Source organism: Phoenix dactylifera, chromosome 11 (genome assembly GCF_009389715.1).
Source record: "Phoenix dactylifera cultivar Barhee BC4 chromosome 11, palm_55x_up_171113_PBpolish2nd_filt_p, whole genome shotgun sequence".
Classification (NCBI taxonomy): Eukaryota; Viridiplantae; Streptophyta; class Magnoliopsida; order Arecales; family Arecaceae; genus Phoenix; species Phoenix dactylifera.
In genome coordinates, this window is record NC_052402.1 from 18,586,346 (window position 1) to 18,658,434 (window position 72,089).

The 72,089-nt window shown below is 42.6% G+C and overlaps 3 protein-coding genes across 4 annotated transcripts; 1 reads left to right on the forward strand and 2 right to left on the reverse strand.

Annotated features, from left to right (window-relative positions):
• Positions 1-4,085: 4,085 nt before the first annotated feature.
• On the forward strand, positions 4,086-5,691 carry LOC103697848 (ethylene-responsive transcription factor 12-like). Its single transcript, XM_008779786.4, has one exon. The coding sequence runs from the start codon at positions 4,474-4,476 to the stop codon at positions 4,975-4,977; it is 504 nt and encodes a 167-aa protein (XP_008778008.1). The 5' UTR covers positions 4,086-4,473; the 3' UTR covers positions 4,978-5,691.
• Positions 5,692-30,446: 24,755 nt separating this feature from the next.
• Positions 30,447-31,634, reverse strand: LOC103697556 (ethylene-responsive transcription factor 4-like). Its single transcript, XM_008779440.4, has one exon. It carries the CDS (start codon positions 31,423-31,425, stop codon positions 30,694-30,696), a length of 732 nt encoding a protein of 243 aa, XP_008777662.1. The 5' UTR covers positions 31,426-31,634; the 3' UTR covers positions 30,447-30,693.
• Positions 31,635-36,017: 4,383 nt separating this feature from the next.
• LOC103697555 (zinc finger CCCH domain-containing protein 36-like) lies at positions 36,018-49,705 on the reverse strand. 2 transcript variants are annotated; one of them, XM_017840695.3, is made up of 5 exons: positions 49,219-49,705; positions 38,506-39,067; positions 38,156-38,352; positions 36,431-38,037; positions 36,018-36,319 (listed from the first exon to the last, which is right to left on the reverse strand). In XM_017840695.3, exons 1-5 carry the CDS (start codon positions 49,493-49,495, stop codon positions 36,290-36,292), a joined length of 2,673 nt encoding a protein of 890 aa, XP_017696184.2. In that variant the 5' UTR covers positions 49,496-49,705; the 3' UTR covers positions 36,018-36,289. The 2 variants fall into 2 exon arrangements, with proteins under 2 accessions (XP_017696184.2, XP_008777661.2); XM_008779439.4 differs by having other exon boundaries at positions 38,126-38,352.
• Between the last annotated feature and the right edge of the window lie 22,384 nt (positions 49,706-72,089).

Here is a 72,089-nt window from a genome sequence, read left to right on the forward strand (position 1 = left end):
GAGGGCGCGCCGAGCTCAGGCCGACATTCACTAAAGCCACCTCGCTTAGGAGCTCGTTCAGAAGAATGTTCTCCTCGAGGCCGTAAAGAGCGTCGAGGGTCTTCTGTTCGCTCTTTGAAAGTTTGGGGAGCTTGTTGGCGGCCTTGAGTCAGGGCTGCCCCCATCTGGGGTCGAATCCCCACGTGCCCTTAGAGGAAATAAAGAAAAGTCTCTCCTTCCACCCATGAATGGAGGAAAGAGCACCTTGAAAGAATGACTTAGCGCCTCGAAGGGCAAGGTAAAGCCACTCCCCGTCCGCCGGGTTGGACAACAACATGAAACACCGGCGGAAGACATTTACCGAGGTCGGTATCTCGTGTACAAGGCAGAGGGACAGAAAATCGATGATGATCCTCCACACAATCGGAGCAAGCTGTGTTGGGACAAGCTGGTATGCCGCTAGGAGCTCGTTCATGAACCCATGTAAGGGGAATCACAGGCCGGCCCAGAGTGTCTCTACGTACACCCCGATCCGACCTGGAGGAGGCCTCGTCACTCGATCCTCTGACCCCATGGGTTCCAGACGAAACCCGCGCCGAGGAAAAAACCACTCGCCGATCAATTCTAACTCCTCCTCGGCCAAAGTGGACCCAACTTCATCCGGGCCACGACCCATCCCCAAAAGAAAAGCAAAAAAGAAAGAATACAAAGAGGAAAAAAGATAAAAATCCTCCGAGCAAACGGGAGAGAAGCACCTACTGAGGTTTTCACCGAAGGTGCCGATGACTCAAAGGTGGGGGATCGAGATGACCGTCGGAAAACGCCTCGGAGTGCCGCAAGAAGAAACTAAACGAAGATCAAAAAACAAGGAAAAAGAAAGCAGAAGAAGAAACAACAACAACATCGGCCAAACGAGAGCCCTTAGGGTCAGAATGAGGATTTATATAGACCCTCCCAATGGCTCAAATTGATAGAATCAGATCCCGCCTTCCATCTGGATCACGCTATGTGTCGGCCTCGGAAACCAAAGCGGTATATCAACCTGGATCGATGCTTTAAAAGCAGAATCGAAGTGGCGTCCCGTCGAATCCCGGGACCTCATTATGAACCTGCGGCCCCAAGCTACTTCGAAAAGTGAAGGGACATCGCCTTTCTTTAAAGATACCCTAAAGCGCGCGGAATGGCAGAGCAATTTAAAGCTGCCCAATCCCACCGGCATGATAATTACTTTCTTCATCCGAGCTCGTGGGCTACTCGAACTCGGAAATCGGAGGTAGTGTTGAGGAAAAAATGGGCTGCCCCAAAACACGTGGAGGTACTGTCGGCACGTGACGACGGGCGAAGCGGCAGCGACCTCAAGGCGCCCGACCTCAGAGGCGCCCGACCTCAAGGCGGCCGACCTCAAAGGCGCCCAGCCTCGAGACGCGTAGCCTAGCAACCCTGATTTCAGCCAAACTGAGCCCGATCTCCAGTCCAAAAAAGACCTGATCAAAGGCTGAAGCGGACCTCTCCACTCCATCGGGAATCAAGCTCCTCCTTCCCTCATTTGGAATCTAATTCCGTGATCTCCGCCTGAGCAATTGTTAGCAATTAGATGCGCATGATCTCCATGGACCTCCAGCTTACTCAAAATCTCAGATCATTCACGGCAACTCGTTGACCCACTCCATCCCGTGAGGTTGCCCACGGCAACTCATTAATGCGCCACTCCGTCCCGTTCAATCGCCCACGACAACTCATTAATGCGTCACTCCATCTCGTTCAGTCGCCCCACGGCAACTCATTAATGCGCACGATCGCGCCCGATTATGATGGTAACCTATTAATTCACACAGTCACGTCCAGTCACAGGTAACCCTGACACCCCTCTTATAAAAGGGAGGGACTTCTTCCCTTGGGAAGGATCTGAATATTTTTCTCTACATGCAACTTATCTCCTTCTCCACAAAAGCCCTCTCTCTGACTTACGTATCGGAGGACCGGCGCTGGAAACCCCAGCCACCGGCTTCTTGCAGGTCCCTCGGAGGATCTCGCTCGCTGACACGCCACCAATCGGAGCTCCCCCTTTTTAGCCAGTGACGCCCCCCGGGTCCAAATTCCAGCAACAGCGTGTATCATGAATAGCTTATAGGATGGACAGATGTAGAGGATCTTCAGAGTTTGATTTGATGATGACAAGCCCATTATGTGCAAGTGGGATTGTTAGATATATTTTGGGTCTTGGACCAAAACTAATGCACCCATGATAGGTTGACTTGACCTAATCTAATTATACTCTTGGAAGCTATAAGCTACTTGCACTACTATGGTAAGAAAAATGTTTTCTACTACATGACTGCATTCTCAACTGTCAGATCTTGCAACTAATTCAACCTGAATGTCCTGGATATATAAGATGTGTTCGAACTTCTACAAGGTATGGTCTATCTAAATTCTTAATACCTATATTATGATAGACAACCTTAATATTATATATAGAATCTGCTTTTACATCTTTTGTTTGCACACATTGTTCATATGGAAACATCTTCTTTAAGCTAATTTTGCTATATATTCCTTCCTTATTTGCTAATCTTAATAGACTTCAACTACGTGAGAGGCACTGCTAGTTTGGTGTCTATTTGGGCGAGTTACTCGAGCACATAGGGACTATGACAAATAAAGATTCAAAAAAGTAGTGCACTCGAGCCTCGGTGATCATGCAATGCAGATGATGCAAGTATGCGTGTTTCGTGTCCCCTCTCATGGCAACATCACATGCTAATACTCATATAAATTGAATAAAGGAAGCGTCATCTCACATGTGGCTCACAACGCATCATACACCCAAAGAAACATAGCCACGCATGCATGGACCCTAGCCAGCTCTTCTAATGTTTCCACCCGGTGGTCAAAAAGCTGTCACGACCAAATATGGTTAACGTGGTTAGTCACTAGAGCCATTGTGGTTAATTTATTGCTTCATGCTGCTTAGCTAATAATAATACCTCTACCATTGATGACTAGAAATAGACGACCAAATATGGTTAACGTGTGTTCTATGTCATTAATGAACCTGCCCAGCTATAGTAGCCCTCGCCTTCAAGCTGAAATATGAACGGGTTTGAAACAAGGAGGACTGAGCCAGAAAGAAGCAGCTTTTCCCACTGAAAAATATGATTGCTGGGCCCATCGATACAAAAGCACTTCCCATGAAGCACCAACTAACAACACGACCAATGGCCAACAGAAAACCATATTAATCTGTAGGCGGTACACGTGTTGCACAAAACATGAGCAAGTCTTCGCACAGAATATGAAAGGCGGAATCCGCTTCTGATCCCGGAGATCAAAGCGGGCCAGACCCAGATGGCCCCACAATGGCGTGTACTTGGTCGCGCCGACCCCAAACTCCACGACGCACCCGGTGTGCATCCAAAGTCCACCATGCGGCGTAGCGTACCTGCGTGCATCCCGTGCAACCCTTTCTTATCCCGCACCCGCAAATACCGCTATCTCTTTCTCGCTTCCCCACCCTTCGCTGCCCCCATCCCCTCCCTCCGCGACAACACCAAACTTGCACAACTCCTTCAACCGCAATCAATCAAAGTCCAAGTCCTCGACACGTTTCAGGAGGAAGAAGCCACGTGTAGAAGAGGAGTTGGTGTACGATGCTGTGGGGACTGGAGTTAGAGGCTCGCAGTGAGCGGGCCCGTGCCACCGTCCAGGAAATGGAACGCGGTTGGTTTGGTTCGGCCGTCGTGCTCCCGCACCACGACACGACGACGCTGTCCTCCACGTGGTCGTCAGCCACAGCAGGCCCCCCGAGGCACAGCAGCACTCACTGCTCGACACGAACCCTTACCCAATTCCACTACCTCTATACTATCATCAGCCCCCTGCTCCGAGTCCCTTGCCTCCTCGCCTGATTCCATACGCTTTATCTGACGACTGACGATGGAAAGACACGGAGAGAGGGGATGGGAAGAGGGAAGGGTGGAACGAAAGAGAGAGGAAGAGAAAATGATGGCAGGCGCCGCTCGTCAGACCGTACAGCAGGTGGGGTGCGGTTGGGCTGACGTCAGGCCGCAGGTGGGGTGCGGTTGGGCTGACGTCAGGCCGCAGGTTGGGGTTGGGCGGGGTCACGTGAGAGCGCCTGCGAAGCGTCAAATCAGACGGCGGCTCTCTCTCTCTCTCTCTCTCTCTCTCTCTCTGCCCCTGCCCCCGGGTTGTGCCTCTGGCTCTGTGCGCCTCTTCTACCCTATAGATGGAAGAAGATTGGAGTTTGGAGAGCGAAACCAGAGAGGAGCCACCACCCAAAGACTCGCTTTCCCGTCTTACCCTCCTTTCTCTCTTCTTGTCTGAAAACTGCCCACCACGTCTGAAAACTGCCCACCGCCGTCGCTAACAATGGGACCCACCTTATAATATATTACATATACATCTTCGATACCACGACTCTCTGCCTCATCCTGGTCTGCTTGTTTCTTCTCTCTTTCTTGTCCTTGAAAACAAATGGGAAGTCGAGGAGAGGGGCACTACCGCGGCGTTCGGAAGAGGCCGTGGGGGAGGTATGCGGCGGAGATAAGGGATCCGTGGAAGAAGACGCGGGTGTGGCTTGGGACCTTCGACACCCCCGAGGAGGCCGCTCTCGCTTACGACCAGGCCGCCCGCTCCCTCCGCGGCGCCAAGGCCAAGACCAACTTCCCCCTTCCTCCGCCCCCGCCGACGTCCCACCTCAGCCTCGACCTCAACCTCCCCTGCCACATCTGGATGGGCCCGCCGCAGCCGCCGGCGCCAAGGCCACAGGCGGTTGCCGCGGCGATGGGGTCTCTCCCGCCGTCGACGACATTGATGCTGGGAGGATTCGGGGGAGGCGGGTCTTGCCCTCCGGGATTGGGGATGGTTGCGGCGCCGGAGGCACCTCCGGCGGGCGCGCCCTTCTTCGGCGCCGTGGGGAGGGGTCTGCCCTTCGATCTCAACGAGCCGCCGCCGGCCTCGTCCCTTTTGTTCAGGTGAACGGCCTGCTGCTCTCTAGCGTTGCCGTGCTGCCCGTTTCTCCCACCCACCCTTTGTTATATTTTCGATTTTTTTTGCGTTTTTTGGCTGCAGTAGAGACTACCGTAAAGTAGCAACAAAGACCAACTATGGTGTATATATAATTTAATATATAATATATCCTTTCTCGATATGAAATTGAAAAGAGTTATACTAGTAATCGACTGCATGCATGGCGCCAAGCGGCGGACGGCAATGCGTTATGGGCCATCCTCGTACCAAGGGGGGCAAGGGGCTTTAGATTTTAACGCACCACTGTTGCTGATGGACGGCCTTCATTCGGTTTAGAGTAAGGAGTGGTACCATCTGCGACGCGTGGATCATGTACACTGTGCATGCGGACGAAAAAGGTTTAGGTTGATTGCACCATGAGGTGGCGAGATGCAGCCCTGCGCCACGATTCAACGCTCGGCATGAATAGCGCCCTTATCTCGGCCATGTCCAATCAATTCATCTGGCCGGGAGTCAAGCTCGGCTGGCAAACTGGAATCTGCAAGTTAACCGGTTGGCACCTTCTCCTTAAGTAAATTTGGATCATTTAGCTTGTTCTTGGTGTCGCTGTAATCGGCTGGATTCGGAGATATTTTAAGAATACTGAGGACATCTAGAATATGGCTAGTAATGGTATCATCTTTAGGACAAAGCATATATAAGAAAGTTAATGTAGTTGCTGAATGGTTTTTTTTTGGCGAAGCATTTGGAGTTTTTTTGGACTGATGAAGAAAGGCTGTCTCAGATGCTTTTGTCTTATTGTATTTTAATTTTTTTATATATTCTTACTATAATTATATGGGTCGTTTGATGTAACAATAAAAAAATATTTTCGAGATAAATAAGTCTGAGTTTTCATTAAAAATATGTCAGCTTATTTGCCGCCTTAATAGTAAATACAAGAAAAAAACCTAAAGTATTTGGCTGATTTGGCACGTGCAGACAATGGATATTTTTCTAAAAAAATTTTATCATTACTTTTAATAATTAGTAGGAAGTTGACAACTTACTTCCATTCCATCGTCCCCCTTGAATCAATGTCTAAAATATTAATATGTGTCATCTCTCTCTCTTTACAATAGGTAGCCGGTAACTTCAGGGAATACAATTAACTTTTTCTGCACGATAGAAGAATAGAGAGGCATAATCCTCTTTATTATTAAATACGTATACATTTGGCCCACACTGTCAGAAAGTCTTTATTTTGAAGAAAATTAAATGGATGATGATAATAAATAAAAAGTAAAATAGATAAGGTGTCAGAGTCCAGGACTCGATGTAATTGAACAACACGACAAGATGGATGCTGGATTACGTACCCACCGCATGGTCGGGGGCAGAGTTTTGGAAGTCGAGCGGCAGCTCCACGCAACCCAGCAGAACAGACAACCGGACCTGATCCTATAATTCAATCATTATGATTCATCAGCAGACTAACATGAATCACCACCGTAATACAGATGAAGTTCTCCGTTATATGAGACATCTAGCATGTTGTGCTAGCGATTGGCAGCCAAATTAAGTACGGGTATAACTTCGGGCCGGAGGTGCAGGTCCCGTGCTAGTGCCCAATTCCTCTCATTAACTCACCTAGCTGAACAAGTCTGGGCCATCCCAATCACTGAACTGATTGTGTCCTTAAATTATACTCATGGGTGTGAGGATGGGTCTGATGCACTTCTTCAAAACCGACCGCAGTCAACTTGCAAATCGATCAATGAGGGCTCGTCACAAAATCTTTGACCAAACAGTTAAGGCTCGCCACATGGCCAACTTTATAGAAGCTTGGAGAATTCTTCAATTTTTAAACCTTTTCTCCGGCTGACGATAACTCGGCTATGATCATAAACGATTTTCATAACCATATGATAAACAAGTAAGATACGTAGAAAGTGATGTGTGGGTAAAATACCCACTACAAAAAAAAATTATCTTTTTTGACACTTTTTAAAGCCTATACTAATGCTTATAAGCGTCGGATAGATAGGAGTAGAAAAAAAATTTATCGAGCTAAAGGGTGATTTTTAGCGACGCATTTTAGAGACGCTTTGACACTTTTATGTGTCGAGCAATTAGCGAAGCTTGAAAGCGTCGCCTTTTAACTAGTAATTTTTTTAGTTACCGACGTTTTAAAGCGTCATTATAATTATTTTTTTTAAAAAAAATTATTTACAATGATTTTTTTCTTTTAGCAAGCTTTAAATGTCAGAGATCATCCTCACAGCACCGTGGCACCTTTCCTTTAAGCAAGCTCAACAAATCAAAATTCAGGAGAAACGGGTGAGAAAGGGTAACAAACTGATCCACAAGCCCTATAGCATAGAAAGATGCGATTTAGTAATCCAGAACCATTCGGGGCACTTAAAAATTAGCTCTATTCAACAGATTTTAGTTACCAAGCAATTGTTATATTAGTCCTGTTCAAACCTTCCTCCACGAACAACGACGAGCATTTGGTGATTCCGTCTCAATACCTCATCTAGGTCGTCAGTGCATCTTCTTCCCATATAAATGATATAAGCCTAAGAAGCATAAAAAGTGGGTCACTGCCAAATGAATGTCATATCTCAGAAAGAAGAAAGAAAAATTTAAAAGCTATTATCAAAAGAAAAGCTCAACTCTGCCAGTAACACGAAGAGGAACAGAAAGTATATGGTGCCCCATTGAGCCATAAGAGAGAGAGAGAGAGAGAGAGAGAGAGAGTGAGAGGGAAAAGCTTAGGATGGCTTTACAGATTTGCTTGTGGAACCCAACCCACCACCCACCATGAGAAGAAAAGCTTAGGATGAACCACCGCTAGACCCCAATTCGGAAGTGGTAAACACAGGGGCGGCCCAATGCATTTGGGGGCCTAGGGCGAACTTACTAAATGAGGCCTTTTTTTAATAATAATAATAATAATAAATTTTTAATAAGTATAAAATATTTTAAAATTGTAACAAAATATAAAAGAGAAAAAATATTAGAGAAAAATTGTAACAAAATTATAGAAATTGCAACAAAATTAGGGGAATTAAATGCTGGATGTTGAAAATATAATCAAACAAAGAGGGGATTAGAAGAATCACACCGGTGCCACTGACCCACTGAGGCACTGAGTCACTGTCACAGTCTCACAGACTGACAGACCCAATGAGACGGACGTGAGGGCCTGAGGGGATGGCCGGGCCCGTCGGGGTGACGGGGTCACGGGGTGACGGGACTACCGTCTACAGCCTACAGGAGCCGGGGCCGGGGAGGGAGGCCGGAGCTGGAGGCGAGGAGGTCATGCTGTCACGGGCTCACGGCCTCACGCCTCATGGGAGCCGGGGCCGGGGAGGAAGGCGACTGGCGAGGAGGTGGAGTCGTGGAGCCGTGGAGGTCACTGCGGGCTGCGGCACTGCCTCACTGGTCACGGGAGGCGGGAGCCGGGGCCGGGGGCCCGGGAGGGAGGCGAGGAGGTCGTAGCCTCGCAGGATCACCGGGATGCCGGAGAGGCGCTCGCCGCTCAAGCGGAGGAGACGACCTCGCTGGCTCGCTGGATTGAGCCGGACGGGCCGACGGGGTCACGGCCTCACGGGAGCCGGGGGCCCGGGAGGGAGGCGAGGAGGTCGCGGTCGTCTCCTCCCGGCGGGGAGGCGGGGACCGTCGCAGGATGCCGGGGCCCGGGGAGGCGGACTGGCGGAGGCGCTGCCGCGCTGGCCGCGGAGCCGCGGAGGAGATGAGTAGACAACCCAGTCACCCAGGCAGTCACGCCTTCACGGAACAGTCGAGCAGAATAGAAGAGGATTGAGGAGTGAAGGAGGAGTGGAGGAGGAGCGGAGCACGATGAGGATTTTAAAGAGAGCCAGAGAGGAATGATGGGCGATGGCCTGGCCGATGGGAATATGGGATCAGGATTGAGCCATTGAGGAGGAGTGGAGCACCCGCATCTTTCGAGGTAGCCGTTGGCTCCTGCGGCTGCAGGCTGCGGCCTTACCTCTGCTCTACGGACACTGTAGCTAAGAGCGGGAGCTGGGAGGCTAGGAGCCTAGGATGCCATGATGCCATCGCGCGGGGCCTTCTCTCGAGCCGGGGCCTTGGGCAACCGCCTAGGTCGCCTAAGGCTTGGGCCGCCCCTGGGTAAACAATCCTTCTTTCTCCAGCCTTTGGGGTAAAAGATGGTTTCAGGGTGAGCAATAGAAGGGAGGGTGAAGCTACCACAGCCCTTGGACTTGACGGAGACTAATGGTGTGTCACGGTTGGACTGGCGGCGGCGGCGGTGGTGGAGGATGTTGTCGGGGGTCTTGCAATGAAGGTGAGGAGGTATGTGGGCTTGAAGAAGTTCCAGCCGAAGATGCACTCGTAGCAAGAGGGGTCGGAATGGCGGGCGGGGCGGAGGTTGAGGCCTTTGGCAAAGACAATGGTAGAATTGTGGTGGGGATCGAAGACGGCGGCGTAGGCGAGGTGGTCCCAGAGGCGGGGGTGGATTGGGGGGAGATCGAGGGAGAGGAACGGGAAGGGGAAAGAGAGATGGAGAAGCCGCTGGGGTCGAGGGGGTAGCAGACGAGGAGGGGGTCGGGGGAGGAGGAGGAGGAGATAGGGGGGAGGTGGGATTTGTAAGGGGAGGGGGTTAGGAATTTGTAAGGAAGGTGGGTGGCTGGAGGGGTTATGGAGAGAGAATGGGAGGGGGTTAGGGATTTGTAGGGGAAGAATGGCCTCCGACGACGCTTTCTGAAGCGTCGTTCGAGGAAAAAAATAAAAAAAAAGAATGGCCTCCGACGACTCTTTCTCAAGCGTCGTTTTGGGGGTACAATATCATTAAGGCAATTGGCTTCTGACGACACTTTACAAACTATCGTTGTTGTTGGAGAATCGGCCTCCGACAACGCATTACAAAGCATCGTTTTTATTTTGGTTTCCAATGACGTTTTTTAGCATCGTTTAAGTTAGACTCTTGCCATTATCTCTTGACGCTATTTAGTAGCGTCGGCAAATTTTGGCGCTTCAGCCAAATTACTAACGCTTCTCCCTAGCATCGGTAGTTGGGTGTCAAAAATGCTTGTTTTTCCTATAGTGGCTTGCACATGATTTTGAGACGTGTGATTGACTACTAAAAATGACCGATTTGTATGCCCGAACTCTTTGGTGATGGGCATATACCAACCCTCACCTATATAAACCTTTTTTGGAGGACCCTTCAGGTAATTGTCGTCAATCCCTTTTACATCCTTGTGCTGCCACTCCACTGCTTTCATAACATCTTTATTGTTTCTTGAGAGTTCGTTTAAGTTGAGCATCAGAGAATTTTCCACTAGACACTCTTCGGCAAGAGAACTTTCTTCTTTTTTTTTTTGCTATTTTAGGTTGAATATGGTGTTGGAGCGAAGGTCCGAGTACGATCTTCTCTGTCTTGAGTCACCTCAAGAGCAACCAGCATCAAAGCCATCATCACCCAAGCACAACGATCATCACATCATTACCTTAGAGACATCACAATCTCCATCCAACCTCTTTGATTTGAGCTGCTGAACGTTTGAGCACTCTAACAGCACAACAAGCTCGACACTTTGGTTAGGTCGATTCCAATAACAATAGATTGTCGCTAGAGGAAGGGTCGTGATTCTATTACCAGAGGTTTCATTAGATGACAAACAACATGTAGCCCAACAACCCTCCTTTCACACCTTTGGTAGCCACCCAAGCAAACCATGGCATGCTTTGCCTAGCAACGACCATCCACGAGCACCATCCTACGATCATACACTCTGATTGAGCGATGCCCCCATTCGGATTGGTGAAACTTCTACGCCATGTGCCTAACCCTAACTTTCATCTAAAATCCCTCTCTTGTCTGCCCCTTTTGATCACCAGAAAATCAGCATTCAGGACGTTGATATGAGTTGGTGGCCTGCTGGTTAACTGGTGGCCTCATGGGTTGAGATTTGGTGGGACGGGGTTGCTAGCTTCTGTGCTCCCTTCTCCACTCGTGATCTAAGGGAGGAAGAAGAAAGGGCAAGTAGGTTTTGGGTTTTAAATTATAAACAACTTACATTAAGTAGATTATCCGATAAAAACTTCCAATTTTGCCCATTAACACTTGTCTCCTAATCTATTATGATTGAATGGAGTCAAATTGAACCAGGTTCAGTGCGGTTCACATGAAATTTGTCAACCTAGACTTAATTAAAGTCGCACCAGACTCCTTCTGGTTCGTTCTAAGTCTATTGACACCTTACTTGATTAATCAATTGATTAACCTAAACCCAATTTGTTTTCAATTAGATATGGTTATGGTTCATGTGAGCCGAATAGGTTCCGGTTCATATGAACCAGATTGGACTAATCTGTATCCAATCATATAGGTAGGAATCTACATATAATTCTCTAGGCCTCTATTTCTAAAATTTTGTATAGTATGGACCTACATGTAATAGAATGCTTGTTTATATCCATTTTGTTCATTATATGTTTGATTTATATGCTATTTAATTTATCACATGCAAATGAAGTATTGTAGGCCTATATCATATCTTAAATTATTTTGCTATTGATTAAATATGGATTTATTTATATCTTAAATTGCATGCAAAGTTAATTGACACTATTTATAAAGAATAGAAACTTTTGGTTTGTTTATATAGGATGATTACCAAAATTGTCTCAAACATGAAAAACCTATAATTTTCTATAATATATATTTTTTGAATAAATATAATTGATTTAATTAAATTCTAATAGTTTACAATTGGGTCTATCCTATTGAAATATTGAATTGCTAATAAAAGAGTAACTTTATGATCAATGTTTAGGCGGCAAAATGGTAATAGTATATATGCTCTGGCTCAAGTAGCACGTTATGGCCAACAGTATGGTGCTCACTTGCAACCAATATTCATAACTTGCTAGATTCACAAGTGATGTTGATATATCACTAATTGAGCACAACCATTAATAGGTTATGATAGTTTCCCAAAGGAGAGACATAATGATATATTTGGTTACCTACCAAGGTCAAATATCAATTCGGGTATGGCTGAGTGGCTTAAGGCATTGGTTTGCTAAATCGACATACAAGAAGATTGTATCATGGGTTCGAATCCCATTTCCTCCGGCACGGAAGTGGAACGGGCGGGCGAAATTACGTGAGAGAAAGAACCTCTTCTTGATGGAGTCCCCCGGAGGATAGAATAGCACTACTTAGTGACTAGGAGCGGAGCGCCTCTTTCTTGTTCTTGGTGGCGTCTATAGCGAAGAACACCTGACCGAACGAGGGCCTGGACGTCTCTTCCCTAAAACAGTCGGGGTGGATATCATATTCCCCACGCCTGACTACATTTAGACCTGTTCGTTCAGCCGAGCAAACTAGGGAGATGTGGGTGGTCCTCCCTCTTCTCAGGCTAGGAAGAAGACTTTTTGATTTACTATGGTTGAAGGTTTACTTGTTGTTAGTCTTCTTGGTTGATGATAGCATGAGCATGTATTACTTATTTGTAATATTGATTCCTACAAATGTTGATAGCAACATAAGAAAAATACCTTTTCTTAATGGAACAAATATCTTGGAATGGAAATAAAGAATAATGCTCAATTTAGATGTTTTGACTTTGACCTTGTGTTTTGAGTGAATGAATCCCCTCTACTTATGGAAGAGAACACACCAGAAAAAAGAGCTTTTTAACAAAGCAGTCCTAATGAAATCCAATGTGGCTAAGAATATTAGGAAATCTATCCACTCTTATGACAAGCCACATGATTTCTTAGATGCTTGAAAGCAACAAATCATAAGCTTTGACAAGGACAACACTAGCATCCTAATGGCGAGATTGGTCTTCGTGAAATATTTAGACAAAGACGGTATCCGCAAGCACATTATGAAGACGAAGGATATTGTAGCACAATTAGTGATATTAAAGTTTCTATATATGATGTATTTTTAGTCCATTTTATTCTTCTTTCTCTCTGATCTAAATATAACTCTTTAAAATCTTCTATAATGCATACAATGAGGATTAGATAGTTAATAAATTTCTAACCAAATATGTGCAAGAGGAGGAGAGATTGAAAGGAAAGAAGATAAAGAATGTACGTAGATGGTATTTCAAATCAAGTAACTGGAAAGTAGTTAAAGAAAAGGGTGCATCCAAAGAAAAGGACAAAAGTATTAACTACATCATCAAATAGAGCCAATAATAAGGTTGTAAAAAGCCTTTTCCATAAAAAGAGGAAACCTAACAAAGAATTGCATAAAATACAAAATGTGTACGGAAAAGAAAAGTATTTTTTACTCTTATATATGTCTTGAATGTAATCTAGTAAATGTTCCAAAGTTTATCTGGTGGATTGATTTTGGTGTATTTGTATATAGTGCTAACAATTTGTAGGGCTTTCTATCAAAATGGATTTCAACTGAAAATGAATGATACATCACCATTGAAAATGAAGTATGTTCATATTTCAAGGCATTTTGATGCTTTAGAATAGTCTTGGATATTGGTTTCATCTTAGATTTAGAGAAGATCTTTTGTGTTCCTTCTTTCTATAGAAATGTAGTTTCTGTTCCTAGACAACATTGGCTTCCATATTTTTTTTTGAAGCTCTAAATTTAAATTAGCTAAATATTCTATCGTTATTGGTTCTAGTGTGTTATATGATGTTCTTTATAAATTTTTTAATCATTCTTTTGAGCAATTGTTTTGTAAATTTTGCTATTGGCAACAAAAGAGGAAGAATTAATAAAACCCTTTCATATTATGATACCAAAGATTGAGATCTATCTACAAAGGAAGGGTTAAAAGATTGATGAATGATGGGATCTTAGATCATTGAATTTTGCTGATTTTATGATCAATGTTGATTGCACATGGCAAAGAAAACATATGCATCTAAGAAAGGAGCCAGTAGAAGTGAAGAAAATTTAAAAATCATTCACATTGATGTATGAGATTTTTTTCCACCATATTTAATAGGTAAAAACTATTTTGTTTTTAAGATATTTAAAGAATTTAAAATAGAGATAGAGAGACAATTAGAAAAATTAATTAACAATGATAAGATCCAATAGAGGTGGTGAATACTTTCATAGAGAAGTAGAGAGGATACAAAGGCCAGAAGTATTAGCAAAGTTTCTAAAGGAACAAGATAGTATAACCCAATACATAATGCTAAATGTACCAGATCAAAATGGTGTGACTGAAAAAAGGAACAAAACACTTAAAGAAAAGATTTAAGCTGTGATAATTTACTTTATGCTGCCTATTTTCTTATGAAGTGAGATTGTAGAGATTACTATGCATATTGTAAATAGGATCCATAGTAAGGCAATCTAAAAGACTCTTTATGAGCCATGGATTGATAGAAAACCCATTTTATGATATATGCATATATGGGGATATCCAGTTGAAATTAAAATTTTACAATCGACGAAAGACCTTTGACCCAGGAAAAACTAGTGCCTTTTTCATTGGCTATCCAAAGAGGTAAAAAGGGTTTAGATTCTATTTTTGATCTAATAAGGCCAAATTTCTAGGGGATGATAATTTTATTGGAAGTGGACAATCTTGAGATGTAATCTTTGAGAAAATACAAGAAACAATCACTATATCTGAAAAAGCAAAAGTAAGGTGATGATTCTTATAGTTCTCCCTCAAGATAAACTTCAGGAGAAATTATTACTTCATTAAGATAAACCCATGAGATTTCTACTATTGAAAAGTGGGAGCAAGTTCATAAATATGTTGATAATATTTTGCTTTCCAATAATGATCTTGGTCTATTTAAGAAAATCAAAAAAAATTTATCCCAAAATTTTCATATGAAAGATATGGGCAAAGTTTTTTATGTTATCAACAGTGAAATTTATAGGGATTGATTCTTAGGATTGCTTGGACTATCCTAAAGGACTTACATATTTAAAGTATTAAAGAGATTTAGGATGGAAAATTATTCACCAAAGGTTGCTTCTATTGTAAAGGGATAGATTTAATAAGCTACAATATCCAAAAAATGAAATTGAAATATAAAGAGGAATGAGGCCTATACTGTAAGCATCGTTATTAGGAGATTAAACTATATCTAGGTTTGTGCACATCCAAACATTGCTTTTAGTGTATTAATGCTTGGGCAAGATCAATATAATCCAAGAATGAAATATTAGAAAGCTACAAAGAAGGTATGCTTTAGCTAAAAAAATAAAGGACTACATCCTCATATATAGATGATCAAATATCTTGAAGTTATTAACTAATCATACTTGAACTTTACTAGTTGTTTGGATGGTAGGAAGTCTACCATGAATTACATATATCTTCCTACTTGTAGAGGTGGTATATCATAAATAAGTGCAAAACAGTCTTGTCACTACATCTAATATAGAAATGTAGTACATCTTGTAAGAGTTTCTCACAAGCCATTTGGCTGTAAAATTTTATCACAGGATTTAGATTTGTTGACTCTTCCAACAATTTAAAGCTATACTGTGATAATAATTCTTAAGTAAGGTTCTTCAATAGTACGAAGAGTATATATACCTGTAATTATATTGGTGCTAAATATTTTTCCCTGCATGAGAGAATGAAGGATGATATAGTATCTATAAAACATTTTAATACAAACCTGATGATTGTAGATCCACTGACAAAGACTTGCTTCCAGAATTTTTAGGAATTATGTGGGTTGTATAGGTAATTAGTAATTCTATGAGTAATATGTATTGGACACTATGTAATAAATGATCATATTTGGTTTCATAATAATGTACTTTTTGTCTGGATTTATACTAATTGGTAGTTTATTGTATGGTGATAATAAAGATCAAGGAATGGATATAAAATTTTTTCTATTCATAAATTAAAAATTACACATAAAGAACTTGGCTATAAGGTAACGATAGTATTGTAATTCATGGAAGGTCGTATAATAATTGATAATGCATTTGCTACCATAATTTACATTGACTCTTGCTTTGCAAGCAACAGTAATTTCTATGACTTATGGCAGAACTAAGGGTTTTTTTTAATTTTAATATGGTTCTATATTAGTTTTCAAATTTGTAGATCAATTATTTTTTTTATTAAAAGTTTTTGAAATAGTTAAAACAAAGGTGAATGTGTTAGGTTGAGCCAAGTGGGATATTGTGAGTTTGATCTGGTTAGATCCTATCCAAATGTCCTCACACTAACATGAGACATGTTTTCTAATTTTTTAGAGAATTTTAACCTGGGTTCTGCATTTCAAATAAAAGCCTCCAATATAATAATAAGATGTGGATATTAGTGGTTGTGATATGGGATGAGTTCCCTATTTTATTTTATCGTCACTCAAATAAAAGATAGCACCCACACATCCTAATCTCCTTTACTGCCTTTGATGTATGAGGTATGTTATAAGGGACAATAGTCTCTAAGGGCCCATTTGGCTAGAGGTAATCTTGCATGAAAAAATAAATTTCATATCAGATTACCATATTTGCTACAAAAACTAGATAAAAAAGATGGTAAAATAAATAGTGGGTTCTATTTCTATTTTTCTATGTAAGAAGGTAAAACAAATACCACTAGAGATGTGGTATTTATTTTTTCATTTTTGATTACCGAGTGAAGCTAATATAAAAATATCTTTTCTTGATGAAAATACGCTCACTTATGTTATATTAATATTATATTGATTATATTATATAATTAATATTGATTTATATATTGTATTATTATTATATTAATATATTACAATTATATTAGTATTCTGATTAATAATATGTATAAATAATATATTTATTAATAAATATTAATTATTAGTAAATAATTAACAAATATTTATTAGTTATCAATAAATCTAACATAGGATTTATTAATAATAAATATATTTATTTATATGCCAAAACATACTAAATTTTATTTGTAATAAGAAATATATTTTTTAATATATGTATACTTAATTTAAAAATATGCATTAACTTATATAAATATATTTTAATATTTGAAATAGCTAATATTGATAGTATTTATGTAAGTGGGTCATAAATGGCCAACAAATAGATTGAGAAAAAAATGTTATCACATTAATTGCTTATTCATGGGCTATGTTGAAAATTTAGCAATATTTCAATATAATATTTTTTTAATCAAATATAGTAAAGTTTTTACAATACCATTTTTTAGAGTAATTTTTCCACCAATCAAATGTGGTAAGATTTATGTTTTCCTATAATCATTTTTTTAGATAAATAATTTTCAGGAATTATTAGATTATCTCAAAATCCGGCACATCTCAACCAAACGAACCCTAAGAGGTTTATTTTGGGGACAATAGTCTCTAAGAGGCCTAGTAAATCTTTAATTTGGTCTATGGGATCCAATTCTTTTGTTAGATTGTTATATTTCAAATCAGTGAATGAACCAATTTGAGAACAATTGGATGAGAATAAAATTCTCAAATATTGGCATTCATGAGTTCGATTCAACGATGTGCTAGTGTGAATAGTTCCTTGATGTAGGGTAAGTGATTAAATCTTTGTCTTGGAGTAAAATGAATTGATATCGGTCTTAACTCATCCAAGAGTGCTTTCAAGGTTCTCCTATTAGGATTACTCTGAGTTGTATTTTGGAAAACTAAAGTACAACATGCGTGGTGATGGCTTCAACTTCTTGTAAGTATTTCTATTGCCGCATATAGTTTTATATGTGATCCTCATCCTTTACAGGATGAGCGCATGGCTTTAAACAAGTTATGCCGAACTATAATGGCCAAGCTAATGGTTAAAGAAAATTCTTTGAAAAACAGTACTATAATAGTTATTTTATTAGATTTTTAACATGAGTCCACGTAAGGGAAAAATATCTTTAAAGATACATATAAGGTCTATGATGTGGGCCTCCGTGCTTTCTGTCTCTGTTCTTTCATTTTCTCAATCAAATCAAGGTTGATGTGCTCGTTTTCCTAAAAATGTCCTATTGAGCTAATACTACAATATAGTACCAATAAAGTTATCATAAAATCTATCATGATCTTGTTTGTTTATTAGTTTATTCTTTGAAACCTATCTACCAATATCTATTTGTAACAAATGGATGAAAACAAGCACATTAAATGTTTTTCTGGAGTTCTATTTTTTTCCCTCTGTACCTCAAACTTGTGTGGTGACTCGAGAAAATAGATAGAATTTTGGGTGCCACTAATGACACTCCAAGCAGCTAAGACTAGGCCCTTAAGGGTCGAGTTAAGTAAGCATTGGTGGGACCAATTGGATCTTAGTTTATGTATTGGGTTGCTTAGTTGATGGATTTGGATTCATTCTTGTTGAAGCTCTGATGGTCGAAGGACACATTTAGGAACATGTATATCCTTGTCATTGCGACACGCTTTTCTAACTTATACATTGTGTTTTTATGATCCATTGCCACTTCTTTTAGGCCTTTAAGTTATTGTTTTCTGATACAAATTAGGGTCCGTCCTAATGATCACACCTCTTTACTTTGCAAATAGAGACTTTGGGCCATAAATTTTGAATCTTGCATGGTGCATCCACAAATATTTGGAATTGGATATTTAAAGTGCAGGCTGGTTTTCCTCCCTCTCTTTGAAAAAGAGATTTTATTTTTCGACAAAGCAAAGATAAACAGCACCGGAGTCGCGGCTCAGATGTAAGTTTTTTGCTATCATTCTTTAACCTGGATAAAGAAATGTTGATATATACATGTGAATTAACAACAGTGGGAATCGGTTTAGGTTGCAAATTAATGAATCATGCAACTAGCCAAATTACAGTGGATGTGCACACAGGGTATGAATGTTGGATTTCATGCTGAACCAGCTGCTTGTCATCTGCAATTAGTTGCAGCCAAATTACATTCCCACATCAAACATTTCCATTGAAAAAATGGGAATTAGCATGGCTTTTTTAGATATTAGGGAAACATTTTCGTTTGATTTTCATGGGATTCTGAGAATAGCATGCCATGGTGGTATTTTTTTTTTCTAAATCTTTAAGTTCGATGTTGAGAAGATTGTTGATCCAATAAGTATGAACACAAAACATGTGGCTTCATCTTGATCAGATCCGAGAAGTAACAATGCAAGCAACTAGCAATGTACAGAATGGCCATAAGTTCATTTCCAACATAGCCACGATTTTTTTCATTATACCCATTATTTTATGCCAGTAATTAGGCATCCATTACTTCATTAAATGCTATCCATATGTATCATCTTATTATAATAAAATTTAAATATAATATGATTATTATATTTAAGGATTTAGAAAAGAATATATTATTATTCTTATATGTAAGAATAATATTTTTAAATTTTAAGAATGATCCATTTTGCACTTTATAAGATTGTTATGCCTCTGTTCTCAAATGAACTCCATACTTAGCTCACTTGATGCAAGACACACCCAAGTGCTTATTGAGTACATAAACCACATGTCATTGCACTTGTAGCGAACTTTAGTACTCATAATGGCATGGATAGGATGGCTCAATAAAATCCAAAATAGGTTATATCCGTCAAAGAAAAAAAATCTATTTCTACATATATATATATATAAGGCCGTGTTGATATTGTGGCTGAATTCGTGGAAGTGATAGAGCCTCTCACGTTGTGCGGGATGCAATCCATTAGAAAGATGCACCGGCTACGTGTGTGGATATGATAAAATCACATGGTTATATCGCTGTCAATAGAGATTTTAATTATGTACCAAAAGAAAAGGAAGATTTTAATGCATATATATATATATATATATATATATATATATATATATATATATATATATATATATATATATATATATCTTCTTTTATTCATAACTTATATCCTAGTAAAAAAAGTACTATATGGATTTATCAGCATGGGCCGGTCCTCCTCCTAATAGCTTAAGCTTTTTGATTGTGAGTCTGTCATAAATGATGTCTATGTCAAGCACGTCACAACTCTTATTAGTTATGTGAATTTTTCATTGAGGAATACTAAAATCGGCCATGGATGGATCCCCTTCTCTCGAGAATGTGCTAACCACCTTCGTCGCGAGATCAAATAGAGAAAATTGTTATAATTCCATATTGACCAGTAAAAGAGGTATCACGTAGGTTTATTAGCCTAAGTCGGCCCTCCTACTAATAATTTAAGTTTCTGGACTGCAAGTCTGGGTCAGTCTCTTTAGATATAGCTTGTAAAAGTTGGATACTTTAACTAAACAATGATGGGTGGATCAACTTTGTTTTAAATCTGATTGCATCATCCCTAATTTTGAAGATCCAAACCAAACCAACTTGGGGATATGGTCTTGAATGAGGCTGATATTTAAATCACGGATCTTAGTTTTTGGATATGGTCTTGAATGAGGCTAATTACTAGATTTTTGAGCAAAGTGGCCAACTATACAAGGTCAGCTATAGCTATTATTCACTTAAAATAGATAACTAATTACTACTATATTTTGCTATATATAAATTAACATAAAATGACTGAATGATAGGTGCTGCTACTGTGCTTGAAAACAACCTCCTATTCCATGTTTAAGCACACTTTTGAAATATATACTTACGCATCGCGTGGATCTTAAAAGTGCACGTGTATATGTTATTTTCAGGAGTAATTTTCATGTCCATCGATTAAATGCATTTCACTATCTTAACAATTAATTGTACATCTGCAGCTGAATTTAGGGTGAAGCTAACTAGTGCATACTGTTGGGGGGAAAAATGGATCACCCCACAAGTACAATTAAAGCACCCAAATCCGACAGCAAGCCTGACCTCATGCGAGCCGAGCTCATGCAGACCGAGCTCAGAAGGCCGAGCTCAAGCAGGCCGAGCCGAGCTTATGCAGACCTAGATCAGAAGGCCGAGCTCAAGCAGGCCGAGCTCATGCAGGCCGAGCTCAGAAGGCCGAGCTCATGCAAGCCGAGCTCAGAAGGCCGAGCTCAAGCAAGCCGAGCTCATGCAAGCTGAGCCGAGCTCAAGCAGGCCGAGCTCAGAAGATCGAGCTCGTCGTTCACATGCTGCGGCCACGCCCTGCAGCAGTCTCGCCGTACCATGCTTTGCTTGCCGGCCATGCCACGACACATCAACCAGGGACCATACCCTACTACGACTGTCAACAATTATTGCGCATGGTCTCCACGGATCTCTGGGTTACTCAAAATCTTAGGCCATCCACGGCGACTCACTCAACTACGTCCGGTCACCCACAACAACTCATTGGCTCCAGTTCCGTCCTCCACGGCAACGCATTAATTCAGATGACCACACTCAATCATGACGGTAACTCATTTAATTCGCCCGGTCACATCACAGGTAACCATGTATCCCTCCTATAAAAAGGAAACCTCTCCCTCTTAGAAAGGGGCTGGACTCTACAAAACTAGAGAGGATAATCTCTCTCCCCTTACACATTAGCCTCCTCTGACTTAAGTATCGGAGGGCCGGTGCCGGAAACCCCGGCCACCGGCTTTTTGCAGGTCGTCCGAAGGACGTCGCCTGCCGACGGACCGCCACCCGCCATCTCTTGCCGGAGCTCCCTCCTTCTCAGCCACTGGTCACCCCCAGGTTCAATTTTCAGCAACAGTTGGCACTAAAGGAAGGGCCCGAGTCGTGGCCATGAAGCTAAGGAGTAAGGAAGCCTCTAACGCCTCCGGCATCGCGTACCAAGTCCCGGACACTTAATCCAGAATCCATCACCAAGGCCTCCGGCGGATCCAGTCCCCCAAGTTCAACCAGAGCAGTTCAACCTGCTTGTTCAATGAGTCCAAGCACTCACTGCGGTCGTTCAAGGCCTACAGCAAGTAGAAGATCAACCTCTACTCTCTCCTCACGAGCATGAGTCCTCAGTACACCGCTCGCAGCGTCATTTCTCTGTAGAGCGTCGCCACCACCGAAGCTCCCACCGAGCTCGATCCCCAAGCCGGGAGGGCTTGTCCGCATCCATTATCCTGAGAGCTCGCGCCGAAGCCTAACGCCTCGAGTACGGGAGCACCCATTTGAGGCGGGGTCTGCCCCATACTAAACTGCAACAGAAGCCCCACCCGAGCTCGGCAGAAAAGTCGAGGACTTGGAGCGACAGATACAGATGCTTCAAGACCGAGGCCCAAAGCGAGACGCCGACCTTGACTTTACAACAGAGTCTCCATTCCCTCAATGGATCATAGATGAGTCAATCCCCCAGAGGTTCAAGATGCCATAGATTGAGCCATATGATGGCTCATCTGATCCTTTGGATCATTTGGAGAGCTACAAGGCCCTTATGACACTCCAAGGAGCCACAGACGCTCTACTCTACAAAGCCTTCCCAGCGACTCTCCACAAGGCAGCTCGTCTTTGGTTCTCCGGACTAAAGCCCAGCTCGATTCTCTCCTTTGAACAGCTGGGCAGGTAGTTCGCCACCCATTTTACCGCTAGCATGCGTCAGCGCCGGACCTCAAACTTCCTCTTCGCCATCAAGCAGAAGGAGGGAGAATCCTTAAAAGACTACATCAGTCGCTTTACCTCGGCTACATGGGAGGTTCGCGATCTCGACCGGTCAATCGCCATGTCGGCATTGAAGATTAGAGCTCGGTTTTACAAATTTCTCTTCTCCATCGAGAAGAGCTTCCCCGCCAACTTTATTGAAATGTTGGCCTGAGCTCGCAAGTACGCCAAGGCTGAGGAAGCCATGGCCTCTCGGCAGGAGGCAGCCGAACGACCTGCCAAGATGCAGAAGACGCGCCACGAGAAGCGCTCCCAACCAAGCAGCAGATTCCCCTGGCATGAGAAAGAGCCTCCTTGGCCCAAGAGCCTAGCTCACTCGAGGTCTCTCCTCCAAAAGTTTCAGGCATACACTCCCCTCACATCCACCCGAGCAGAGATCCTCACGGAGATTAAGGGTCCGGGCTACCTCCGACCTCCATTGAGGATGCGACCGACAGAGTCACGAAAGCACTCGAAAAAGTACTGCCACTTCCACCGAGATCGCGGCCATGATACAGAGGATTGCTACGAGCTCCGTGATAAGATCGAGGCACTTGTCCGCCGAGGTTGGTTGAGTTGTTTTGTCCATGATCATGCCTACATGAGAGAGCCCAGTGCCACGTGAGGAGCGGGGCAACAACTGACCTCTCGCGGGCATCAACAATATCATCAGAGGACGGGCGAGTAGAGGCGCCTGAAGCATCGAGCTCGGAAGAAGGAGTTTTCCCAAAGCATCCGTGCATTGCGAAAGTCATCTCCTTTTCCGATGAAGACCAAAGAATTTTATGACGACGCTGTAGCTATTTCCTTCATCATTGCAAGGCTTTAAAAATGATTTTAGTACATAATGAAAGCTCGGCCGATGCCTTATTTTGTAATGCCTTCCAAAGGATGAGCGCTCCTCTAGCTAGATTCACAGGAGATTCCACCCCAAGAAAGTACTATGAAGTTAAATCCTCTCATGGTCCAGAAGGCCGAGCTCATGCAGGCCGAGTCGAGCTCATGCAGGCCGAGCCGAGCTCATGCAGGCCGAGCTCATGTAGCTAAGCTCAGAAGGTCGAGCTCAGAAGACCGAGCTCATGCAGGCCGAGCCGAGCTCAGAAGACCGAGCTCATGTAGGCCGAGCCGAGCTCATGCAGACCGAGCTAATGCAGCCGAGCTCAGAAGATCGAGCTCATGCAGGCCGAGACGAGCTCATGCAGACCGAGCTCAGAAGAACGAGCTCCAAAGGCCAACCTCAGAAGGCCGGTGCTAAGCCAAGTCCTGAGGGACTTGGAAGCTCGAGAGCTATCAAAATATTTCCAAAAGGTACAGGATGCCACTTTGGCTTCAAATAATTTCAATATTTTATCTATTTTTAGGTCGGAGAATCCAAAAAACGACCTACTACGGGTATCTCTATCTCCAACGTCGCCCCTCTCTGAATAAGGGTGCACGATCGCCAACGGACGAAGTCCGTCTCCTGTATGTGTCTCCAATGATGCCCCGACCAAGCTCGGGATGCCAATTCGACGCCCTTCGATGACATTCGGCGCCATTCGACGACATTCGACGCCATTCGACGCCCTTCGACGCCACTTTGACGACATCCGACACCACTTCGACGACATTCGACGCCATTTCCACGCCATTCGACGCTATTCGACGTCCTTCAACGCCATTCAATGCCTCCTACGACAACACGCCCCGATCTGAGTGGGGGCACCCTGCTGAGTCGACCACAAGCCAAAGAAGGCTGTTGAAGTAGATCTCAGAGCAAAGTCGCTTAGCTCCGCTTGGACAGCTCAGCTTAAGGCCGTTAGCTCCGACTGCACGAGAGGTACACCCTACTTAACACATACATCTCCATAGACATTTGGCTATATTACAGGACGATCGACGACTGGACTACTTCCTTCGCCCGAGCCAAAAAGCAGCTCGAACTCGGAAGTTAGGGAGTAGTGTTGGGGGAAAAAATGGACCACCCTACAAGTACAATTAAAGCACCCAAATCCGACAGCAAGCCTGACCTCATGCGAGCCGAGCTCATGCAGACCGAGCTCATGCAGGCCGAGCCGAGCTCATGCAGACCGAGCTCAAGTAGGACGAGCTCATGCAGGCCAAGCCGAGCTCATGCAGACCGAGCTCAGAAGGCCGAGCTCAAGCAGCCAAGCTGAGCTCATGCAGACCGAGCTCAGAAGGCTGAGCTCAAGCAGGCCGAGCTCATGCAGGCCGAGCCGAGCTAATGCAGACTGAGCTTAGAAGGCCAAGCTCATGCAGGCCGAGCTCATGCAGACCGAGCTCAGAAGACCGAGCTCATGCAGGCCGATCTCAGAAGGCCGAGCTCAAACAAGCCGAGCCCATGCAGGCCGAGCCGAGTTCAGAAGATCGAGCTCGTCGTCCACATGCTGCGGCCACGCCCTGCAGCAGTCTCGCCGTACCATGCTTTGCTTGCCGGCCACGCCACGCCACATCAACCAGGGACCATACCCTGCTACGACTGTCAACAATTAATACGCATGGTTTCCACGGATCTTCGGATTACTCAAAATCTCAGGCCATCCACGGCAACTCACTCAACTACGTCCGGTCACCACAACAACTCATTGGCTCCAGTTCCGTCCTCCACGGCAACGTATTAATTCAGATAACCACACTCAATCATGACGGTAACTCATTTAATTCGTTCGGTCACATCACAGGTAACCCTGTATTCCTCCTATAAAAGGGAAACCTCTTTCTCTTAGAAAGGGGCTGGACTCTACAAAACTAGAGAGGATAATCTTTCTCCCCTTACACATTAGCCCCCTCTGACTTAAGCATCGGAGGGCCAGCGCCGGAAACTCCGGCCACCGGCTTTTTGCAGGTCCCCCGAAGGACGCCGCCCGCCGACGGACCGCCACCCACCATCTCTTGCCGGAGCTCTCTCTTTCTCAGCCACTGGTCGCCCCTGGGTCCATTTTCCAGCAACACATACAAAATCTCAAAATCAAACTAGTTTTTACGATTCATAAATATCCCTTGATTTTAGCTTTGTTATGGCATTATATTTTTTTACTTACTAGTTTTAGATGGGTGGCATACCACAGAGCCTTCATTTTTCTCAAAAAAAAAAAGTGAGATATGTTCATATTAGACAAGACGGGAGGGTTTCCAGCTGAGTTGGTCGTATTATTGGATGTTCGATGCTAACGGTTGGGTTCCAATTTAATTTTTATATATTTTTAGATTTTTTGCATATATATCTTTCTAAATATTCGAATTTATGTAAATATCCTCCCAAACACTTGTTTTCTATGTATACCCTTGTTTTTTTCTTTTTGTTGCGAATGTACCATGCCATCTAACATTGTTAAGAAATTAACATTTTAAAATTGAAATAATGAAAATACCGTTAACGGGTAAACATGCAAAAAGAAATTTTTATAAGAATATACATATGACTGCATCTCGACTAGAGGTATTGTCCGCTTTGGGGAAGTATACACGTGCTTTACATCTTATGCAACTTTTGATGGGCAATATTCCCCGCTTTGGAAAAGTACGCACGTGCTTTACATCGTGCGCAGCTCTTGATGGGCAATATTCCCCTCACGGCTTTGTCCTTCTTAAAAGGGCCCTCTGGAAGGAAATGGGTGGCCCCTCCTTATAAGGCATAATCCTTTCCGCTACTTTTCCAATGTGGGACTAAAATCTCGAGTCCCTCATCCGCCCCCCAACACTACCCCCCAGCGGGAAGGATTCATGTAGAGAAGTATCGGCAGGGCCCTTCCTCTAGCACCAACTATTATTGCTGGAAATTGGATCCGGGGGTGAACGGAACCAGGAGGAGGAGATTCTGCCGCAGGCGGTGGCAGATGGCTATCTACGGCAAACCTGCAAGAAGCCTAGGCCCGGGGATCCAGCGAAAGCCTTCCGATGCTTAAGTCAGAGAGGATTTATAGATATTTTAATGGAGAAATCTTTTTATTGAGAGGGAGAAGTTCCTCTCTCCCCGGAGTTCCCCCCTGTTTATAGGAAGGGGTGTGGTGGTTATTCGCAATCGGATGGCATGAAATTTTAGGCTAGCTGGCAATCGGTTAAGATTGCAAAGATTCAAATTTGACAGCTCTTGTGGTGGAAACTGCGGGATTTAATCCCGAATATGGAGGATTTGGTGATTCCTTCTTTATGCAGACGCTCTGATTTAGAGACCGGCTTGATTTTCGGTGGAGTTGGGTTCGATCTCAGCTTCTGACTAGGTCATCCATGGTCTCAAGGTCAATCAAGCTTTGGTTAACCGAGACCGAGATCACGCTCGCCCGAGACCATGCTTACCAAGATCATACTTACTGAGATCACGTTCGCCGAGGCTAGGCTTACTGTCAGATTTGGGTGTTTTAACCCTATGCGTTGGGTGATCCACTTTTTTACCCATCACATACAAATAGCAATTTTAGAGGATATTCATGTAATTTCATATATTTTGAAGGGTATGCATGTAATTTTGTTTGGATTTTTGCATAAATACCCTTCTAAATATTAAAATTTACATGAATACCCTCCAAATCGATATTTATATGCAAGTCCTCACAAAATACTATTTTTGCATGAATACCTCTAACATAGCGATTCAGTTGACGTGATTAACCAAAATTATATTTATTTAAATTTAAAATTAATTAAAATTATGAAATTATCTTTTTACCCCTAAAATTGGTAATAGGTTAATGAATTTTGCCGAAAATTAATATCTCTACTTTCTTTACAAATTTTTCGATCTCTCTTGATCCTCTCTTTTATTTTTCTGTCTGGAATCTAAACTATTCTTTCGATTCCCTCTCCACCATAGACAATTCTTCATCGTATCCTTTTTTACATTAAGATGGTCGGGTCCTACCTCTAGCTTTATGAATTATTTAAAAAAAGTATTGTGCTAGATTTGCAACATTTATCTTTTTGTGCATGAAATTGCAATATTTATCTTTTAGAGCCAAAAAAATTCTCTTGTGCAGGCTGGTAGCTGATTTAGCATTATTGCGACAAGATGGCACGCATATACTAGATTTTTTCTTCTTCTAAAAAATTGAAGCTCTAAAGAAAAGTGGCTTAAGGTACACAACGTAAGAAGTGGTTTTCTACCATATGGCCGCAGAAATTGTTAATAGGCCTGAAGGGATGTAAAGTTCTTCAATAATTTTGCTAGAGAATGATTGATGTTGTTCTTCCTTCCATGAGCATAGCAGTAGCAAGGAAACTTTATCATGGCAATCTATCGTATGCTTTTAAGAAATTCTAATTTCTTTTCTATATTCTAACACATGTCGTTATATATGCATCTATAACAATAAATATTACAAGCAATGTTTCGATAAAATAAGATACAGTGGTTGTCATGGTATGGCGTAATGACCCGAACTAGATGGTACGGAGCATATCATACCAGTTCGGTATCGGTACCGATATCCGATGCGGATGGTGTATCGACACTTGGTACGCCAAAAAAATTTCGTACCGTACTATACCTTATTGTGCTAGTGTGGCACCGGTACTGGGTCCGTTAGCGAGATAGCGAACCTTGGTAGTTATTATAAATGAAGAAGAATAAAGTAAAATAATCTCATAATTAGTGAAAAAACTTTCGTAAGTCTTTTTGTTATCTAATTGTCGAATCAATTTTTTTCTTGAGCAATAATTTTATAGAAAATACTGAGAAGTTGTACTAGATAAATTCGAGTATTAAAACAAGGTGAAATAGAAAAAATTAAGTTAGATTTTTTTTGCATGTAAACCTTCTTAGATTTTTGAAATTGCATGAATACTCTTGCAAAATTGTTATTTGCATGTATTCACTTATAAATATTTCTTTTTGCATAACTACCCATTGAGGGTATTTCAATTATTTTTAATTTTAAACTGCTAATTTTTTGACGGCATGAGATGGTGTGGGCACATATGCAAGAAAAAAGAAAAAGAAAAGGTACACACATAAAACAAGTATTTTATAAAGATATATATGTAAATATTAATTTTAGAAGGGTATTTATGCATCAATATTTAGAAGGATATATAAGCAAAAAACACCTATTCTTTTTTTTATTGGAATTCCATCCACTCTAGTTCCCAAAAGAAAAATAAAACTAAAATAAAAAATATTATGAAAATTAGTGATATAGTAACACCTATAAAATATCCTTGCTAATTTTGGAAGGCTGTAGCTACTGGACCATGAGTTTATATCTTGATCCAAACCCAAAAACATTGAAACCCTCCAAATGTTATGAAAAGTTGATCATTTATCTCAAAATTTTCCCTTCTTGAAGAAACCCGAGCCATAGCAATCCTGTAAATCACACCAATTATTTATGATTTTAACACCAAAGTAGAGGTGATTTTAATGATAACAACCTCTTGCTTACATGCAAGAGGGTAGGCATGTCCAACAAATTAAAGGTTATTTTAACGATTGGGCTAAAAATTATATATGATTCGTGAGTTGAACTAATATAACTAGCAAAATTATAAAATTACAAGCTAGTTAGGATTATATTTATAAATACCTAAAAGTAGCTTTGGAATAATTCGATCAAAATTTTATAAGGAGAGAAAAAAAATTTTGTTGAGACCTTGTTCTCTCTATGATATTTAGGCCAACCCACTCCAAAACTATTTTTGAGTATTTACGAATATAGTACTAGCCCGTATGTAATTTTATAATTTTGCTGTTTGTATGTATCCAATCCATGAATCCTATATATACTTTTCAGTTCTATCACCCAAATAAACCCTAAGATGGGATCCAAATGGGAGGGCAAGAATTACAACCAGGCCCCAACCCAATCCTTTCCGCGCACCCATTGGTGGAACAGCCGGGACCCACGGTCGACGTGCGCGGTTTCACTCCGGGCCGTTGTGTCCACTCAATTTTCCACCGGTCCCGCAAGAGAGAGAGAGTGAGGGAGCCACCGTAGGCGTGGGGACCGCGCCGCCCCGCAAAAAGCGCGGATTCCCATCGCCGACGAACGGTTCGTTTTTGCGCGTGCGGGCGCGGTCACCCACCACGAGAAATCCCGCATTCACAATCCAACCTTCTTTCTATAATTAAATAAAGGCGAAGAAGACAGGCGGCGGGCCGTGAGGGCTGAGCTGGCAGGGCATCTGGGCCCCACCCACGACGCCCACAACAGCCGCCCGTCCTCCCGCCCCACGTCATGGCCCGTCACTCCCTCCTGCCCCCCGCCGGGCCCCACTCCTCCGTGCACGACTCGCCGTCCTCGCCTCTCCCAAGGCCGGAGGGACGGAATTGTTTAATATTCCTGAAATAAAGAATAGGAAAAGGCAAGCAAGGAGGGTTACGGGCGAAATCTTCTCCGTAGATTCCGACGACGATGACCGGGGCCCACAAAAGCGGCCGCCGCGCAATTACTGCTCCTGGATGCCCTCCTCTCCTCCGAGGGACCCCACCGATGTCGGCTCCTTTAGAACCCCACCGCCCCAAGCAAAATCATCCCACCCGTCCATTCGCGTGCGGCCAGATCGTTTGGTTGGAGGGGACGGCAGAGCCGGATAAAGGCGTGTCGGGTTGGGCCGGCTGGCCTCGCGTACGCGCGAGGGAAACAAAGGAGGAAAAAAAAAAAAAAAAAAAAGGAAAGAGAGAGGGGACGGGTCGCTTTACGAGCAGAGCGGCAGCCAGCTTACGCGTGTCTCACCTTTCCTTGCGGATCTCGAGACAGGCGTCGTCAACACGCTTTTCTGGTGGTGCCCCCACGAAGCAGCAACTCGGGATTCGGTCGTGCCCGCGGATCGACGGCGACAGATCCACCGCTATGATCTTATGGAATTTAATTTAGTATTATATTGTCATTATTTCTTTTATTATTTATCATTGATTAAAGATTAAGAAAAAAAAAAGGAAACAGAAAGGTGAAAAGTATTGGAGGAAATTGAGGGCGAACACGAGGAGGAAATCTTGCCGGCCACCTGCGCAGCACCCACGCTCTCATTGCAGCGGCCGGCGTTTTCTCCACCGCTTAGTATACATTCATAATGTAATAAAGAAAGCAGAAACTTATTTCGGATGAAAACGTTAACGTAATTTAGACATAATCCATTGAAGAAGGATAAACTGAGAGAAATTACAAACGAGTTGGGATCTCCGGATCTGATATCGAACTCAAAAAGAAAAAAAGAAAGTCAAGTATTTACATAAGTTTCTCCTAGATAGATTTGCTCTCCAAGAAAAGCACAGGGAAACAAAAAATAATAATAATAATAATTTCGTCCCAAGCAAAGAAGCGGCGACGAGCCGCCGGCGATCGACAGCCGGTCAGGCGATCTCCGAAGGAGGGGGAAGGTTGAGATCCAGATGGAACGGCAGCATGTTAGGCGGCGGGGGAGAGGGCTGGTGGGGGTGCAAATCCACGACGGACGAGGAGTCCGAGTCGCTCTGGACGCCGCCGACCAGCGGGGTCTGGAAATCAGCCATGTTCACCGGCGTGCCCAGCATCGGGCGTTGCTGGCTCGCCTTGTCCGATCTAAGAAACGCGTCGAAGAAGAAGTAAGGATGCGGCACGCCGGCAGAGGCGGCGGCCGTCGTGAAGGGCTGGAAGGGGAACCGCGCGCCACGGCGGAGGAGGTCAAGATCGAGAGAGGGAAGAAGGGGCTGGGCCATCATCGGTGGCACTACGGCCTCCCGGCTGGAGGACTCGACGGTGCTGCTCTGGCTGCTCGGGCTCCCGGCTCCTCCACCGCCTCCGCCGCCCCCGCTGGGGCTCTGGAAGGCGTCCGGGTAGGGAAAGTTCGTCTTCGCCTTGGATCCGCGGAATTCCCGAGCGGCGGCGTCGTACGCCCTGGCGGCCTCCTCCGCGGTGTCGAAGGTCCCCAGCCACACCCGGCTCTTCTTCCCGGGATCCCGTATCTCCGCCGCGTACCTCCCCCACGGCCTCTTCCTCACTCCCCGAAAATGGACCTCCTTCGCTCCTCCCGCAACCGCTCCCCCGGTCCCAACGCCTCTTGCGCCCCCGGCGGCGGCGCCGTTAGCCTTCTCTCTGGGCGCCATGCCAAAAATCCCTCAGACCTCTCTCTCCTTTTCCTCTCCTTCTCTACCTTTCTGTTTCGTTTTCTTCGTTTAGCTCGCCCTTAGAAAGAAAGCGGTTGCAAATAAGAACAAGCGGTGGGTTAGTTAAAAGGGAGGCGAAGGGGGTACAAAATTTATAGAAGGAGAGAACGTTTGATGGACGGACGGATGGTTAGAGAGAGCGAGAGAGGAAAGAGAGAGTGGTGGAGCGGAGAAGTTGAAAATATTCGGCGCAGTCAACCAGCAGTTTGACTGTCCTTGGCCGCCTCGCTCGTCCGGAGAGTGGTGGGGGTTTTAACATGGCCCTCACTATGCCCACCAAGAGGCGAGCGCACCTCCAATGAAAGACGTTGCAAACCGGTGGGTCGAAGGGGTCGACCAATCAGAGAAGCGCACAGGCACTGGGATTCTTTTTTCAGGTCGCTTTTCCTCGCGGTTCTCAGCGAATCCAAAAAGTAGCGTAGTTAGATAATACAAAAGATTTTGTGAATTTTGATGGGGGATCCGGGTGTACGCGGCGCTCGGTCCAGCGAGACACGTGGTCCGCGGCAATCCTGGGGCGGCTTTCTCTCTCTTATCTTCATAACGGCCGTCAATTGTGGGGCGGGGCGGCGGGCGGCCGAGGGGTTGACGGGGACGGGGACGGGGGCGGGGGCGCGGTAGGGAGCAGACGGCGATAACGGTGCGTCCTCGTGGCGTCTCCAGTCCGAAGGTGGGGCCCGCCATCTGTCGGCATCGTCCTCTTTCGCGCCGTGTAACTTGGATCAGGAAACGGGCGGTAGGGCGCGGGGCCCGCGGCAGAGCCGTGTAATTCGGACCGGAAGTTAGTACGCGGCTCCACTCTTCGAGCGGCACGTGGTGAGTGGCGGAACCCTGTGCGCCCCGACGGGTGTCCCCCGCGTGGGTGGACGCAATTATTGTTTCCATTTATTACCGTGGAGGTGGGTGGACGGCCGTTGGATCGCGATCGGGGACGGAGGAACGGAGGGACGGACGGTAGAGATGGGGGGACGGTGAGGCTGACCCCTTCCGAGGGCAAGAAACGTGGGAAAGGGATGCTTTGACCGAGAGGGCGAGCTGCCGTCCTTACGTGCCGCCTATTTAATTCCGCCCGGTGGCAGCCAGTGGGAGGGAGGCACGTGGGCGATTTACACGCGGTAGGCATCTCGGGGCCGGCAGTATCTCAGGCACGCGGTTGATGGATTTGGTAGGCCGGTAGATCCGGTTCCGGCAGCCCAGCAGGCAATGTCACACACGTGTGGGACCCACGTGTCAGCGAGAGAAGGGGATGGTTTGGTTCGATGTGGTGAAGCCGTGAAGACGAGGGATCTCGGTCGTTAGATCTTGTGCTTTGTGTGTTGGGTTGGGATTTCGGTGCTGGGGAAATTTCGGGAGGCTGGTGGGGTACGTGACAGCTACGTTGATGGTTGATGGTAGAAACTCGAGCGCTGGCGTTGGCTTGGACGCTTCATTTGTGGATGGGTGGAAAAGATGGCTGCATCCGTAAATGCGTTGGATTAGCATCCTCATCGACCGTGACATTACCCTGTTAGATATCTTCGAGGCAGGATTAATAAATATAATCTCCGCATAAGTTGAGACCAATCGATATGATTAGCGCTTCCCAGAATTGTTGCTATTGTATTTTTGGATTACTGAAATTGATGGACTGGGAGAGTGGGAGTTCTGAGCCTAAAGACTTCAAGCAACCAATACGAACTAGATTTTAAGCCAATGAGGAAAAAGTTTGGCTTCTCTCGGCAACCAACCAATCCGTCGAATGTAGCCGGTAGCCTCTGGTCTTAGCACGTCTGGTGTCGTGTTGCACTGAATCCTTCATCCTGGAAAGCCAGCAAGTCTGGTGACTTGGCTTCCTATGGTACACAAACAGGAGAAACCGCCAGATTCTTAGGATCCAGATATATAAATAGTAAAGCATTAGGCTCGTTAATAAATTCAAATTTTATTCCTACCCTTGTATAAAGAAAAACTTCTTCGAGTGTTTGGTTTGTGCATATTAAAATTGAAGTGTTTTGAGGGCTGAACAAAAAAATCCAATTTTATGAGGTAATATGTCAAGATATTCTAAAGTTAAATATTAAAATATGATGGTGATTCATTTCTTAAGTTTTTATGGCCATAAATAATAATTTACTTTAGTGTCGGCTTCATGGATATCGTAATTGAAGAGTTCGAACAAAAAATTCGTTTTCATCAGACAATATGTGAGAAAGTGTTTTTCTGTTCCTGAAGGCAAATGCTAATATATTGTATTTCGTAACATTTTACATCATTCCAGTTTGATGGGTTTAAATAAAATTCTAAGAGCTTATGCACATGAAGTCTCATAAACATCCATTTCAATATGCAACTTAAACTCCAGAGTTTCTGATTTTACAGATCATGTTTTAACTCATCTCTGTTTTTGTCATCTAATCAAAACACCTCTGGCTTCACATGTTATTGTCTATGTGTACCAACCACTTTTTCATAAAACTGCCTGATCGATAATAAAAGTTCTCTAAACCCCCTCATCTTTTGAATTTTTCAGAGGACGTTCACATTACAAGTCCCTCATCTCTTTGCCGACCAAGTATGCAGTCTTAGCTAGAAACTAAAAGCACATTACTGCGAATGGATCCAAGCCATGCCCAACTTGAACTGCCCAAGTATGTATCCCTGCAGGTCAACTTGATCCACGTACATCTGACTTAAACAAATCCAATTTATTTGGCCTAATAATCCTCCTTGTCCCTGTTCAACATTTTGTAGCCTTGGCACCTCCTGATCAATCAGCAGTAACAGGTGCAGTTAAATAACATTATCATGCATATCATGGTTACCTAACTTGATGTCCCATATATTTCTACCTCAGCTTGCCACCTCCCTGGTATATGTATTCAAAAGACGAATCAAGGCAGAGTTCAGGATTGTGCTCTCGCTAGCATTCATCCTTTTTGGACAGCTAATTATCACATGAAATTGGAAAACATGAGGCCACACAAAGGAAATTGAGGATGTCACTAAACTAAGGTGAAAAATTCTAAGCAGACAACTCTGCAATTAAGGTATGACGAAGCACAACAGATGATACTTAGGGGCGCCATTCGGTTGATAACACTCAATTAAGTTGGAGATTGAAACAAGATGACCAGGCGATATAAGTGCAAAGGTGCTGCTGCTCCAAATGCGAAACTTAGTCACATGACAGACTTGGGAGTTGGTCATGCATGGGGAAAATAATAAAGGGTTAATAAAATGAAGCTTATGCGTTCAACCTTGGCTTGCACCATGGCAAATGACATGATTCCTATGAACAGTGGCAAATGTAGCAGCTACCAAGGTAGTTCAACATAAAGAGAATTGAGGTTACAGTTTCAGGGTGTAGGATAGATCACTGGAATTGTCTTGGGTCAACTCTGAAGTAGGTCAAAATTGTCCAACACCCTACGTTTGACCAGACGGTGGACCAAAGAACAACGAGCACCAAGCAAGTAATGAAACTAATTCTTGGCATGAATCTTGGTAATGAGTTGCTCAATAGATGGGTCAAGATAAAGAACAGTACGTCAAGTCATTAGATGAACCACAATTGATTTCCCTATGCTTTCCTGCTTATGATGAGCATGAGTGCTAACAAAGTAGAATGCAAAAATATAGAAAAGTGGGACATTTAAAACCAAAGAAAAAATGACAGAGTCAAACAGTCTAGCCATAACATGACTCCTAGCACCACTTGAACCCCAATAATGGAGTTCCAAAAAGAAGAGGCAGTTTTACCGACCTGCCTATGGAATTTAACCATACTTAATTTGTTCTCAGTTACGATTGCCTAAGTTTTTAGCTTGTGTCATGTTCAGACTAAAAAAATTGTAGGTGCCAATGTTGGGTGAGATTATATATTTTTGCAGTAATTGTTCTGTTGTTTGTATCCTAGCATTTGATAATGAAATTCCCTTAGCATAAGCCATGACACATTTCTCTGTCCTCCAGATCTCAACATATCAGACACCATGGCAAAACCTTAACTTTGCAAAGTTAAATACATGCTTAATCAAGTCAGCACTATGTAAACAATGATCCATGGGTTACTGCAACAGAACTGATGTCACAGAAGTGCAAATACTGGCCGCCTTTAAATTGCATATAAGAACAACCTTTTCAAAAAAAAAAAAAAAGCATATAAGAACATGAAGAAAAATAAACATATCCCACATGGAAGAAAATTAAGCCGTCTTCTTCAACTTGCTGCCGTCTTGACAGCTTACATGATCTAAGTGACAACTTATATGTTGCAGCAATTAACACACACCATCTGTCATACATTTATGTGCAATACTACAGATGACAAAATCTAAACTTTTAAACATGATCATAAAATAGCTCCAGATATATCATTCCAAACTTTATACCTCCAACAAAAACCAAGATTTAGAAGGAAGAACGAACAGAAGAAATTACAAACACACATTAAATCTTTGAAATGTAACCTTTCTGTCTCTTAGGTCCTCCCAATTTCTAAGTTCACATGGTACCATTTTTGAACTCCCCCCCCCCCCCCCCCCCCACCCCAATTTTTGAACTGTAAAACATTTCTGTCTTCTAGGCCCCCCCATTATCCAAGTTCACATAGTAACAATTTCTAAGTTCGCCTGATATTAATGCCTTGCTAATATGATTAACTACAAACCTACAACAAAGATCACCAGAAGAAAATTTGCAGCCTAGCATGTAAAGAAGCTTGGACTCTGCCATAATAGTATCTCAAGCAAGTCTTCAAAATGTCTAGGTAAGATTCACAAGCAGATATCTGTACAGAACTCAAAATTATGTAGATGTCGGAGTCTCAGAATCGGGCATACTTATCCATATAACCCTGCAAATGGAAAAAAAAAATGCATTCAGAATATCAAGAAACAATCAAATAGGCAAAAAAAATAAAGGACCTTAAAGAATATCAGACATAACCCAGAATCCATGCACTGACCTCCACAAGTTTAAAAATTTTTGTCCGGGATAAGGACAGATATTGGTTTATAGACTCTGCAGTACTAGGAATTTGATGGGGTTGCAGTGAACTAATGACCTTTTCAACTGCTTTCTTAACTATCATCTTGTGGGCATCCTTACTAAAGTGACCATCCCGCCAAAATGGTTTTACCAATTCCTTCACAAAATCCACCAAAGCAAAACGAAAAATTCTTAATGCTTTTGATTCCTTGTCATTTCTAGCCTTGTCTACCTGATTCCCTGTATTACTATCAAGGTCCACCTCATTAACATTTTCACCATCAGTTGCATGAGGTACCCAGTGTTTCTCATCTTTAGACATAAAACTGTTTCCCCCATCAATGCTATCAGGTCCAGGAGCATCCACTGGGGTGATATACCCAGTAAATTGATGTGCTGCTGTGTTCTTATCAATTATGTCTTCAGTAGAGTGATTAAGAGAATTCAGAGGTTTCTGGGAACTATATGCTGGGGTATGACCGCTTAAAATAGGATCACCAATTATATGCTGACTTGACACACTCTGGATAATAGTCATTGGATAAGTTTGGCTAGTTACATTTCCTGCTTTGTGATGCTCGATGCAATCAACTAGTGGATCATATTGACTTCCAGGAGATGATTTACTTGGAGGTGCACAATAAGAAGATCGAAAACATTCAGATGGCTCCCAAGAATTTTCTTTTATTTTCAGACCAGCAGGCGGTGGAATATCCCCTACAACACCTTGTTGCATACTGCTCGAGTAGTATGGTGAAGATTTTCTTGGAAGTGAAGCAGACCTAGAACCATAATATCCTCTATCAAAATTGAACGATCTATGGCTTTCAAGATGCTCGGCACTTAAGGGTGCAGATCCACGAGTTGATGATGCTCCTATTTGAGGAAGCAAGTGAAATGAAGGTGAACCATGGAGAGGCTGAAGAGAACTGTCAAAACTTGAGTTCAATGAGCTGCTTAGACTATAAGAAGTGTATTTCGGGTCAGGAAGTGGAAAGCGGCTTTGTTGAGATCGAACTGCAACATCCTCCACCATTTTTCCATAAGAATAAGGATTGTTGCTATTCTGATACAGACAAGTTGCTGCAGAGGATCGAGCTGAATAATTTCCATATTCAGGGATTAGCGGATTCCTTGACAAAGGAGATATACTTGAAAATGTTGCATTATTCAGAAACTCCCCTTTGGGCATTTCCTGGTGCAGCTTTCCTTCATCTAGGTACCTTCTGGAGAGGAATTCTCCATTAGCCAAACGCCTCTCATCCAATGTGTCAAGATAAGTGCTTACACCAATAGGTCTTTGATATCCTTCTTGAACCAATGATGCCGGCCGTAAATCATTCATTGGAAGATTTAATTTCCTACTGCTTCCAGAAATATCAAATCTAAAATGCTCTTCTGTAGCAATCTTTGATGATTGCTTGTTGTATTCATCATGGAGTGGGGTTAATCCACAGCCCTCCCCACCATATGCCCTGACAAGGGCTCTTTGAAAATTCAATTTAGAAGATTTCTCAAAATTTAATGAGTCCAGGGTCTCATGTGAACTGGACAGCTTCAATCTTTGAGCTTCTTCTCTCAAACCTGGATACATGATGAGGGGGCGGTTAGTAACTTTTCCTATAATATATATTCTTTACACAGAACTCCTAAGTATAAGAAAAAAGGACACCTGCATGATCCATAAAATCACGCTTCGTACTTGGCTCAGTCATATTCTCTCTGGCCCACTGGCTGCTACTGACATCCCCCTCTTTCAGGTGAAGGAAACTACAAGAATTCCCCTTGATGCACCAGCCTTTCTTAAAAAAGTCACATACTATTGCAGGCCTTTTGCCTGAAATCTCAAGTATAGCACCGGGAGATGAACTCCTTGGTCTCCTTTGTGGAGTATGCATGCTGAAAATATATTGATTAGTCAAAATTTGGCCCATAAAGTGATGGCAGAAAAAAGAAAGAAAAAGATTCTACACACAAATACAAGTTCAGTAAGTTCCTAACCACGACTTTGAATTACCATTAAGAAATTTACAGCTTAAAGAATTGTAATACCTCAATATACCAGCATCCTCTGGAGGCTGCCAGTCAATGTTTGGGTAGGGATTCGGTGCATCCTTTTCTATAACACCATCCATCTTCCCACATCTAGAGACACTTCTAATCATGCTCTGGACAGCTAATTTGTCCTCATTAACATGCAACAATCTGCTATCCTCGACACCAATTAAACTACCAGAGATTAAATTAGATTTATAACTGCCATGAGCTTCAAAACTGTATCTTCTCACATCTTTTGAAGCTTCAGTAGAAGTTTCCTTTTCCAACAGAACCTCAACATCCCTGTCTGCTAGATGAGATTTAGGAAACCTATTCTCTTCGGAAGACATGATATGTATATCCTGAACGGAAGACCTGGGGTCCCTGTCATTTATAGCAGATGCTTTCTTGCCATCCTCTGCTAGCAGCTTAGCTGGAGGATCATAGACAGTAAGGTCGCTGACATGATCCTGGCCATGGATAGTCAAAGTTTGTCCAATGTTAGACCTCTCATGGGTCGAGGAGACTGACTTCAGATCTTTACCATTGCCATCAGACTCTATTTTTTTACTAGCATCTACATAGGGGGAAAGGGGGGAAAAATAATCAATTTATGATCAATGATAACTGCCAGCCAAAAAAAAAAAAAAAAAAACTTTGGCTAAAAATGTGAAATCTCAAATTATAATATATGCGTGTGTGCGCGCATGTGCGCATGCATGGGCGTGCGCGTGTGTATCCTTTAGAACCTTTGAAGATGATTCAATACCTCGTAAATGGATCCTGAATTTATGCGATATAATAATCAAGCAGAAATCATACTATACTCTAGTGGATGCTGTTTGAATGCCACCAAGACCTATAAAATCAGCAAGCTCACTGTTGTAGATCTAATGGAAAGTTGATTTGTCAGGTATTTGGAGGAAAGCATTCTTCCTTGAAAACAGGAGTTGAGGCTTAACAAAGAAGAGATGAGAATGAAATATACCATTCTATACCACAACTCTAAGGATAGTACCATTGTGCTGCTACCCAGTATGTGTGTATGTGTGTATGTATGTCCATCCATCCATATATACACATGTAAAGCAGATTTGCATGAGAGAACTACTTTTTATTTGGCATGAGGAAAACAATTTTACCATGCATATCCATGTAAGTGTTAAATATGAAGACTCATCTAACCCTAGATTGTAGCATTATACAAAACTAACTCTTGTAGCTATGTAGAAGCAATTGGAAACTTGCATACCACATGTACGGCTAATAACTTTTCTTAGTCATTTTTGCATCTACATTTTAAAGTCTATGAAAGAATTACTGATATTAGTATTACAACTTTCACAAAACACATTAAACAAGTCAAACAATTGAAGTATTTGAAATCAAGACCAGCACCAACATGCAGCTGAAGAAATAGTTAATTACACATAAGCTAGCACATAACAAAACAAATAATTTGCCTATTATAGAGAAGACAAACAATCTTAACAAATATTATCTTTTTATATTCTGTACTATATAATATTATGACAATAAAAATTGTTCATTAATTGACAATTTTTTTCTCTGTTTTCTCACACCTCCATTATATCCACTCCCCGATCAAACACTCAGAATACACAAGTGATTTACCTCTCACATCCACGTCCATCTATATAAATGGAAGCTTAGTTTTGCTAGACCTGATCCTCAAATATATGCTGCCATGTTTCAAGCATCGAGTTCAAGTGATTCATGGTTGTACTGGGATTAGGTTTCCAATGTTACCATCATATGGAGTAAATGGTACCAGAAGTTGAATGGGTTATATTTTATATTTGCTTTTGTTTATTAACCTGTGGTAGATACCATCATATGCCTTCCTTAATATCTTCTCCCTATATTTGTTTTCTTTTTATTTTCTTTTAACTTAAGTACTCATGATGCCTGCAAGTAATCATTCACTAGATTGCATTAAAAAAAAGAGGTTTAAAAACAATTATAAAGAAAAATAAGAAGATACAAAGATATTCATAACTCAGAGAGTGGATGGACCTCTATGGAGTTGCAAAACAATCGCAAACAATTGAGACCTAACAGAAGGTTTTTTAATTCCAGAGATAAGTCTGACAACGGAACCTCTTAATTAATGAGAGCAATGAGAAAAACATCTGGTAAAACTTGGAAAAAAATAGGAATAAGCATTACAAGAAAATGCTAGAACAGTACTACTTGAGAGTAGACTGGTGGAGAATGACTTTGAATGTACAGGCAAATAAGTTTTCAGGTGTTGATCTTGGTTTGTGGGGGAGGGGAACAAAATGAAAGAACACCCAAGGTAACAATGGAGATGTAATGAGCAGAAGGATTTTCCAACCTTGTATAAACAAATGCAGCCCTACTAGGATTAATGAAGGCATCACAAGCTCAACCCAAAAAGTTGGAATAAGGCTTGTTGACTAATGACTAGTGTTTTTTTTTATTTTAAAAATATATACATATTGTGATTTAGAATTACACCGCAAGAGATTTCAGGAACAAAAACAACAAAGACATATAAGACCTAGACTGCAGCAAATCATTCACGAAGTTACCAGTGAAGATCAGACAGTCTTACTAAGGGCATGAACTGCTGAGAGATTTCATTCCCTACAAAGACAATCTAAAATGCTTCACAAAGATCTCTATGTGCTTCAGATAAAACATACAAGAAGTTCCTACTATTATCTCCAACTAAGATGGGTTTCTGACTAAAGTGAATTGGATGGAAGAACTTCTATAAATACTAATGCCGTCTTTGTTGCTGAACCATACTGGAAGTGATGGATTTAGTTTGGAAAGTCACATATACAGTAATATGTTCTTCGGGTATAATTACAATAAGATCAAGACCATTTTTTTCATTCTGATAATTATCACGATCACTAGAAAGCAATATAAACTTTTCCAGAGATGGTATTTTCCAATTGCCACTTTCCAAGTCAGGATGTTCAATTTATAATGACGTCTAGAAATTAATCCTTTAATTACTTCACAAATCTTACCCAAAATTTATTACATAAATCCTTTTCCCTCTGCTGAGTGCCTTCCTCAGAGAGATCTACCACATGCTCCTGATCAAGTTTGCAACAAGTTTTCAATAATTAGACAACTTACAGCTAGTGTAACTCTACCACCAAGAAAAAGTCAGTCTTTAGCCTTTAACTTTGGAGTTCTAGAGGATAATCCACAACATACATCAGGGACATGGATATTCTATACTGTCCACATTTCCTGTACCCATTCTGATTCTGCAATAGAACTGATCAAATCAAAAAAACTCTATTCCTAATACCATTTTGCAACAACTAAAAAAATATTTAGGGTTGCAGTCTAGTTTTTATACAATACAAAATTGTCAGGGATGTTGGTGGCAGATTATAATTAAGAAAAATTTTTGATGTCCTAGAGCAAATTCATTTCATGCAATACTTTTACAACATGCTAAAAATATTACTAATAGTTCTAATACACTAAGTAGGAGAAGCAGAAAATGCAAGCCTAGAAATGATACATTTATGGAAGTTTGTTCCCCATCACACTACTCCATATCCAATCACCACTTGAAAAGAATCCCAAGTGAGGATCCTAGTGTGATTTTGATGTTTACAAAGCCATTGAGGTCAAATGGGAATACTAATGTTTTCAATTCAATTGATCTAGTACATAAGTGAGTAAGGAAGAAAGATTTGATACATCCTTGATACACTTTGCTTGATACATTTAAAAGAACTTTCAAGAGCACATCTAAAAACAAATTATATTGGAAGAACTTGAGAAAAAAACTAATTTACAGTTTAATATACCTTAGAGTCAAGTTCTCTAGATTAAAGCTCAATTCTATCTTTTACATGTTTAATGAGCTTAAACTTTAACGTGCCAAACATCCGAAGAAGCAAGAAATGATTTGCAATGTTGTTACCTCATGATTACATGTTATATATGAAAATCTAACCTTAAGATGCAGAAAATCAAAGTTGGAGTCGACCCCAGAAGAGATGGAGCCGATCCTGGCACAATTGGCACTGTAGCGCACTGTAGCTCGAGCCGACCCGAGACCAGCTCGAGCTGACCCGAGAAAACTGGCATTGTAGTGCACTGTAGCTTGAGTCGACCCCACTATAGCTCAAGTCGACCCCAGCTTGAAACGTCAAGAAAAACAAGCTTCTGGATTTTCTGAGAGGGTTGACCCCACTGTAGCAGGGACCGACCCCACTGTAGCAGGGGCTGACCTCAGAAAAGTTTGAGCCGACCCCAGCTTGATGAACAATAGCTTGAGCCGACCCCACTGTAGTAAGGGCCGACCCCACTGTAGCAGGGGCCGACCCCAGAAAAGCTTGAGCCGACCCCAGCCTGATGAACAGTAGCTTAAGCCGACCCCACTGTAGCAGGGGTCGACCCCAGCATGGCTGACAGCATAACGGTTAGTTATGCAGAAGCACTATTTGAGCTACCAACGGCTATAAACGGCTAGTTTCTTCAATCCAACGGCTAGAAAGGTCCAATTGGAGGTTGAAGAGGTATTTAATAGCCACCATTCATCAGGAAAGATAAGCTTTGATAATTAAGAAGAGCATTCAAGTGAAAACTCAAGCTTAGAGGTGCTTCATTCAATTGCTTCATTCGAAAAGCCAAAAAAAGGTGGTTGAGCAATCTTCAAGTGTCTTCAAAAGCTCTATCAACCCCTTGAAGAGTGAAGCAACCTTGGCAAAGAGAAGAAGAGCAATCTACAAAGTGATAAATATTTTCTAACCTCCTCTTGTAGTGCATACTTGTTATATTTGCACACTTAGGAGTTTTAAACCTTTTATTCTTCATTTATTATAAGGTTTGTTGGTGAGCCCGTAAAACCAACGGTGTAGGTTGTTGGTGAGCCCGTAAAACCAACGTAGATTGTTGGTGAGCCCGTAAAACCAACGTTTAGGTTTATTGGTGAACCCGTAAAACCAATTGTAAGGGTTTTTGGATTATGAGCCCGGAAAAACAATCCAACTGTAATCCGAGGGGTTATAGTAAATTTCCAAGGAAACACTTGGGGAGTGGACGTAGGTGCTTTGGGGTGCACCGAACCACTATACTTGATTGTGTTTGCATTGTGTGCTTTGGTTTATTTTCTTTACTTAAGCAATTGCTCTAGCTTAAATTCTAAAAGTGATTTAATCACATTTGTTTAGAGCTTTACTACTATTGCTTCCACTGCACCTATATTATCATATAGGCCAAAACACATTCACTTAAAAATTAATTTGAGGCCTTAAAATTTAGAAAACCCAATTCACCCCCCCCTTGGGTTGTCACCTTGGGCAACACCAAGGACCTTAAATTTTTTTAGATAAGGGCTTCACACAAGGATATATTTTTAACCATAAAGCACTCCCAAGTAGCTAAGCAACCATCACGATTTATCTCCCTCTGGTAACTCCACATTTTGGCTAACGAGTTTGCTGAGGATTTGTCTAAATTGAAAGATGCAACATTGTATTAGTGATCTTATATGCAAGTTCAGAAGAGCAATCATTCCAAAAATCCCCTATTACTATTCGTATTATTTTTTTAAAAAAATATTTCCTGAATGGGAAGCAATCCCATACTTCTTCTTTTTTTTTTTGCTAAAGCAAGTATTTCATACAGTACGTGTACGAATACACCTACAGCAATCCCATACTTTGGAAGTCTTTAAAAGCCTTATATAAACATCCCTTTCAATCTAGCAAATCTATTCAGGTAATGCATACGGTCTCACCTTCCATCAATGTTAGTGCTTCCTCGACCTACTTGCCGACAGTCAAGGATCATAATTCTTCTCTTTGACCATAGAAACAGTTCATCAATCAGATTGGCATCAACATTTATGAACTCTCTATAAGTAAGGCAATTGTGATTATTAATTTGCAATGCAAGCTTATCAAAATAATCTTACTAAATAAAGATCTTTGTAAAATTACCCCTCATTTACTGTTGGCCATGCTATGCTTGGAGTTTGTTTTGTTTTCTCCTTTCAAACCAAAACATAAGGTCTTTGCAAAAAAAACTGTCTTTCTTGTTCAAGAAAAATGGACTCCTCCATGTCTGAGTCTTTTAAGTTTTTTGAAAATAAGCACTTCCTAAAGATTTCAGTTCCTCTCGTCCCAATTCTTGGATCTTGGCCTTGCTCGACTCAAAGGGATTCTTTCTTTGCCCAATTACTATAAATATCAATGCTTCGAGGGTCAAAGGAACACCAACCATACATGATTTATATCAAAGCGATGTTTGGTATAAGAAATATACAGAAACAAAAGAACTATTAGTCAAAAATAGAACCAATCAAGAGTACCCTCACAAAGAATCTTGAATAGCAGAGAAAATAACTTATGATTAGGAAAACTTCAACACTGTCCAAATCTCATAGGATCAGACCTCTCTTGATGGTCCCTTAACATCCAAAGAATCATCCCCCCAAGCCCACCTCTCAATAAATTAAAACATGTACGACCACTACCAACTGTTTAGTTTGTTTAATGCATGTTAGAAGAGCCCTCTACATATTATACATCTTCACAATGCATAATATTTCAGCATACCAAGTTAAATTGCATACTCATTTTTTGTATTTTTCCTCCTTAACCCATTGCCTTTTCCTATTGACCTTAGGCTCTAGACAATGTTATAACCCTACTAATGTTCTATCACATTGATATTACACTTCTTTATTAATTTCTTAAAATATTTAAATATCAATTCTAAACCTTTTACATATAACTTCAAAGTCATGCCCTAATTTCTTTGCCTAATGAAGATCTTGTTCAGATGAAGGAACTAGGCCATGTTGCCCTTCTAGCATTAAGGATTTTGCATGCCTCTTAGACTTGGTCCAGCCACCTACAAATTTTGCCCTTAATGCCTTCAAGAAAGTTTATGATGTTTAACAAATGCATGGTGTTTCTACATAGCAGTTCATCAAGTCAAGAACCATATTTTGGCTCTTCCTTGTAACTTAAACCCTATTATGAACTGAACATTCCTTCCAGATACCATATTTTAACTCTTCTCAAGCAAGCACGCCCCCCACCCCCACCCCCCTCAACAAAAAGAGAAAAAAAACACCACCGCCACACTGTGAAGAACTCTTTGGGCCTAGGGCACCAAATGATCACTCCATGGTATTCCTATTAGTCAATCATTCTAGCATCCTTTGACATGGCACTTGATTTCAAATCCATATTATTCCAAAATCTAGCTCATCACCTTTTTACCAAATTTAGAAGGATATTTGTTTTCATAATTTTCCTCCAAACAATAACAGTGAAGATTACTGTAGGAGTAGAAACACAGTCTTTGCAATATATTTAAATTTTCTATGGTGATTAGAAAAGAAAATCTTTCTCACTGCCCAAATCACAGCCATGTCTCAACAAGGTTGCATATGTAATCTTAATTCTTCCATAATATCTTTGATTATTTATTCGAAAACCCCACTCAGATTAGCTGAGTGCCACCAAGTTTGCATCTCCCTTGCCAAAAGTGGGTTTTTACAAAGTTCTTCCAAACATTTATAACCGTTGAAGACACTTATAACCATTGAAGAGACCACGATCATTGGACAAGATTAACGTAGATAAGATTTCCCATAACAGTGAAAATGTTGCTTTCTGTAATTTCTTTTTGAGGACTAGGATGGGGAATCCCAATGCAAAATCGAGGAAAGGACAACATTCGAACCCAGATCCTTGCTTTCCGCAATTTCATTGTAACAATAAAAGTATTCATACTTAATATATCATATTTGTTTTTCTCAAAAACTGAAGAGAACTATAGAGATAGAGACACCTAAATCTATTTGAACCATGCCATAATAGAGCAAGCAGCCATATGCCTAATAAAGTGGTCATCTAGTTTTAACTAAATAACCCTAATAAGTGATGGGCATCATCTTTTCATTACAAACCAACATAACAGCAAGTCAAGCCTAGTTATTTGGTCTAGGTTAGCCTTGCGAAATACGACAAATTCTAGGCATAGTCCCACAGAAAAGCTATGCAATCAATGGCCTCCATGATGAAGAATATCAATGATGATGTGATATGAACTAAATATCACGATTGCATGGTCGATGCACTAAAACATAATAATAGAGTTTGATGTATCTAATTACATGTATGGTTGAGAATTGGCATGAGCTAGGCCTCATGGAGGATAACATAAATGACCCTAATAAGTGATGAGCATCATCTGTTCATTACAAACCAACATAATATCCCATAAAAAACCCTAATAACATAATATAACATGACATAGTATAACATAATATAATATAATATATCATAATATGTACCATCTAATATTTCATTATAACTTAATATCCCAAATCCTCACCTAGTTCCTGATCATGCATTCTCCTCCCCTTTCCATCCCTTCTGTAGGGGTAAAAATGGATTGGATAATATGCATCCAGTTTCCTTTTTTTAACACAAAAATATGAATAAACATATAAAAATATTTGATTTGATTCTGAATATCCAAATTCTTTTTCAGTTCCATTTAGTCTTGTACAGCTCTCATATACACCAAAGCGAAATAAGTGGCAACATCAACATGCTTCCATGTAACTTCCTTTCCATATATTGATATGTTTAATTTGGTAGTTGCATCCTCTAACGTCAGCCTTTTAATTTAAAAAATGTATCTTAGCAAAATTGTTAAATTCTACCAAAAGAGTCATGCAACTAAATGTATATGGTTATTCCTTTGTTATTTTTTGTGAGATCATTTGTTTCTTTTTGAAGAATAACAATAGCAAGTTGGGAGGCTTGTGAACTTAATTTACGTTAATAAAACATAAAATGGAATAATATCCTACCCACAAAGTGTAACTACTTGATAAATCCGCATTTATTTCCTTGTTCTAAAATCCAATTTGAATCCATATCCCTTTAGTATGGAACATGGGCACAAACATTAGCATCTGCTTAATATACGTATTCGAATTCATATCCACTAAATAAAAATGGATAGGAATATATGGATATACTAACTTTTTATCTGCGTCCTACACAATTTTAGCTACTCTCTTGTTCTCCTTTTCACCAATTACTCTCTTTTCTCCTCTCCTCTTTTCCCTCTTTATCTTCCAATGATCCTTCGCTCACTTCTCCTCCTCTCCTCTTCGCCTGCCACCACCCTGCACTAGCTGTGACTCCAGCACTAACTATGACCTTGACCCCCATGCATGATCTCTCCAATTGCCCCAGTGATTGCTATAATCAAAACCACCCTTGTAGGCCTGATCCCATCTCCTTGCATGAAGATCAAGCCCAAAAAGGCCGGGTTAAGGCTTAGGCATGAGAAAATTCATTTAGACATTGCCCAATCATTACAAAAAATTTTTAAACAAGTTGGGATAATGAGGTTTGCTTGGCCTGAGCCTGGCCCATTATCAGCCCTACATTTATGCAACTTAACCAAAATCGGTTCTTATAATTTATTTTTTTATAAGGATAGCGTGTTTCCAAATCCATTTTTTTGCTATAATGATATCCCTATGTAAGTCAAGCACTGAGGTCAGACTATCTTACAGACATTTTTGTTTAGTGCCATGATTGTGCATCATGATAGTGAGATATCAAGACTAGGTATTAGATCAGTGACGCCTTCTACCTAGGCATTTGTCTAGAATTAAATCATGTCATTTTATGCCATCATATAATCCCTCTACGTTAGCTTCAAAAGGTTTAACAACATAATAAAAAATCTGGAATTCTGTACAAGATCAATATAATTCTAAAACTTTTTTGGGACTCCAATTTATGAGATACATGGTACAGCTCACTATGACAAACAGATCAAAGTTCAAGCACATGTGAGAGTTGAATGTGCAGTAGTCAAAGATATTACGATAAAAGAAATGATAATAAATAGAATTAGATGGAGAACATATTAAGAAATTTACAATAGTTCGTATATGGCTCAGGAAGAACTGCATGCAGCTGCATTTATTTTGAATTTAGAACATCATATATGCACCAAATTGTTGACAAATGCAGTAACATTTTATGCAAGGATAAAACCCCTGAGACACTGAACGACACGTGTGTCAAGGAGAACTATAAGGTGCTTTACATCATGCCTTGACATTATTTCTCCATCACGAAGGTGGTTCTATAAATGAATACATAAGCAAGTAAACTACCATATGCGTTGCAGTGCCCGAATCCTCCTATATGGCAATATCTAGAGAAATCATGGTGAAGCTAGTTAGTACATTTCCCAATTCTGCTTGTCACCATTCTCTAAAAATTGCAGTTTGTACCAATGCAATCAGCCCTCAACTCAAGAAATCATCAAATTAATTGCTACACATATTGAAATTTCACAATGGTACCGAAAACGACATGAAAACTTTTGACAAGTAAACCAATCACATGCCAAAACCCTAAAAAATTGACGGCCAAAACCCTAAAAAATTGACGGCCAAAATCCATGTTCCCCTATAAGTCGTTTTTTTTGGGTTAAATTCCCCTATAAGTCTTTATCTCTCCATCATTTCTTCTACAACCTAAAGTCATCTCTTTTCTCTTCAATCTGAAACTCATACAGAATCAGATAAATGCAGCAAAAGCGATGGCAACAAGAAATAATACTGAAAAACGAAGGCAAAAGAAAATTATTCCAAATGGATGAAATGCACTCTTCAATAAACGGGAGGGACGGTGGGGTAAAAGGACAAACTCTGGGCGTCCTCGCCCGGAGGAGACTCGGCACCGCCCTCCTCTTCTTCGACTGCCACCTCCTCCTCCACCCCCTCTTCGTCCTCCTCTCCCTCTCCCTCCGATCCTTCTTCCCCCTCCTCGTCGTCCTCCTCCTCCACCACCACCTCCTCCTCTTCTTCGTCGACGTCTCGTTCTTCCTCGGGGGACTCATCGCCACCGCCCGAGCCCGAGGGGCAATCTGCCATGGCGGAGCTCTCGGGGGGCGAATCGGGAACGGGCGTCGCGCGCTTCGGCATCTCCGCCAAGGGCGAGGGGAAAAGGAAGTATAAAAAGGCGAAGGGGTGGGGGTGAGACGGAAGGGGAGAGGCGAAGGTGTCACCAAGACAGCCTCCCCTCTCGCCAGTTGCCTCTCACTCTGGCCCTCTCTTCATTCCCCTACTTCTTATATATAGCCAGCCTCCCTACGTCGGATTTTTCTTTCCTCTTCCCTTGCTTTCCTTCGTAAATCTGGCTCATTGCCTTTCCAGGGTCTTTATCCGATGCGATAGTCTAAGATTATGTTTACAGTATAATAGGAAAAAAAAAGTTCTCTTTCAAAAAAGGACCTTAGCAAAAGAACTGGACTTACTGTCAAATATTACTTAAGATATAGTCCCATCACTTTCCATTTAAGGTCAGGAGCATGGGTTTAATATCCAAGAGTATCCATCCTTTTTTCGAGCCCTTGTGTTTGATTCTTTTACTCATAAAATAAAAGTTTTTGAAAAAATGAAGCATATATTTTTTTCAAAAAAAGTACCAACAATCTTGCAATAGAAAAATTGATCACCTTGTATGATGCAAAAAGATAAAAATGGATTTTCGAGCAAATGTACATATAGTTACATGTTGATCCAAGTTAGGTTTTTTTTTTACTTACCTTTTGATTTCCTGTTGGATTTGAATTCCTTTGTCAATTTAAGTATGAAATAAAGATAAAGTTCACAATGTTTTTTTTTTATAGGCAAAATAGAAGATGAGACCATTCAAACATGGATATATGATCTTTAATTGAATGGGAGTTTTCAGCTTCTTGACCTGCCAATCAAGGCAAATGTACCCACCATTTAGAAATAAGGTTGAATTACTACACTATGGATCGAGTAGAGAAAATTTAGAAAAATCAATGAAGCTAATATTTGAAAGAAAGAAAATAAGAGGCAAAGAGGAATCAAAGGTGCGAGACAATCAGCGGATGTTATCTTGGTATTGATCCCTCATGGTATCCTTTACCATGAATGCATTGGAGGATATGCTAGGTATGTTTTTTGTTGTACTTTTGTTTTCTAAAAGATGGAGGGGAGGGAAAAGGAAGAAGAGGAGGATGCCGGAACCCTCGAATAATCGCGAGTACAAGAAAAAAAACCCTACTATGTATCAAATTAAATCTCTATTCGAGTGGATCCTACTACTTCCTCTCGAACCCTACTATAATAAGTATTATTATAATATTTGATCAGTTTATTGAATTATTTATTTCTCTTGAAATCTGTTTAATTCTTCTTGCTACACACGTCTTTTCTTAGGAGGTCGACACCCATTATAGGGCATAGGTATTACATCACGTAATATTTCTTCCAGAGAATCTCCTAATTGTTCCAGAGCAACTAGAAGGAGATTTTTTAACCAAAAAGAATTCAGTTCAGATGTAGGATACCTATCTAGAAGTTTTCGTAACTTAATCATGTGGCTAGGGATGCAAAAGCTCGAGAAGAGGCTTGTCTAAAATGCACATGGATGCTCGATAGAGCAGAATGTGCCTTTATCGATGTAGTGGATTGGAGACAACCATATATAGAGTACCTGACAAAAGGAACCTTATCGGAAGATAGATACGAAGTGAATACGCTAAAGAAGATGTTATACAATAGATCAGTAGGAAATCACATGACTTAGAAAGCCAACCCAAAAAGCAAGCTTTCATTTGCAAGCTAGTCCGTGGATTTGTTTCCCTCTTCGGCAATATGTAGAATGATGTATCGGAGGAACATTTTATGCCATATTGTCCCTCCCCAAAAAATGAAGGAATCGCCAACAATTTGTCAGCCACCTTTTGCTTGTCACATATTTGTTAATTATTTTTTCTAATTATTTCCGATCACTCCATTTAAGGATGCTCAAGTACCCATCATATAGGTGTCTAAGGGCAAAGGGAGATAACTTTGGTAGTGCAGCTCGGTTTCCAAGGATTGAAATGTTGGGATTAAGTTGAGAGGTGAAAGATGGAAGACTGAACAATGAGGCCTATTGGTAGCTAGATTGTACAATGATAACGAGGATGGATGAGTCTATCCATTAGTGAGGAAGGAGGATTAGTGCTTGGGAGAGTAGATTGCCTATTGGTGTAAAGAGAGTGGATATAATGTGATTTACTACAAAGCTTATAAGAAAAAATTGTCACTCCTCATATCCGAAATGTAACATAGCCATGCTACCGTGAGGTACATCCCACGATAATACAAAGCCAACAATTACATTCAGTTTCTAAATCCATCACAAAGAAAATATAATAAAAGAGTCCAATTTCATTATCCATTAAGTAATAAAGCAAATACGGGTTCAAAGTGTGTAAATCCAAATATAAATACCAAATCCTATTATCCTCAAAATTTAGAAAATCAGTAACTGCAAATTTATATTCAATTAAAGAATTAAAATTTTGCTACAAATTTGAGAAGTTTGCTAGTGCAAACCCTAAGCTTGGACCATCTTTTATTCCTAGTGATCCTATTCATCTAAAAAGAGAAAAAAAATAGAGATATAAGCTATACAGCTCAGTAAGTAAGACTTACACTATCTTACCGGATCAAGCATAAGTTTTTCTTATGACAATGCATTATTTAAAAAAGATAACAAATATTACATAAAATAAAGCATTTCATAGTACAATATGATAAACAAGTCATAAAGCAAATTATGCATACATAAAGCATCCATCTTTTATAAACATAGTTCTAAGTTTATATTATAAATAAATTTATAAATTCTTCTTTTGCTATTTAACTATGTCATAGTTCAAAGCTTTCTTACAGATATTAGTGCTACGGTCACTTTATACCCATGACAAAGTCATGTTTCATAATCGATAAAATATTATGTTTTGTATATTAACTTTATACCCGCTAGTAAGGTTGTGTTTTGTATAAATATTAGCTCTAGGTGTCCATCTTTTCCAACACTAGAGGGTCATACATAACTAACTAAGAGCCTTTAAAATATTTATATATTTTTTTAAACATACACATAAATAGATAAAAAAATACTAAATGACAAAATAAGATTCGTGCATCATAAATATATTTTTTCATTAAAAATATTCATAAAACTACTTTTCATAATAAAAACATGATTTTCATGGCACATATCCTGATCCATAATTTTTTAAAAAATATAATATCTTCGCTGGCAAACCATATGCATAAAAAGTATGATAATTTAAAAAATAATAAAGAGCGTAAGGTCTACTTACTTCTTCCATTTTAGACATTCAAACTTCACTAGGTGAATCTGCTAAATTTATTTAAAATATTAAAAATGAAATGAAATGAAATTTGATGATTTTAATAGCATTAAAAATAATGAGAGATAGGGGACAGTTGGCCGATGGCGGCATTCGACAACTCTAAGTGGGTTAGGTCTAAGCGACCTGATCAATGAATCATGGAGCATAGACTCAATCAAAGCCAAGATAGTTTGATAGGGTTCATTATCAGTGAGTTCTAGAGACACTTGATAGGGTCAGGTGATCGTTGTGATAGGCTGCCCAAACACTAGGACAATTTAGGGCCTCCTTACAAGGATCAACTTGGATTCAAAGAAAAGATAGGCGAGACACTATGGATCGAGTAGAGAAAATTTAGAAAAATCAATGAAGCTAATATTTGAAAGAAAGAAAATAAGAGGCAAAGAGGAATCAAAGGTGCGAGACAATCAGCGGATGTTATCTTGGTATTGATCCCTCATGGTATCCTTTACCATGAATGCATTGGAGGATATGCTAGGTATGTTTTTTGTTGTACTTTTGTTTTCTAAAAGATGGAGGGGAGGGAAAAGGAAGAAGAGGAGGATGCCGGAACCCTCGAATAATCGCGAGTACAAGAAAAAAAACCCTACTATGTATCAAATTAAATCTCTATTCGAGTGGATCCTACTACTTCCTCTCGAACCCTACTATAATAAGTATTATTATAATATTTGATCAGTTTATTGAATTATTTATTTCTCTTGAAATCTGTTTAATTCTTCTTGCTACACACGTCTTTTCTTAGGAGGTCGACACCCATTATAGGGCATAGGTATTACATCACGTAATATTTCTTCCAGAGAATCTCCTAATTGTTCCAGAGCAACTAGAAGGAGATTTTTTAACCAAAAAGAATTCAGTTCAGATGTAGGATACCTATCTAGAAGTTTTCGTAACTTAATCATGTGGCTAGGGATGCAAAAGCTCGAGAAGAGGCTTGTCTAAAATGCACATGGATGCTCGATAGAGCAGAATGTGCCTTTATCGATGTAGTGGATTGGAGACAACCATATATAGAGTACCTGACAAAAGGAACCTTATCGGAAGATAGATACGAAGTGAATACGCTAAAGAAGATGTTATACAATAGATCAGTAGGAAATCACATGACTTAGAAAGCCAACCCAAAAAGCAAGCTTTCATTTGCAAGCTAGTCCGTGGATTTGTTTCCCTCTTCGGCAATATGTAGAATGATGTATCGGAGGAACATTTTATGCCATATTGTCCCTCCCCAAAAAATGAAGGAATCGCCAACAATTTGTCAGCCACCTTTTGCTTGTCACATATTTGTTAATTATTTTTTCTAATTATTTCCGATCACTCCATTTAAGGATGCTCAAGTACCCATCATATAGGTGTCTAAGGGCAAAGGGAGATAACTTTGGTAGTGCAGCTCGGTTTCCAAGGATTGAAATGTTGGGATTAAGTTGAGAGGTGAAAGATGGAAGACTGAACAATGAGGCCTATTGGTAGCTAGATTGTACAATGATAACGAGGATGGATGAGTCTATCCATTAGTGAGGAAGGAGGATTAGTGCTTGGGAGAGTAGATTGCCTATTGGTGTAAAGAGAGTGGATATAATGTGATTTACTACAAAGCTTATAAGAAAAAATTGTCACTCCTCATATCCGAAATGTAACATAGCCATGCTACCGTGAGGTACATCCCACGATAATACAAAGCCAACAATTACATTCAGTTTCTAAATCCATCACAAAGAAAATATAATAAAAGAGTCCAATTTCATTATCCATTAAGTAATAAAGCAAATACGGGTTCAAAGTGTGTAAATCCAAATATAAATACCAAATCCTATTATCCTCAAAATTTAGAAAATCAGTAACTGCAAATTTATATTCAATTAAAGAATTAAAATTTTGCTACAAATTTGAGAAGTTTGCTAGTGCAAACCCTAAGCTTGGACCATCTTTTATTCCTAGTGATCCTATTCATCTAAAAAGAGAAAAAAAATAGAGATATAAGCTATACAGCTCAGTAAGTAAGACTTACACTATCTTACCGGATCAAGCATAAGTTTTTCTTATGACAATGCATTATTTAAAAAAGATAACAAATATTACATAAAATAAAGCATTTCATAGTACAATATGATAAACAAGTCATAAAGCAAATTATGCATACATAAAGCATCCATCTTTTATAAACATAGTTCTAAGTTTATATTATAAATAAATTTATAAATTCTTCTTTTGCTATTTAACTATGTCATAGTTCAAAGCTTTCTTACAGATATTAGTGCTACGGTCACTTTATACCCATGACAAAGTCATGTTTCATAATCGATAAAATATTATGTTTTGTATATTAACTTTATACCCGCTAGTAAGGTTGTGTTTTGTATAAATATTAGCTCTAGGTGTCCATCTTTTCCAACACTAGAGGGTCATACATAACTAACTAAGAGCCTTTAAAATATTTATATATTTTTTTAAACATACACATAAATAGATAAAAAAATACTAAATGACAAAATAAGATTCGTGCATCATAAATATATTTTTTCATTAAAAATATTCATAAAACTACTTTTCATAATAAAAACATGATTTTCATGGCACATATCCTGATCCATAATTTTTTAAAAAATATAATATCTTCGCTGGCAAACCATATGCATAAAAAGTATGATAATTTAAAAAATAATAAAGAGCGTAAGGTCTACTTACTTCTTCCATTTTAGACATTCAAACTTCACTAGGTGAATCTGCTAAATTTATTTAAAATATTAAAAATGAAATGAAATGAAATTTGATGATTTTAATAGCATTAAAAATAATGAGAGATAGGGGACAGTTGGCCGATGGCGGCATTCGACAACTCTAAGTGGGTTAGGTCTAAGCGACCTGATCAATGAATCATGGAGCATAGACTCAATCAAAGCCAAGATAGTTTGATAGGGTTCATTATCAGTGAGTTCTAGAGACACTTGATAGGGTCAGGTGATCGTTGTGATAGGCTGCCCAAACACTAGGACAATTTAGGGCCTCCTTACAAGGATCAACTTGGATTCAAAGAAAAGATAGGCGAGATTCTGCACTAGGATCCGTAGATCTATTTAGAGAGAGAAATAAGAGAGACAAAAAGAGAGAGAAAAAAAAGAGAGGTTGGGATCATCGGTATCATGCTAGGGGACATGGCCAGCGGCTAGAGGTGGGGACAGCTAGCAAAAGTAACCGCCTAACAAGATATCAAGAAAAAGGCCTAGAAAAAAAAAAATAGGAGAATCAGTGCCTTTTATTGATTTTGGTCGTTGCCCACTTACTAGCGGCCATGGTTCCACCATGGGGGAAGGTAGGGAGGTTGAGGGAGACAATTAAAGGCTCTGCATTAAGAGACAATGACATCGATAGCTGGAAAAAAGGAAGAGAGTAGCGAGATAGGGCAAAATAGGGGTCTCCTTTTCCAGCCAATTTCTCGGCTAATAGTGGTGATTTTGGGATGTGGGAAGAAGAAAAGCAAAGGAGAGGAAATTCTGAAAATATAAATGAATTTTTAATACGTTTTCCATAAATTCTGGAAATTCTGGTTTTCCATAATATTGCACATCATAATACGTTTTTAATGAATTTTTATTTGATCATGATATTGTAAGTCTGGGTAACAAATACTAAAAGAACTGAGTTATTGTGAATGGTTACTTTTCTTATATGTATGGTTTTATTAATCAATTGTGTTGGAGGAAAACCAACTAATTTCAATTTCATATTTATGGTTTATAAATGAATCAAGAAAGCGATATTTGGATATGGTATTTCTTTTCAATTACATGAGTGAAAAAAAAACTTCAGATTTTTACTCTCCCTCTCTGCTGATGTTATGGTTGGACAAGAAACATATTTATTTTATTAAAAGCATTGACTACACAACTTCTTCACCGGCTACTTTTTTTTTGACATTATTAATGCGTAGTATTTATTTGATGAAATGCCATAATTGCTGCAGCTATAGGGTGGCTGAATTTAGTTTTCGGATGCAAGTTGCCTCTTTTGTAGTGGAACATTTTGGAGACGTGCTTTGAACCGACTTGTTAGCCATCCCGATTGCATTACACAATATTTTATTTTTTTGATTTTATTAGATTTATTCAGATCCATTTGTCTTATCAAATAAATAAATAAATAAATAAAAACCTTAATTTTTGAATGGCTGGATTTGGCAAATGGGCTTGTAGGTTTTGGACTTATAAATTTATTGCATGTTCTGTTTGGGCTTCAATTATTATGTACTTTTTTTTGTTCGGGTGTTAAATTTGGGCTGTGTAAGATGTTAATTTGGTTCGGATTTGCCTGTTCAGAAGGTCCAAATAGTTCCTACAAGTGCTAGTTATAACAAGCCCAGTTGCCTAGACTATCAGAACTGAAGATGCTTCTATTGTGAGAATTAGGCATCTATCCAAGTCTCAAATTCAGTTAAAAATCCCAGAAAGTTGTGCTACTATTGTTCATGACATCAACTTATAGATAGACATAAACCCATAAACGACCCGTGTCGAGGAATCCACATTCCACAACTTGTTAAATAAAGTAGATGTGATTAGGGAATTAAAGAGAGTTATTAGTACCATAAAGAAGTTATTAGCTGTAATTGTTATCCTTCTGGTTATTGTAGTACTATTCAAATGGTGTATGATCTTTATGATAATGTAATCAAGATATGTATGGAATTTGGATGCATTGTTTGATTTTTATTTGTACAATTCAGTGTAAGAGATGCAGCTTCAAGACTTGCTGCTCAAGGTGTGAAGACTTTGATCAAATGAAACTGTCAAGGGCCAATTTAATATGTAAAGTGCAAATACCCTGCTTTTTTTGGGGGGGGGGACATATGCACAAATAATGCTTCAAGCACAGCTTCAACACAATGCTTCTTCTTTTGGGACAAATGCATAAATAAAAGCCAATCACAATAGTTTCAAAAGGATATATGCACAAACAAATTCAGGAATTTAACAACAGCAACTTCTATGTACAAATATTTCATAAAGATAAATTCATTAACTACAACCAAAATATACAAACTACAAATAAGTGCCATAAAAAACCAGAAAATCCAATATGCACCAGATGCCAACTCAGTAAATTCATAAACCTTCCGAAAGCAACTCAGTATCCCTCAAAACATTCTAAGGCCTGTCAAGAGTATAGAATTTTTAGTACAGTTAAAAGCTTTTCAGCATAGTTTGCTGTTAGAACTTGGAGGCTTCCACCCTAGCTAGATGACTCATGTAGTAATATGGAAGATTGTTCAGTATATCTGAATGGAAAATCAGTGAAATAAATAGTTATTAGAAATGAAAATTACTTATGTCAGATTAAAGGCAGTATTATGGAAGCCTTGCAATATTGAAGTAAAAGTGGTATTTGACCCACCTAAGGCCAAAGTGACATTACAAATATATTACAGCAACCAATTATCAGTCATTTACATATGCACTTGTTTGTTGATATGAACATTGGAGGACACACCTAAAATAGCACACATTCTTTGCATTGACAACAAATTAAATTTAATTCTGCAACAAAAGAAGCTCAGAAAGACCAACATAGAAATGCTTGTGTGGTGGCAAACCTTACTCCATTGAAGTTTGGGGATGGGAAATATGCTTGGGGTATAGATAGAGGGATGTTTGCAGAAGTTGTTGAAGTATGTGGGGCAGGAAATATGCTACAATCATTTGAGGCAGGCAACAGATTCGATTTAAATTCACCAAGCTCAGTTGCTGGCATGTGTTAACATGTTTTTACCACTTTTCCTGCACAAAAAAAGGGCCGCAATGTCACCAAGTAACCAAGTAATCATCAACAATAGGAACAATTTGGAGTATCTAGAAGAAAGTGGCTACTTGCTCTCTCTCTCTTTTCCACTTTTGATGATTTGGCCTTTTTTTTTGTTTTTTTTTTGTTTTTTGTTTTCTGGTGAAGCAGTTGATTCATACAGTTTTAATATATATATATATATATATATATATATATATATATATATATATATATATATATATATATATATTCAATAAGGTCAGAAAATAACAAATTCTGGAGTGCTCTAGGCAGCTCCCCTTCCCCAACCCACAGGGTGCCCCTAGAATGACTAGCCACATACGAAACTACCCAATCTACGACTCCGTTTGCCTCTCTAAAGATATGCTTGGCCTGGAAGGCCACACCACCACTTAACGTAGCTAGAATGTTCCGAAGCAAGAGGTGACCCCCTCCGCCATTACTAGTACCACCCTGAGTCCATCCAATCACAGTGGCCGAATCTCCTTCAAGTATGACAGACCTAACCCATAACACTCGTCGAACATGACCCAGACCAGCCCATGCAGCCCTCAGCTTTGCTCCAGGAACCGAGATGTTGAAGATTTGGTAGCCTCCAGCAGTCACTACCTTAGAGTCCGAGCCTCTGATGACGAAGCCAGAACTTCTTCTGCTGCCACCGTCCAAAACATATCCATCGAAGTTGACCTTGAGGAAACTCGGGTGTGAGGGCTCCTAGGTGACAAACATCGTCTGAGGCGCTACACGAGAAAAGGAGGAGCTCCAGGTGTCCTAACCTATCAGAGGTCCATACGACAGGTCTGCACAAATGATTTCAGCCGCTTGTACCCAGGCACGATCCACAACTAATCTCGGGGACGGGCTGCTCTTGCCAAAGATTCTGGTATTCATGGCTAACTAAATCTAGTAAGCAATATAGGTTGCCTTAATGGCCACCTGCTACGTCTGGGGGTGTCGGTCCAGTGACGAATCACCTACAAAAAGGGCCCCAGGTGGCTCCATACGCCCGGCGTGATCTTGCCAAGCCTCCAAACCCCCTAGATCACTTGTACTAAAGGAAGGCATGCTCCATGGTCTCATCCACCTAGCAGTTCGGGCACTAGGGTTGCCCTCTTCTACTCAACACCTATCTCATCGGCAGTCGCTCCCAAGCCACTTTTCACAAGAACAGGACCACCCGCAGGTGGAGACCAAATCTCCAGATCCAAGCACAATCTAGCCTCGGACTAGGCTCCTGTTGGAGGGCATGGTAGACATCCTCCACCCTAACGTTGGCTTTGCAGGATATGCTCCAAACCCTCATGTTCGGATCGGATCCGTTTTGCAAGATGCTCTCCAAACAGCTGATCGATCCTACTATCATTCCACTCTGCCCCCTCGGATCGAAGCAGAGCACAAACCTAGAGTCTATTTGCAGCCTCGACATTGACTATGGTCGGCCATAGTATTATAGGAAGAGAGTCCACCTAAGGGTTCTCCACCACATCCACGCTCCGTCCATCACTAATCAGCCATCTAGAGTTCGCAAAAATAGTGAGCACATACCTACAGAGCTCCCACTGCAGGAAGGAGCACCTCCGACTACTTGGAGCCGCTCCATTAATCCACACTCGGCCATACCTAGCCGTCATCACCGACTCCAAAACTCCTGCAACTCAAGAATGAGCCTCACTATATGACGAGCAATCAGCGCCTCGTGCCTCCTTAGTAGGAATTGCACCCTCAGTCTTTCCTCATGGATCGGCATGTAGACCCTCTCTCAAGCCAATAGATGCACCCCCTGGCCACCTCCATGCGAGCCCCAAAGAAAATTCTGGAGGAGCTGCTCAATTCCTATCATCATAGTCTTCAAAACAACAGTATGGACATGAGGTAAATTGGTAGGAAACTCAATACCGCTCAATCCCTAGCTAACAGTATTTGGCCTTTTTTTCTTTCAAGATGTCCTTTAAGCCTAGCATTAAACACCCCTTTAGGCCTCAAATGGGGAGAGTCTAACACTAGGCCTGCATCATCCTCATCATATTCTGCTTAATTTTCAGATTGATTCATTGCATTATGTCTAAGGATTATGCATCCAAACTTAACTTGTTAAAAATAGTTTCAAATGTCATTTCTCCATGCTCAATCCACAAAATTTTCCTATGCCTCTGACTTATCATAACAAGATCATATGCAAATTAAATAGCACGGTTATGACATTAAAAGCCAGCCTAGTATACTCTTGCTGCAATGGCTATCTTCCTTAAGCACATACACCCTTTACCTTGCATCTTTTGTCCACATTTAGATTTGTACTTTTCTGGAAGTTTGTTCACATTCTCCAGGTTAGGAGCTTTCAAAGAATGCGAGCAAAGTATCCCCATGGACTCAAATTTCTCACAACTACAAGAAACCTCCATGGTAGACGTGTCATGCTGGAGTATCATCACTTTTGAATTCTTCCCCTGCATCGTCCTTCTCAAAGCAAGGTCATATGCAAGTAGCATAGCATGGTTAGATGTACATGTTCCGCCTAAGTGTACTTCCTGTGCAATGACTCATCTTCCTTAAGCATGTACACTCGTTTCCTTGCATTTTTTGTCCACTTTTTGAGTATGTACTTTTCTAAAGTTTTGTTCATATTCTTTAGGTTAAGAGCTTTTAAAGAATGCGAACAAGCATTCCCATGGACTCAAATTTTTATAACTACAAGAAATCTCCATGGAAGATGAGTCAAGCTGAACCAACCGTACTTTTGAAAACTAATTATAAACTTGGTTAGAAGTTACTTATCAGTTATGCCATTCCAAACATTGTTGGTGTTCCCACTCCTCTGAGATAATTTAATGCCACCTGTTGTGGTTCAAATCTGGCCCGAGGGTGACCACGCTAGAGGAGTCAGAGTAGCTGCCGGAGTGTGGAAAGAAAGGATGGAAATCGCTTCCTGCACCGCGGTGTACCTGCACAAAGCCTCATCGGTGTCTCCCGTAAGGGCCTTCTGATGATCAAGTTAGGGTGGTAATCAGTTGGTCTAGCCAAAAGTCTCTTAAGCGTTACCTGTTGGGGTTCTTTATAGTTACGGTAGGAGCACTTTGGTGGTGGAGATATGGCCCATTCCCATCATGAGTGAGAGTGGCGCACAGCCAGAGCTTGCTTGTGGCGCGCGGTGGGGTCCGTTCTTAAGAATGGTAAGATGTTGACAGTCATAGCAAGGTATGGCTGGAGTAGCATGGCACTGTCCTTGGCTGTCATGGGCCAGCAAGCAAAGCATGGCGTGGTGGCATTGCTATATACGTCCACGTAGGAGGGCATGGGCACACGTATGGGTGCGGCCGTTGGCAAAGCCGAGCTCGTTGAGAGGTCGCATCATGCATTTGGTGAGGACGACCTGACGGGTGCTGGGGTAGCCTAGCATCTCGGGTTCCGAAGTATGCTCGACGGAGTGCCCCGAGCTTAAGGGTCAGGGCATATTATTGGAGATGGCGCCCCGAGTTCGGTCGGGGTGAATCGGCAAATATAGGAGGCACCTCGAACTTGGTCGGGCGAGTCGACGAATATATAAGGTGCTCCGAGCTTGGTCGGGCGAGTCAGCGAATATAGGAGGCGCCCCGAGCTTGGTCGGACGAGTCGGCGAATATCTGAGGTCGAAGGAGTTTTCAAAGAAGTCCGAGGTCGGGCTGGTTCTGGGCCAGACCGAAGTTCCATCTGGCTGGCATTGGTATCTATTGGGCCGAAATTAGGTGGCTCTTTTGTTGTGGGTAGCAGGGCAGGATGATCTATTTCACCCCCCACCAACAAAGGAATCTTTGTTAAGAGCCATGAACCAAAATTGTACTCAGAAATCATCTTCCGCTATGTTTCCCTTTATCTCCCATTCACACCCTTGTAAATATTTATTAAACGAGCAACGGAAACTTCTGCTGGAATTGAGGCTACCTAGGTGTGAGGGAGCGTTCTTGGAAATATGTCATAAATAAAGATGATGATGTGTATTTGAGAGCACTCCTCAATTATTTTCACCATTGCTTGATCCTGATTAGTGAAAATTGTTTTGAGAGCTCTATCACCCATTGACTCCAAGAATGTCCTAAAAAGCTATATATATAAAAGAATCTATTGTCTAATCTAATAAAAATATGCATTCACCCATGGCATTCTACTAATAAAAAAGGTGATTAGACATCAAGAATGGTGCACATATGAGATTTTATCTGTTGGTGTGATAAGTGATATCAAAAACTACAACAACTGCAAAATAATCATAATCAATTATTAACCTACGTACAGATGATGATGATGATGATCATGCCATGGACTCTTGATAGCTCTTAGACTGTTTTTTATAAGGAGATTAATGTATATATTTTTTTAGGAGTTTATGAAGTACATTGAGTTGTAATGGACTTTCAATCATTTTTGATAATGTAAATGTAATTATATTTAATAATATAAGAAATTGATGTTTTTATATATGATACATGTGTTATTATATGATTATGTATGTATTTGGTGTATATAATTGTATACACCAAATGACCTCCAGAGTTTTTCCTAAACTACCTATCTACATCATCTTTTCTTTTGAAATATTCAATTTAGATCATAAAGCATGCTCTAGATTTTTCATGGGATCTATCCAGTCTAACCTCATGTGATTGCAAAGATTACAATTCACTAACAAAAGGTTTACTCAAACCTTTAGATTATTCTATAACAGGGACAATATAATCAATTCTTTTAGTTAAATTTCTTTAAAAAAATTATTTTTTGTTTTTTTTTATATCTTTGGTAGTTTCATTATATGAACTCATCTAATTTATAGTCACCAGAATTTTTGAAAAAAAAAATCATGCACATTTTAACCTTCTCGCATAAATAAATTCTTAAATGTCTCTTCTAAGAGTTTGAAGCTTACTATTCTTACCGAACTCCTGCTTCAAAGTAACATGTATTATGGGAATTCTTGGTGGCTAAGACTCGATAGAAGATGGTATCATCCACACCATACTAGATAAAGTATAAGGCTTTGTAGTCTTTTTTTTTTTTCTTTAGAGTATCGACTGCTAAGACCCACTGTCTACTATCTCTCAAAGATCTTAAAAGAGAAGCAAGTTGTTCAACTTCATGCTCTGCACGTCATAGTTATCTTTACTGAGCATGACGTACTAGCCCGAACTGAATAGTATGGAACGTACCATATCAGTTTGATACAGGGCGTACCATAGGTATCCGGTACGGGGCATACTATAGGTATCCGATATGGAGCGTACCGTAGGTACTTAGTACGGATGGCGTACCGATATTCGGTATGTCAAAAAAACTTCATATTATATCATACCGATATTATGCTAATGTGGCACTGATACAAAGTCTGGCACCGAAACGGTGAATCTTGCTGCGAAGGATTGAGATTGTTGATTGTGAAAATCCCACACCCACAGTCACGCCACTCTTGGTTTTCTTGAAGCTCTCTCCAACTAAGCTTTTATACCACTTTGTTCCAGTGATATTCCTCCTTTTCAACCACTTTTTAAATACCTACTGTTGCTGGAAATTGGACCCGGGGGCCGCCGTGAAGCCGGGGAAGGAGGAGCTCCGCTGCTGCAGGAGGCGGACGGCGGTGCGCCGGCTGGCTGCGTCCTCCGCCGCGGGGGGTGTGCAAGTCCTGCAAGGAAAACCGGTGGCCGGGCTCCCCGGCGCCGGCCCTCCGATGCCTAAGTCAGAGGGGGCAAGTATGTGGAGAGAGCGGGGGAGAGGAAGTGTATGGAGAAGACACAGTATTTTATCAGATCAAGAAGACAAAGGAAATGATGTCATCAATTGTGTCTGTGCTTCCCGGAGGGTTTAGTCCCGGGGGTCTGTTTCCGTTTTTGTTGTCGTCCCCCCCCTTGGTTCTCCCAGGTTCCCTTTTATAGGAGGGGATTACGTTACCTGGGAGGTGACCGGGGGATTTGTCCCTGTCCGTAATAAATGGGGCACGATTTGGCCCATTTTATGGCGTAGTGGAGAACGGGGCCGAATCAGACCGGAACCAGGGAGTTGTCACGGTCGATCGGACCTGTTGGAGTGGTTGAACCGCCGGCCGTGGCGGGCCTGGGGTCTGTGGATGGTAAGTGCATTTATTACCGAATGAACCGGCGGTCAGGTAGAGCCATGCGCTCTGATGGTTCAGTGATCCGGAGATCGTCTTGGGCCGTGTTCATTAAATGCCTGAGTGCATCGGAGACTTGAGGGAGTCTCATGCATTAATGGCAGATCGTGCCGAATGCCTGCGGAGATCTTATGCCTTGATGGCTTGGAGATAGTGGCAGGTCGCAAGCCGTAGGAGTTGTCAAGTCCCTTGGACTTTAGGCGGAGGTTGAACATTTGGTTAAGGCATCGGCTCGGCAAGGGTGCCGAGCCGAGCTGGTCGCCCAATGGGGCGCCCTGTGGCGGGGCTGCTTTGAGTACTCCTGGTCGGCGCCCTTTAGGCGAGCACCTTCTAGCAGAGCGCCTCGGCGCTGTCTTTGGTCGGCACTTTCTAACCGAGCAGCTTATTTTGGTTGGGCACCTCTTGGCGCGCACTCTGGTCGGCGCCCTCTAGTCGGGCGCCTTCCTGGTCGGCATCCTTTGGCCGAGCAGCTCTCTGGTCGGCGCTCTTTGGCCAGGCGCCTTTCCGGTCGGCACTCTTTGGCCGAGCGCCTCTGTTATGGTATGACTTGGGGTTTTTCCCCCAACACTACCCCCCGACTTCCGAGTTCCAGTTGGCTTCCAGCTGGAGCGCGGGAAGTAGTTTTAGTTGGGGCATTACGGGTTCCGAAAATTTTAATTCGTTGCGCGCTTTGAGTTATCGAACGCTTCGAGGTGCCTTTAATAGGCGGCGTCTCTTCTTTCCCGAAAGGCCTCATTATTGGGACACCTTTTGCGAAGCGTCCTCGCGTCGTGGGCTCATGATGGGGCCGCACGATCTTCGATTGCGGACGCCTTTCCGCACGATCCGATGGGGCGTTTCGACGTTCGAAGCGCTAGCCCTAATTAAATGCGTCGTTCTGTCTTTTAGACTGACACGTGTTATCATCTAACCAGGACGCAGCGCTTTCTTCGCTGATCCGGGCCGTTGGGGAGGTCTATATAAACTCTCCCCCGGCCCCCTGTTCTCTCTCTATTGCTTTCTGCTTCCAGCTTCCTATTCTCCTAGTCTTCCTCAGACCGAAGTCCCTTCTCTCCGGCATCTTTCCCAGGTCTCCCTTCTTTTTGATTTCCCTCTCTTGCAATGGGTTCTTTGCCTAGTGAAGTAGTGTCCTCCATGAGTGTCCTGGAGGTCGAGATGGCCGAAGAGTGGTTTTTCCCTCTTCACGGGTTCCATTTGGAACCCGCCAGGCGAAGGGATCGGGTAACCGATCCTCCGGTAGGCCGAATCGGAGTGCACTCGGAGTCACTCTGGGCCGGCCTCCGATTTTCTCTCCACAGCTTTGTGAATGAGTTGCTGGCGGTATGCCAGTTGGTTCCGGCGCAACTCACTCCAAATGCTTGGAGGACAGTGATGGGTTTCCTGTCACTGTGTTTACTGCAGGGGATTTCTACCTCTGTCAACGTCTTCCGGCGACTTTTTATTTTTAAGTCGAATCTGGGAGACGGGGAGTGGCTCTACATCGCCCTCCGGGCGGGTCGGCCACTTTTTCATGGTGCCCCCTCATCCATTCATGGTTGGAAGGAGAAATTCTTCTTCCTGGGCTCTGAACGGTCCTGGGGGTTTGACCCCAGGTGGAGGCCGGCCCAGCTTAAATCCATCAACAGGCTCCCCCAGCTTTCTCCGCGTGAGCAGGAGATCTTCGACACCATCCGCAGCCTTGGGGACGGGATTTTGCTGAACGGCCTCATTAGCGAGGACGCCCTGGTGAACGTGGGCCTGAGCTCGGCATGTCCTCAGGGTAAGGATAGTTACAGCAACTTTTTATTTCCTTATTGTTCTAATGTTCTAATTTTGTTTATCTTTGCAGACATCGCAAAAATGGTGACCAAGAGCGAAGTCCTTTACGCCCGCTTCCAGAAGAGGGCAGCCGAGCTCTCGGAAGAGCCTGCGGAGCCGAGAAAGAAGCAGAAGGTCTCGGCAACCTCGACTCCCTCGGCGGCAGTGGTGGCCGAGGCGGATCCTTCCCGCCCTGCGCATCCCGAGGCGGGGCCTTCTCGCCCCGCTGACTCCGAGGCGGGGCCTTCTCAGCCCGCGCGCCCTGAGGCTGATCGGAGAGAGGGCGCGGGCTCCGGGGGCTCGGGCTCCAGAGCCCCGATGGCGCCCCCATGCCCGGCCCCTTGACGCAGGTCCCTGGTCGGCAGGACGCTCCAGTTGCCGACCAGGGGAGGAGTTCAGCGGGTCCCGTGCTTGCACGCCCCGCTATAGTTGTGCGGCGGTTAGATCGGCCGCTCGCCCGACCCCAGCCCCTTAGCTCCCAGCCGGGGAGCAGTCAAGGAGCCTCGGGGTCGGCTCCACCTAGGCCAGATGACGCTGGCCTCCCGGGCCCTTTGAGCTCGGAAGGACGGGTGCCCTTCGCACCCACCTGGTCGGTGTTCGAGGGCGATTCGGCCCTCGAAAACCCGCAAGTGGCGCGCGAAGTTTTTCGGCTCGCGCTGCTCCCGGCCGACCGGGCCATGATGCAGTCCATGAGCTACAACGCTTTCATGGACGCTACACGCTGCAACTCCGTCCGGGTAAGTAAAATTTTTCGCCTATGTAATCTGTATAGTTTTTCTACTAGCGGCGCCTTATGTTTTCCTTTTCGTCTCTTTTACAGTATTTGCATGAGACGGAGATGCTGATGCACCTAGTCCACGAATACCGGGGGAAGGCCCGGAGGTGCGAGCGCAGTTACGAGGAGGCCCAGAAGAGGTACATGGCCGCCGAGGCGAAGTACCAAGCCTCCGAGGAGAAGTACCAGGCCTCTGAGGCCGAACAACGGGTGCTCCAAGAGAAGGTCGGAGCATCCGATGAAAGGATTCGAGCTCTGACCGCCGAGCTCGATGAAAAGAAGGGCGCGCACGCATTGGCAAGGTCCGAGTTGCGCGCCGCGGAGGCTCGATTGGCCAAGGCCGAGCAGGCGTTGGCCTCCCGCGAGCAGGAGGTGGGGAATGCCCGCCTCCGACATTCAGAGCTCGAGCAGGAGCTGAGGGGCCTCGAGCGGAGAGCCGCTTACTACGAGGCCCGGGAGATAGAGGCCCGGGAGAGCGCCCAAAACGCAGTGAAGCTCTTCCGCGAGTCGGAGGAGTTTCGCGAACTCATGGCTGAGGAGGGTGTGAACGGGCTAATCCAAGGCTTCCGGGATTTCCGCAACCAGTTGCGGCGGCTTCTCCCGGATTTTGATGTTAACCTGCTCCAGCCGGGAGCAGGGAGGGCGGAGGCAGAGGCAGAAACTCCGGAGGCGGAGGCAGAAACTCCGGGGGCCGAGACGGCCGTAGCTGTCCCGAAGTGACCGAGGTCGCCCCCGAGGCTACTCCTATTGCTGCCGAGGCCATCGAAGAGGTCCCGGCAGCCGAGCCAACCACTCCTGGTACTGCCGAGGCCGAGGTGGTCGAGCTCGAGCCTTTGATGTAATTTTTGTTATTTCTTGTAAAGTCGGGATGGCCTCCCATACTTGTAAGGGCCAAACCCGGATTTTGTACTTAGCCTACGGGCCTTTTTGAAATGAATATACATTTCTTTTTTGGAAACTCGTCTGTCGTAGCCTAAGTTTTTCTGCTCGGATCCGTTTTAGGTTCCGAGGATATGGGCTCTAGGGCCTCAGCTTTTTCCGCCACAGAGTTTGAGTTTAAGTTTGGCTTGTCGAGCTCCATCGCTCGGTTCTTCGACTAGTGGTATAGCAACGCTTGTGCTTATACCAAGGATTTGGGCTCGGAGAGTTTTTCCGAGCCTAGTCCAGAATTCGACCAAGCCCTAGGGCGGTCGTTAGGACTTAGACTTCTTAATGCGGCGAACTTCGAATCCGAGCCTCGGGTTACCGGGGCGAACCAGATTCTTCTCTTACAAATGGGTTGAATACTCGTCAGCTCGTGACGGGGAATCACCGGACTTAGTACAATAATGTGTCGGTGTCATGAGCACTCCTTCGCCGAGGCGATCGAAGACGCTCCTCTGCTCGGTGTCCGTTCTTTGAGGACATCGGCAGAGAAATAGATAAAATGATGTAGAAACATTAAATACATGGGTACCTTGTACCGTGTGCGTCCTGGCGCCGAGGCGACTGAAGACGCTTCTCTGCTCGGACTCCATTTTTGGAGGGCGTCGACAGAGAAATCCAAGAATAGGTAATGTAATGTAGACATTAAATAAATAGGTACCTTGTACCGTGTGCGTCCTGGCGCCGAGGCGACTGAAGATGCTTCTCTGCTCGGACTCCGTTCTTGGAGGGCGTCGACAGAGAAATCCAATAATAGGTAATGTAAAGACATTAAATAAATAGGTACCTTGTACCGTGTGCGTCCTGGCGCCGAGGCAACTGAAGACGCTTCTCTGCTCGGACTCCGTTCTTTGGGGACGTCGGCAGAGATCCAAAAATAGATAAAATAATGTAAAAACATTACATAAATGGGTACCTTGTACCGTGTGCGTCCTGGCGCCGAGGCGACTGAAGACGCTTCTCTGCTCGGACTCCGTTCTTTGGGGACGTCGGCAGAGATCCAAAAATAGATAAAATAATGTAAAAACATTACATAAATGGGTACCTTGTACCGTGTGCGTCCTGGCGCCGAGGCGACTGAAGACGCTTCTCTGCTCGGACTCCGTTCTTTGGGGACGTCGACAGAGAAATCCAATGACGAAGAGCGGGCCGAACACGTTGGCTGAAGCCGATGGAGCACGAGCCGAGCTCGTCCGGTCAGAGAGGACCGCTAACTCATCTCGATGTCTCGAGCATCCCTATAGCTGGGGCATCCCGACATCTCGGGGCATCCTGACCGTGGTCAGGGTAGGAGCACGAGCCGAGCTCGTCCGGTCAGAGAGGACCGCTAACTCATAGCCGATGGAGCACGAGCCGAGCTCGTCCGGTCAGAGAGGACCGCTAACTCATCCCGACGTCTCGGGGCATCCCGACGGATCGAGGCATCCCGACGTCTCGGGGCATCCCGACGGATCGAGGCATCCCGACGTCTCGGGGCATCCTGACCGTGGTCAGGATAGGAGCACGGGCCGAGCTCGTCCGGTCAGAGAGGACCGTTAACTCATAGCCGGTGGAGCACGAGCCGAGCTCGTCCGGTCAGAGAGGACCGCTAACTCATAGCCGATGGAGCACGAGCCGAGCTCGTCCGGTCAGAGAGGACCGCTAACTCATATCCCGACGTCTCGGGCATCCCTATAGCTGGGGCATCCCGATGTCTCGGGGCATCCCGATGGATCGAGGCATCCCGACGTCTCGGGGCATCCTGACCGTGGTCAGGGTAGGAGCACGAGCCGAGCTCGTCCGGTCAGAGAGGACCGCTAACTCATAGCCGATGGAGCACGAACCGAGCTCGTCCGGTCAGAGAGGACCGCTAACTCATTGCCCGACGTCTCGGGCCATCCCGACAGATCGGGGCATCCCGTTGCGGCAGGGCATCCCAATATATTGGGGCCTCCTGACGTCTCAGGGTAGGAGCACGAGCCGAGCTCGTCCGGTCAGAGAGGACCGCTAACTCATTGCCGATGGAGCACGAGCCGAGCTCGTCCGGTCAGAGAGGACCGCTAACTCATTGCCGATGTCTCGGGCCATCCCGACGAATCGGGGCATCCCATTGTGGCAGGGCATCCTGACCGTGGTCAGGGTAGGAGAAATAAACCTGACATCATGAGATAATCAGGAAAAATCGGTGAGCTCAAAATGAGTATACGGACCGTAAGTTTATTATAAAATAGAATTCATAAAACGAGGTTCAATAATTGAATAATGGGGAACCCCTTAGGGTTCTACTGATGGTACACGCGGAGGTTTTCAGAGCTCCAGCTCCGCGGAATGGGCGTCCCGTCTGGAGACTCCAGCTGGTAAGTTCCGGGCCGGCGAACGCGCGTGACTCGGTACGGTCCTTCCCAATTGGGGGCCAGCTTTTCTTGCTCAGCAGGTCGGGAGGCTTCAGCTCTTCTGAGGACAAGGTCCCCTGGTTTGAAAGATTTGATTTTGACCCTGGCGTTGTAGTACTGAGCTGTCTTTTGCTGGTACCTCGCCATACAAACTCGGGCGGCCTCCCTTGTTTCCTCGATCAAGTCAAGGTTACTTCTGAGTTGCGAAGAGTTGGAGCTGGCATCATGACGCTCGACTCTTGGAGAGGGAAGCCCAATCTCCAGTGGGATGACGGCCTCTGTTCCATATGTTAGGTTGAAGGGAGTCTCGCCGGTGGGGACACGGAACGTAGTCCGGTAAGCCCACAGGACATTATATAGGTCTTCGACCCATTGTCCTTTGGATTTGTCGAGCCTGGCTTTAAGACCCTGCAAAATAGTACGATTTGTTACCTCGGTTTCTCCGTTCGTCTGAGGGTGCGCGACCGAGGTGAAGCGGTGGTCAATGCCAAGCTCAGAGCAGAACTCTCTGAAGTGGATGTTGTCGAACTGGCGACCGTTGTCAGAAATAAGGATGCGGGGAAGTCCGAATCTGCAAATAATGGACTTCCAGACAAAATCCCGCATCTTCTGCTCGGTGATCCGGGCAAGGGGCTCGGCTTCTACCCACTTGGTGAAGTAGTCGATGGAGACGACCAGAAATTTTCTTTGCCCGGTGGCCAGTGGAAATGGCCCTAGGATGTCAATTCCCCACTGGGCAAAAGGCCAAGGGGAACTGATAGAAGTCAAAGGAGCCGAGGGCCGGCGCTGAACATTGGCATTCCTTTGGCACCGGTCACATCTTTGGACAAAGTCCATGGCATTCTTCTGGAGTGTCGGCCAATAATATCCTTGGCGCAAAATTTTGTGGGCCAGCGCTCGCCCTCCTAGATGGTTTCCACAGATCCCTTCGTGGACTTCACGCAGGGCATAATCCACCTCTGTTGGGCGGAGGCATCTGAGGAGTGGAGAGGTGAAGGATCTTCGATAGAGCTTTCCCTCGTATAGTATGTACCGGGTGGCGAGGCGCTTGATTTGGCTAGCCTCTCGTTCATCAGTGGGGAGGACTTCGTCTTGTAGATAGCTGATGAGTTCGTCCATCCAGCTTGGCTCGAACTCAGTGCAGAAGGTCTGCTCGGGCTCGTCTGTACTGGGCTTTTGAAGATACTCCAGTACTGCTCCCTTGGGAAGCTCGCTCATACGAGAGGACGCCAGCTTTGACAGCTGGTCGGCCCTGAGATTCTCCGACCTGGCAACATGTTGGATGTGAAAAGAGTCCAAAGTCGAGGCGAGATCCCGTACCTTCTGAAGATACTTCTGCATGGTCGGGTCTCTGGCTTCGAAGTCGCCCATAATTTGGTTGACGACGAGCTGAGAATCACTGAAGGCCCTCAAGTCCTTCACTCCTAGCTCCTTGGCTAGCTTGAGCCCGGCAACGAGCGCTTCGTACTCCGCCATATTATTAGAGGCAGGAAACTCCAGGCGCAAGGCTTGCTCGGCGACCACCCCT

Excerpts from the sequence above, each read along its gene's own strand:
- LOC103697848 (XM_008779786.4), top strand. The coding sequence starts at position 4,474 with ATGGGAAGTCGAGGAGAGGGGCACTACCGCGGCGTTCGGAAGAGGCCG.
- LOC103697556 (XM_008779440.4), bottom strand. The coding sequence starts at position 31,425 with ATGGCGCCCAGAGAGAAGGCTAACGGCGCCGCCGCCGGGGGCGCAAGA.
- LOC103697555 (XM_008779439.4), bottom strand. The coding sequence starts at position 49,495 with ATGCCGAAGCGCGCGACGCCCGTTCCCGATTCGCCCCCCGAGAGCTCC. Across the intron at positions 39,068-49,218 it reads TCCGGGCGAGGACGCCCAGA|ATGCTAGTAAAAAAATAGAG; the intron begins GTTTGTCCTTTT and ends CCCCCTATGTAG. Across the intron at positions 38,353-38,505 it reads GAGGATGCTGGTATATTGAG|CATGCATACTCCACAAAGGA; the intron begins GTATTACAATTC and ends ATATATTTTCAG.